This window comes from Setaria viridis, chromosome 4, assembly GCF_005286985.2.
Source record: "Setaria viridis chromosome 4, Setaria_viridis_v4.0, whole genome shotgun sequence".
Classification (NCBI taxonomy): Eukaryota; Viridiplantae; Streptophyta; class Magnoliopsida; order Poales; family Poaceae; genus Setaria; species Setaria viridis.
The window spans coordinates 33,082,549-33,154,637 of NC_048266.2; the positions used below are offsets into that span (position 1 = coordinate 33,082,549).

The window sequence follows — 72,089 nt, forward strand, 5'->3', positions numbered from 1 at the left end:
CGCCTGCTGGAAAAAGGGGAGCCGCCTCTACTTTGTCAACACACAGACATCGCAGAACTGCTCCACGTGTTCAAGACATGGTAGGCCTCGCACCATCTCCTTGGCACTGAGCCGCTTCAGGGCCTCGAAATGAAGGTGCCCGAAGCGCTCGTGCCACTGCCACGCCTTGTCGTCCCGACGAGCAGCGAGGCAGAAGGGTTGTGCCACCTGCACATTAAGGATGTAGAGGCGATTTGCGCCTCTGGTTACCTTGGCAAGAAGGCGACGACGGCGGTCCCAAATCCTCATGACTCCGTCGTCGATCACCACGCGCGAACCGTTCTCTTCCAGCTGTCTCAGGCTGATGATAGAGTTCCTCAGCGCGGGGATGTAGTACACTCCGGTGAGCAGCCTGTGCTCTCCAGACTCGGCGGTGAAGATGACGGAACCGACGCCCTTGATCTCTACGCCGGAGGCATCCCCAAACTTGATGGTGCCTCGGACGCTAGAGTCAAGCTCGGTGAAGAACTCTCGCCGACCGGTCATGTGCTGGGTAGCACCGGTGTCGAGGCACCACCCCTCAGTCCTATCGTTGCTGGAGCCGTCGCCGAGGAAGGCGTGTGCCCTCGGCTCGTCAAGGTGGAGGAGAATCGCTGTGGCCGATGCCGCTGGAGTTAGCTCGATGCTTGCATGTGCCAGGAGCAGAGCCGGCTCCTCCTCCTCCGCTAGTGCGACATGAGCCTGGCCGCGTCTTGGCTGTCGACAGTCCTTGGCCCAATGGCCAAGCCTGCCACAGTTGCGGCACGTGTCGTCTCGTGGCGGCCTATGCTCGCCGGCGGCACCACCCTGGGCGCCTCCTCGCGCGCCGCCAGCACCACCCTGGGCGCCTCCTCGCACGCCGCCCTCGGCACCTCGTCGAGCCTTGGGCACCTTGCGTGGCTTGCCGCGCCTGCGGCCGCCTGTCGAGGAAGAAGGCTCCCCCTTCTTCCGATCACCCTGGCGGGCCTCCCACTGCTCCTGAGTGAAATGGAGCTTCCCGCCAATGATGACAGGCCCTGAGGGAGGCTGTGACTCGTCGCTGTCGACGACCTTGAGGCAACCTATCGCCTCCTCGATCGACATCCTGGAGAGGTCCAGTAGAGACTCGATCGAGCGAGCGATCTGCTTGTACTTCTCGGGTACGCAGCGGAGGAGCTTCTCGACAGCTCTCTCCTCACCGTAGGTGTCGTCGCCGTACTGCACCATCTTCTGTAACAGAGTGTTGAGACGGAGAGCAAAGTCATCAACGTCCTCACCTGGCTTGAAGGCCAGGTTCTCCCACTCCTTGCGAAGTGCTTGCAGTGTGGACTTGCGGGCGCGATCGCTGCCGATGCGTGCCGCAGCGATGGCGTCCCAAGCCTCCTTGGCAGTCCGCTTCTGGGAAAGCGAGAACTGCATCTCGGGCGGGACTGCAGCGATGAGGGCGTCCAGCGCCCGTCGATCCTCATCGTAGTCGACGTCGCCGTACCGGACTGCCTCCCACATGTGCCGCACCTGGAGCCTCACCCTCATCACCGCGGCCCACTCGACGTAGTTGGTCTTGGTGAGGGTAGGCCACCCACCACCGGGGCCAACTTCCCTAACAACAGCATGGGCCCCGTGGTGACCATGACGACGGTCCGGGGAGGGAGAGCCACGCTGCCTGTAAGGGCCGCGCTCTCCGTCAACCCGACCGCCGTGCCGCCGATCGAACTCCATCTCCACCTCCAGCTGGGCAGCCCTCTCCCGCAATCGCTGGACCTCCAGTGCGACGTCGATGTGCGGATCGCCCTAGAAGTCGCAGTCACCATGTCTGCCAGGAACACGGTCGTCGCGCGCTCCCCCGCCTGGAGCGCCGTCGGCGCGTGCACGCCCGTCGGGGCTGCCACCGCCGCGCCCGCGGGGGTGCTCGGCTGCCCACTGCGCCGCCCGCTCCTGCGCCACCTCCCTTGCTTGCACGAGCTCTACATCGGTACCGCCATCGGCAGAGGTAGCGCTGCTGATGCTACCGCCACGTAGAGTCTCGAGCTCCGCTGCCGCCGCACGTGCGACATCTCCCGCCGCCGCCGCTTCCGCTTCCGCCCTTGCTGCGGCTAGCTCCGCCGCCGCCGCAGCGGTCTCCGCCGTCACTCGGGTACGCTCCTCTGCCGCAGCGAGCTCGGCCTCCTGCCAACGTCGTGTGCTCGAGGCGACCGAGTGCTGAGACTGTCCTGCGGACATAGCGCGCCACCGGGGGGCTGCGTGGGGAAGAGGTTGCTTCCGACGAGCTGTCGCTCGTCTGCGTAGAGGGAGAGGAGTGAGCAGGGACAGCCGGTGCTTTTGCTACCGGCTGGGGACGAAAGGTGGCTGGGGAGGGTTGTGAGCAGGAGATGTTCAAGCTACAGGATAGTACGGCTCTGATACCAGTTGTTAGGATCTGAACTGTAACTCTCATCGAGAGGATTGCACTAGGAAGAGTTGGGCCAATTTTCTGGGTTTTCTTCCACAATACCATATCCAACCAAGGGTTGGGGATACATATTTATAGCTGGCCAAGCAGCCAACCAGCCAAGCATCAAGGCATATGCTAGTCTGAGATGCCTTTTTGATGCTGTCCTATCTAGTCTAAGATGCCTAGGACTGTCCTACCCTAAAAGTAGTCAATAAAAGTGGTGCTGCAGCACGCATATGCTGCAGCCCCACTGTCCTCCTCCAGTCAACAAGGACCAGCAGTACCTACAGCCTCACTGTCCTCCTCCAGTCAACAAGGAGGACAGCAGTACCTACTGTCCAGCAACCCCACAAGAAAGCCAAGACTTATCCAGCATTGTTGACTAAGAAATACATATGCATGCATCTCTAATGTGCTACTGTTTAGAAAAGAAGTTTGAGCCATTTACGATTAAAGAAAAGTAACTAACCAAATAGACCCATATACGAGGCATGATAACATATAAGGTCGTGCTTCTGCAGACTGTGTCATCAGCTTGCACCATGCATGCATGCATCTTGCAAGGCAATAAAGGGTACATACCTTCCCAGCTGATGTGGTTCTGCAGATAGTGTGCTCGGTGAATCCATGCATGTGGCAGCGTCAGGAACACAGATCACTGCAAAGATGGACAGGAGGATGGGCAACGAAGGTGGGATTGCCTGTCCGCATATGAGTAGGAGGAGGCAGCCTTGGGCACAACGCACGCCTAGGCAGCTCTCCTCTCGTCGTTCATGTGCTACTGCCAGGGTTAGACCGATGCCCTGGCAGCGATGCTGATGACGATATCCTCCACACCAGGGTGCGAGACGGAGATGATCCCATCCACCAGGGAAACACGGATACAGAGTGAGGCAGATGTGAGTCGCAGAGGGTTGGGCGGCGCGATGCGGCAGCCAAGCCTGTGGCCCAAGAAGGATCAGGGTAAGGCAGACCGGCAAGGAAGACTCGTGTGTTTCGTTGAAGGAAGAACGGGACGATGGCGGTGAAAAAACGAGGCAGCAATGGATCGATGGTAGGGGTGGGATGCCGATATAGGAGTGGGCTGCGAAGGTTTTTGATGCCGTAATCGATGGTAGGGCGCCAGGGAAGGAAGGTGAGCGAGATTCTTGCGCGGGATTGTAGTGCGGGTGGAAGGAAAGAGCGACGGCAACGACAAAGACCTTCCAAAACCGGGCGACGTCAATTATGGCAGCACGATGTGGGTACAGCGGGCGGGTAAGCGCTCAGCCACGGTGCAAAAAAACACTGAGAATTGGCAGAAACATTTTAGAATCATCAATTTTCATCTATCTCCCTTCTATCTACCCTCTCCACTGGCCTTCTCTGAGGGGTATGTGTGGCTGATTCTATGTGAGAATTGACCTTAATTTGCTCGCTCTTTATAGTATAGATTTGTATGACAAAATATGAGTCGCGCACGTTGTTTGGAATTAGAAAAAAAATTGCAAAACACATATCCCAACTATTAATTATTGGAAATATAAATCTACCAACTTTTATTCAAGACACATTGTGCAAACATTATTACTGCTATGTAAATTAAATCTAATTTCAACTCATGCAAACGGTACAACAAATTCAAAATAGGCATAAACACCCAAAATATTGTGTAACCTGTAGCTTTAACAGATCCAATCATGGGCTTACAAATTAGCACTCCGTTGTCATGTAAGCTTTGGCATGCGGTTACCCAACACAATACAGATTGAACACAATACAGATTGAAGATGATGCATCGCAGAACGTAGTCGATCAGCTTCAAGTGGTCGTGCAGCTTCGTTGCCAAAAACCTTATTGACGCCTCTCATGCAAGGCTTCACGACGGCAACCGCTTAGAGATACCACTCACCCACCTCCTAGATGCGCACCAATGAGAAGAGCCGGCGAGATCCAGGAGCTCACTACACAACACAAATCACCAGATGGGAAAAAAGGAAGTGGAGAATGACTTTGTAGAGTTTCACACATGTGTTTCATGGACGTCTCCAGGACCTTATACGATAGTCCTCCGCTATTCGTTTATGCTATAATGATGTTCCACTAATTGCAATAGTAACCACCCCAATTAACTTAGGATTAAGGCATTTAATGTGTAGTTATCATCTCTAATGATCATTGTAAAAGAATTAATACGCAGATGAAAAAAGGTTTATATCAACTTGGTATGGCTTCTCACTGCATCACAAGTCACATATCACGTGGTTGGTGCCGTGAAAAGAAATGTAAATATACGTGCGTGTGTTTTGTGTAACATAAGCTCCATTCTCTACTTTGTTTATTTTATTTAGTGGAGTGAAAGAGCTCTTCTATTTTAAGTTGGCTTGCCAATCCAAACTAGAAGTATGAGATTACGTGCGCAATGCACACTTTGATATTTTATAAATGGGTTTCTCCATGGACCACATTTCCAGCACTAACAATCCTACTATATACCAATGGCCAGTATCCTTATTTTTAGGATATCACAAGTTACCACAAAAGACTACAAGAGAGATGTTCCATATATCTGGCATTCTTAGAGTTTTTTTTTACAGGTATTGCCTTGGAAAAATTGAGTTACACTTGCAAAAAATTGACATAAGATTTGCACTATGCAATCGTGGGTATCTCTCATAAAACTTACAGTTCACAAGATAAATGATTAAAATACAAGAATGAATATAAAGTAAGGTCATGTTTGGTAGGCTCCTACCAGCTCCGGTTCCTTACCACGGTGTCACGAGAGGCTAGAGTTCATTTCAGGTTGTGAAGGACCGTAATGATGCTTCCACAGAAGAAGCGAAGCTGGCATGAGCCCCCAAACGGGGTTGAAGTGGTCACACCATCCAACTTATTTATCCGTACATTTCCAGCGTTTGATCTTTTAATCATTAAACACAAATGCATGAACATGCTCCGCTCTCAATTTTTCTAGCCCTAGCACCGTATGCTGTAACATATCGATGAGTGAGAGGTTGTTTGGATACTAGCCATGTTTTGCCACGCCAGTGTGGCAGGCCACACATGCAAAGGCTGCTGCTTGGTTGGTTTGAGACTTCAGCTACCACAGCTTTTCACGTACAAATTTTTGCCAATGTCGTCGAATTTTTACACCATAGTTTGAGCGTCTCCGCATACGGCGTGGCGAAACGCAACCGACATCAAGCACCCTCTTCATCTTCATTGCGACCAGTATACACCGTGGATATCCTCTATAGATGCCTTTGTGTTTGGACTTCCACGTGATCAATTTTTCTGTTATAATTTTTTTTTGAAAAAGTTACGTTCCTATAATTAAGGTTTGATATCGGCCCGCAATCAACTTCTTAAAAGCTGCCATGCGAGCAGATCGGGGCCTGACAAGATCTTGTAGCACACGTGATGGCGCCGAGGAAAAACGTGCTCTATAGTGCCGTTGCTATGCTACGCGACCACCATCATCAGTTCATCACTCTGCTCCTGCTGGCCGTGATGTCGCGTCCATGTACGGTAAGGTTGGCAGAAAGGCTTCCAGCCTTCCTTCGTGAAATCCCAGAAGGCGGCAAAAAGTCAAAAGGCCCCCGTAAAAAAAAACGGAGTAAAAAAAGTTGTAGGTGGCCGTTGCCGTTTCGTTCTTGGCTTGGGGTTGCCCGGTTGGGGCTCCTCGTGCTGGATCTGTGTTGCCCTGCGCTGCCCCGTCGCCCCTCCTTGCGCGGCACGTGCAACGCGCGGTGGGCGTGCCAAGATTCTGCCGCTGGCCCAACCCAAAGACCGAAGCCCCCCTCGGAGGAAGTCGTTCCATACGGACCGGCGCGCGACGCGATGGGGCAGACTCGCGGGGCCCGCGCGTGCCGGGGCCGACGTGCAAGTTGGTTTGCGTAGGACAAGGACACGGTTCCGCCGGTGGACGCGGCGGACGGTGCAGGCGTTGGCAGGTGGGGCCAACTGAGGCTCAGTGCACTTTGCCAATTGCGCCCCCTGGTTTGTTAGGAATTTGGAAAATTTAGGATTACTCCTGTCTCAGGTTGTGTTTGTTTGAGCTTCCTATCAGCTTCTTAGCGTGAAAAGTCAGAAACTCAAACAAACAGTTATCTTCTCATGTAGCTTCCGAAAAGCTGGAAACCTAAAAAAATTAAGTTTATATGGAAAGCTTGAAATCTCAATTTTATGAGATTTTCATAGTTTTTTTATCTCAGAAAGCTAAATACATCTTCTAAAAGCTAGTGTTGGCTTTTCAGAAGCAAAAAGTTAGCAGAAGTTTTTTAAGAAAAACTTAAAAGCTGCAGCTTAAACAAACAGACCCTTAATATGTTGTATTCTTTTGTTAGAAGGTTATGATCATCGTAACTCATATGCAGCTTCATGATTTGATCAGATTGGACCCGACTAGTGTGATGTGATCTGACTCACGTGATTGATTAAACCGGATAAAATCTGAAAAACACTCGACACCAACCTAATGCTCTGAGCCAAAAAAATTACGTGGTGCTAAGTTGCAGCCGTGCTTGGGCAACAAAGTTTGCCTTGATATTTTTAAGATCGTGTCTATCTAAAGATCTTGCATGTCAACTGCCAAGTAAGTTTCATGTTGTTTGGAACAAAGGAACCTTTTCTTTATACCTCTACAACCAAACTTTTTTTTTCTCCCCGGCTTATATGAAACTAATATGATATAGTACTTCACATTTTGCAAGATATGTATTTTGAACATAATTTTATCAGGGAAGGAGTTAGAACTTATTTTACTTTTGAAAGAGAAGGGGCACATCCGAATAACGACACATTGTTCCCAATTGTATCAAGAATAGCACTTTAGTACCCTAAATAGTGGCAAGAATAGAACATGGCATATATTCCATGATGACACAATATTACTTTGGTTGGCTAGGAGAGTTTTGAAATTTGCTAACCTAACCTAAGCGCTCACTTGATGCTTACGCAACAAATCGATACCAGTTTTCACATCAAGACCGTACAAGAATTGGATCCTTCCATAATCAAATAGTATCAAGTGGTTACCAACGCTCCATATTTGATTTTGAAACAAACATATATACTAAAACATAACATAATATCAAAATGTGGATCGCATTAGTTCGCATGAACAATTCAAATCGATCAAGCCACCTTGCATCTTTAAATCCCAACACCACCAAGGTCCTACCTACCACACATACTTCTCTTTTTTTCCCATTATAACCCAAATGACCCCTATAAAAAACTTCTAGGTTTCAAACAAACCCTTACAATTTACAATCCCCTTCACGGCATCAAACGCAATTACCCCAAAATGACTGGATGCGACTGCAAAGTAGAGATCATTATATTTCCATTATTATATATAAAACCCCAACCCATATGCCCAAATTAGCGGAATCACTCCGCAAAAGCGCGAATGCGCCACGCACCTAACCTCAATTAAAATACCGCAGAAAAAGAATCCATACACACAAAAAGGACCGCCACCATCGCCGCCGCCACCCCCGACCCCGAGCGCCCGCACTCCAAAGAGGAGAGGCAGCCGCCGCCCGAGACGCGCCTCCCCCCCCGCATCCACGCGCGCACCCTACCGCCGCCCTCCGCACTCTCAGAACCCTAGCCGCGCGCGCCGCCTCCCTGCCCCATGGCGGCCACCGCGGCCGCGCCGGGGACCGCGTCGTCCCTGCTCCTCTCCCTGCGCCGCAGCCGCGGCGGCGACTCCTCGTCGTCGTTCCGCGCCGCCGCCCCGCGCTTCCGCTCGCCGGTGAGCCTCCATCTCGTTCGTGGGGCGGAGTGGGTGACGGGCTTTAAGGTTGGCACCCGCGTTGTGAGTGCCTGACTGGTGAGGTCTTGCTGTGTTTTATTTTCTTACCATCTGCGCAGAGGTGCGTGCTCGGGAGCGAGCAGCTGCGCGCGGTGGATGGGGGAAAGCGGACGGGCGGGGTCGAGCAGCGGAGCGCGGTGTGGACGCCGAAGGCGCCCGCGCAGGAGGCCAGGCTCGCGGCGCTGCCAAGGGACGCGCGGGACTCCAGGATGAAGATCTTCTCCGGCACGGCCAACCGCTCGCTCTCCCAGGTGGGTTCGCCTGCTCTGTTCCTCCCTGGTGGCTCCGTTCCGTACTCGCAGAAAGAAAATATGCTTTTTTTTATTAAGCAACCTGGGGGCTGGAGTTGTATATGGTGCTTGATTTCTTGTTCCTACAGTGGTTTTAAGTCGTCAAATGCCACTGTGCCTGATAATTTTGTTTTTTACTATTGCATAATTGCACTTGATTTGGTGCTTTACGTGAAAGGGATGTTACCCCTGGCAGTTGTAATGCGAATATTTTTTTAAAAAAAATGTACAATGCTTTATGGATTTGTATCTTTCGTCTACTATGGTTGCGAAAGTGATTTTTGTGACAGTACTACTAAAATAGATATGAAAGGGATTTGCACCTTTTCAGATGTAATACAGCCAATTTACTACATGTCCATGTTTTTTGGTTTCTAGATTTTTATGTTTGATTCGCTATGGTTGTTAAGGTACTGATTGGTGATTGTGAACGTGCTACTGAATACTTATGCCTTTCTCTGTATTTACTTCTAGGAAATTGCTGCTTACCTGGGTGTAGACCTCGGCAAGATCCTCATCAAAGGCTTCGCCGATGGAGAAATTTACGTGCAACTGCAAGAGAGCGTGAGAGGATGTGATGTGTTCTTGGTCCAACCAACATGCTCTCCTGTCAACGAAAACCTCATGGAGCTCTTCATCATGATTGATGCATGCCGGAGGGCTTCAGCACGGTCTATTACTGTTGTCATCCCATACTTTGGGTATGCCAGAGCAGACAGAAAGGTATTAGCTAAGTGATTCAGTGATTTATAGTTCTAGTCTATATCAAGTCCAGATTCAGAATTTAACTAAAATACAGATTGTTTTGAAGTGAATTGCTTCTTATTTTTCAACTTGTTTCCTGCCTAAATGTAAGTAAAGATAACATCATCAAAACTGGATTCAATATTTGAGCTACTTGTCAAGGATTGTTGTCTGCTGATGCTGATTTTCATGCAATAAAGTTGGCAACTTGCTTGGTGCCCTAACTTTTTTGGTGCCTCAAATTTATTGTATATATCTTAATAAAGTTTCTTTCCCCCCAGCTTCCTTAATTCTGCTAAATCATCTATCATGCATGACCTTTTCCACTTCCTATACTTGTGTATTACTTAATACTAGTACCACTAAGGGTCTCCAGATATTAAGTGGGAGGATTGGAGTTGTACAGCCTGAATTGAAGATCCATTCTCCCCTTTGTTGAACTGAGACATTCTCTCTGGTCTTGCAGGCTCAAGGGCGTGAGGCCATTACTGCCAAACTTGCTGCAAATTTACTTACAGAAGCTGGAAGTGACCGTGTCATTGTGTGTGATATTCATTCTACACAAGCGCTGGGGTACTTTGATATTCCTGTGGATCACATATATGGGCAGGTAGTATTAGCAGAAGAAGTGATATTACAGAGTTTATGTATTGCATCTCCTTGTAAAGAAGCTCTATAGCTGAAATCTTGAGCTGATAGCTAATTATTGTCATCTTTGTTATATGTAGCCTGTGATTCTGGATTACCTCGCCAGCAAGACAATATCTGAAGATCTTGTGGTTGTTTCTCCTGATGTGGGTGGTGTTGTCAGAGCACGTGCATTCGCCAAAAAATTATTTGATGCTCCTTTAGCTATTGTTGATAAAAGAAGACAGGGTCACAACATGTCAGAGGTGAGAATGGATAACCTTTGAATTGAAGTAAATTTAATTTCACAGTGCCATTTCTTTGTCGACTTCCTGGAAACAGGATAGGACTTCCCAAAACCTTTTTTTCCTTTCAATTTCATGAGTTCAAATTTGATCAAATATAATGACTCACCATAAATTAGTAGTTTATAAGATACTAAAATTGAATGTTAATGTTGTTATTACCCAACGTTTCATTAATGTATCTATGTATTTTGTCGGTTTTGACCCAGTCATCCTTGTTTTGACATGTGTTGATCTCTACAATCACTTGTAGTGGCTTGCATAAGGACTGTACTTTTGAGCATCCTACTTCTGAGTTCTGACTATGCCCTGCAGGTCATGCACTTAATCGGTGACGTGAAAGGGAAAGTTGCTATCATGGTTGATGACATGATTGACACAGCAGGTTGGCAATCTGTTTTTTCCCAACTTTTTTTTTTGGTATATACATATTTGTCCCTTACAATACTCACTCATTTGATATTAACCAAACCCAGGGACAATCACTAGTGCTGCAGCTTTATTAAAACAGGAGGGAGCTGAAGCTGTCTATGCTTGTTGTACACATGCTGTTTTCAGGTTTGCTAGTTGGCTATATCGAACATTCTGCTTTTAGTACTTTTGTTATGGCATAGAATATAACCAACGTTATGCTTCATTGTTGACCTTTTCCTAATATTATTCTTAAAGTAGGTTCATGACACTGGTTAAAATCTGTAGGTCATATTAACTTTGCTACTCTTGGGGGGTGCACCTGGCCGCCAGAGCTAGCAGCTAATCTAACGATTTGTTCAGTAGAGTCATCAAGCCTAGCTTTTATTTTCTGCCCTCACAAAAAAAAGCATAACTTTTTTCTCTCATTCTCTTAACTATTGTACAAATAACCTTACTATCCAAACCAAGCTTTTCTTACCTTCCTGTTGTCTCAGTAATATGTATGTTACACATGCATGGTTGAGTACTCGAGTGTAGATCTGTTGTACAGTGGATGCCATTTTGTTAAGGTAAAATTGACAAATTGTGTAGGTAACTACAAATTGTGGCATGTGCCATGGGCCACTCTTAAATCCAGATTTACTTCGAGTGCACTCCAAAATAGCATCCATTTGTGACAACGTATTCAAGAATATGAGGCCGCCACTGTATGTTATCCTTGGTATTTTGGTGTAGGAAGGTGCTTGAGAGAAATCTTGTTTTTTGACAAATGCCAAAAATTTGGTTAAATTTGACTATTGTTAATTTACTGTCAGATTATGGTAGGTAATGTACAGTAAAATTATTTCAGAAGGTAGCAGGTTGCTATAAATGTCAGCTTGAACAAGCTGTCCGTGTATTCTCACATAATTAGTGCTTTAAAAGAATATTTATACTAACGCCGTTGCTTTGCAGCCCTCCTGCAATTGAAAGGCTTTCCGGGGGCATCTTTGAGGAGGTTATAGTGACAAACTCCATCCTGCTGCCAGAAGACAAATGCTTCCCTCAGCTCACGGTGCTTTCAATGGCAAACCTTGTAGCAGAAACAATCTGGCATGTTCATCGTGATGGTTCCGTGAGCAGCATCTTCCAATAGCAGATGCACATCGCCTCATCTCGTCTTAAGCTTATGCAGTATAGAGAAAGGGACCTAGTGCCTGTGCTGTTTTCGTAGGGAGTCAATTTTGGCGGCGAGATATAATAATGTGGTAGTGCCAAAGATATAATTAATAAGGCAGTATTGCCGATGATACTGAAAATGTAGTGTGTCGAGCTCCTGACCCTGCCTCTTGATGTTGAGGCTCAGTCCTAGTGTAAAAGCATGACCCATGCATGTCACTCGCATAATTCTTTGGATGTTGAGGGATGTTGTGTTCATGCCATCCACACAATACGGTGAAGACAGTAATAGCTCCAATGAATCACGCTTCGTGTTATCGGTTTTCTTCATCAGACTTTGTTGCATACTTTTTTGACTTTGACAACTTAACACTTTGCATTAGCCAGCGTAGGATTTCAATCCTGTGATTGGATACTCAAGGCTTGTCGTACTTGTGTGTTCTCATGGCCGTATGTCCCGGTCGCGTGGATTCCTGGCGCCTCCTCTTCCTAACAGTGCATAACCTACGCCTTTTTAACGGTTCAAATGTGATCCTAGCTTTTTCTGGGCTTAGCAACTCTTTTCTCCCGCGTTGCTATTTATAGACGACTTATCTCTTGGGTTGAGATATGGACGATGCATTTCTATTTATCGTCGACCCTTTTGGCTTGGAGGTGTGTTCCAGTACCATGCGTTAGCATTGAAATGGTGATGCGTGGGGGTGTAATTAATCATAATTGTCTGTACGAGTAATTCCCCTAAAAGGGAGGCAATTCACATGGTCAAACAAGCAAGAATCACCTGTTCTAGAAAGGTTGGATTGGTTCTTTTCATCTGTTTCCTGGTCTTTAAACTATCCAAATACTTTGGCTCATTTTCTAATAATGGAAACATCTGATCATGTCCCCTGTGTTATCACTATCAATACTGTTGTGCCTAAAGGAAAAATATTCAGATTTGAAAACTTCTGGATGGAACACCCTCAGTTCCTTTCTGTTGTCCAACATGGGTGGAATGTACCTACTAATCAGACTGATATAGCTAAGGTTGTAGTCCTCTCAAAGCCTGGAGAGCAACAGTATCTAATCTCTCACAAGCCATATCCAACATCAAGCCTATTATTGAATTCTTTATATTCTAGAAGAGTTCAGAGACATGGCAATTCATGAGTGGAATTTCCTAGAAATTCTAAATAAGTAGTTGATCTCTTTGCTGCATCAACAGAAGATATATTGGCAACAGAGGGGAAAGATCAAAAGAATAAAATTTGGAGATGGCAACACAAAGTTCTTCCATGCCAATGCCACTATCAAATTCAACAAAAATTCTATCACTTCATTGGTAGATTCAGAAGGTATACAACATTTCTCTCATGAAAGTAAAGCTTAGCTATTGTGGAGCTCATACAAAGACAGATTAGGTACTTCTGAATTCAGTAGCATTATGTTGACTTAAGTGCACTCTTCTGATGCATGAGGATCTAAGTAGCCTAGAGCTGCCATTCACAAAAGAAGAAATTGACAATGCCATTAAATCTCTGCCTAGTGACAAGTCTCCAGGTCCAGATGGTTTTAACATAGATTTCCTAAAGAAATCTATGTACAATAATCTGCAATGATTTTTATAAACTCATATGGGATTTCTATTAAGGTAAGATATGTACAAGAAGCATCAATGGTTCATATGTAACCCTCATCCCAAAAAAGAGCTCTCCTTCCACCGTATCTAACTTCAGGCCAATCTCACTTCTCAATTGCTCTATGAAAATAATCACAAAACTTCTAGCAAACAGACTTTAGCTAAAGATAATGGAGCTCATTCATCTCAATCATCATGGATTCATCAAAACAAGGACCATCCAAGACTGCCTGGCCTGGTCATTCGAATATATTCACCTATGCAATAAATTAAAAAAAGAGTTAGTCATTTTGAAGCTTGACTTTGAAAAAGCTTTTGATAAGGTTGAACATGAGTTCATGATGCAGATTATGAAACACAAAGGCTTTGGGGAAAAGTAGCTGTCATGGATGAATGCAATCTTTAATTCTGTCACATCCTCAATACTCCTAAATGGAGTCCCTGGCAAGGTTTTCTACTGTAAAAGAGGAGTTAGAAAAGGAGATTCCTTTTCTCCACTTCTCTTTGTTCTAGCATCTGATTTCCTACAGACCATCATGAATCAGGCTAAGGATCAAGGGCTGCTCAGCCTTCCCCTACCACATAATGTAGGTCAAGACTTCCCAATTATCCAATATGCTGATGATACTCTAATAGTTATGGAAGCTTGCCAACCTCAACTAAATGTGCTCAAGAACCTTCTGGTTGCTTTTGCAGTCTCATCTGGTCTTAAGGTGAATTTTGCAAAGTTTGTAATGGTGCCCATAAATGTCCCTGAAGCAAAAGTGTCAGAATTATCATCAACACTGGTTTGTATCACTAGTACCTTGCCATTCACATATCTTGGGCTCCCCTTGGGCCTAGCAAAACCGTCTATGCAGGATTTCATGCCCTTCGTCAAAAAAACTGTGAGAATAGGCTTCTCATAACATCAAATTTGCTCTGTCAAGAGGTAAACTCACTCTAGTTAATTCAATTTTCTCTACTTTGCCAACCTTCATGATGTGCACCATGAAACTACACGCCGTAGTTATTAAGCAACTGGACAAATATCGAAAACACTATCTCTGGAGCAACTCAGACCTCAATAATAGAAAACCACCAAAAGTAGCGTGGCCCATGGTATGCTTACCAAAAGAAGAAGGAGGCTTGGGAGTCATAGATTTGGCAGCTCACAATGATGCTTTGCTCATGAAGAATCTTCATAAATTCTACAATCATACTAATCTACCTTGGGTCAATTTGGTGTGGGACAATTATTATTCAAATGGAAAACTGCCTGGGACAGTAAAAAAGGGATCTTTTTGGTGGAGGGATATTCTCAAGTTAATCAATTCAAGGGTATTGCAGCTGTTCAACCAGGCAATGGTAAGACTAAACTTCTTTCGGATGACCTTTGGGGACCTTCACTACTCAATCTCCAATTTCCTGAGCTCTATTCCTATGCAAAAAACAAAAACATCACCTTGTTCATGGCTGCCACATCCAATCAGCCACACTATCTTTTCCACTTACCCTTTTCAGTTGAATCCCATCAGCAATATCAGATCCTACTCCCCAACTTCCAACTAGTCATTTCAACCTTATCTGCAAACACCTGGACTTATATTTGGGGGTCATCCACCTATAGTGCTCAGAAGGCCTATAAATCCATCAAAGGACATAGAGATGTCCATCATTCCCACAAATGGATATGGAAAAGTTCATGTCAAACGAAACACATGATTTTCTTTTGGCTTCTGATCAAAGATAGACTCAACACAAGAGGGTTTCTTAGGAGGAAAGTAATGCAGCTTGCTGATTACTCATGCGTCTTATGTGACTCAAAAGAAGATGAATCGGTTGAACATCTTTTTCTCAGATGTCCTTTTGCTTTAGAATGTTGGCAAATACTACTTCTACATATCCCTCAGATTCTGACACCTTTTCAAATCCTAGATGACCTCAAGCAACAAATTCAGAAGCCATTCTTCATGGAAATCATTATCCTAATGGTGTGGAGTATTTGGCAGACACGCAATGGCTACATTTTCAAGCAGCAACAAATCGAATTGGCATCAGTAAAAGAACTTTCCAAGCATGAATTCGCAATGGTTATCCATCGGGCAAAGAAGAAGTATTTTGCATCGATTGTTGAATGGCTAGAAGCTCTGTAATCTTTTCCTTTCTTTTTTGCTTTCTTTGTTGATATGTACTATTTGTAATATGTAACTGCTCTTTTTAATATATAACCAGTAGGGGTGCAAACCACTTTTGTTTCATAAAAAAAATCGTTAGTGATAGTGGAAAGTATCGGAGCTAGGATTGGAATATGAGGGGCCCAATTAAGCATTTTCGTGGGTCCAAATACTAAAACATGTAATTAACTTCTCTATCTAAAAAACTTCAATGGAAAAATTGGATCATAGGGGGGCAATGGTCTATGCCAGCCCCCTATTGGCTCGGTCCTTGACTTTGGAAATGGATATTTTTTTTTGAGAACTTGCGGAACAAGCATTTTATTAAGAAGAAGAGATAGGTAATACAACACACGTGACCTCACACCATAACTCAAAGGAAAGAAAATTACAAATAAATAAAATAGAAACAACCTAACACTAAGGATAAATGGAAACTAGCCATTCGGGAACAACAGGGGTGACAAACTAACATTCCTTGCCATGATCGAGCAACATTCTTCTTCTACCATGTCCTTGATCATACTTACCGCTGGTGCCGCCTTTCCATTGAATACTCTGTCGTTATTCCTCTCTAACCAAATCTTCCACCTGATGACCACTTCTAGGGGAACCGGTTCGGAACCCTGAGCGTGAGGTGCACCTCTAGCAGTCAGTCCCATAACCGTAGATACTAGATGAGGACCTGAATAGCAAGGGCTCCTTGTATGCTCCTAACCCATGTCTAACCAATGAGAGCAATCAGAAATGGATCTCACTTACAGAGTTATAGTGCAGTTGTTTTGCAGCACTTCAGTACCCATTTGAGAGTGGCTTGGTCACACTGTCGTTCCTGCTGCTAACAGAACAACTCAATTTACCATCCAAGCTATTGCTTGGTTCCTCATAAATTCATCTTTGGCTGAAGTTTGTTGGGCGAAACTGGAGCAAGTGTCCTCTGGTAGTGCTGCCGGTTGGTAACAGGGCCTGATTTTGTGGGAGTGATGGGTTCCTGGCGCCTTCTCTTCCTAGTAGTGTATGACCTACACAGTTTTGATAGATTGAACACGATGTTGTTCTTAATTTCTTTTGTCAGCCGTTTTTATCTTGTCAGACTAGGTTCTATTGGGATATGATGAGTGTTAACTTTAGCTTTGAGAGATGGAAGGTGCATGAGTAAACGAACAACCATCCCTGGTATTGCGCTGAGATTGACATGTCTTATTTCAACATTTTGGGTGGATATAGAGGATAGCACAAGGATGCCTGAACGCTCAAGTTGTGCACATATTTTAGTAACAACTGAACTGCATACATGGTTTTTGTTCTTCCTTTTTGCTTCAGATATGGATATCACTGTAATGGTTCAATGCAATTGTCTTGCAGCACTTCGCCACCCATTGGTGAGTAGCTTGGTCACACCGCAGTTGCTGCTGCTACCAGAATAACTCAATTTACCATCCAAGCTATTGCTTGATTCTTGAGGAAGCCATCTTTGTCTAAAGTATGTTGGGTGGAACCAGAACGCGCATCTTCTGATAATACTGCCAATTGGTCATAAGGGCTGATCTTGGGTGAATGGTGGATTCCTGGCACATCCTCTTCTTAATAGTGTATGATTTACACAATTTTGATAGATTGAATGGGATAGCGTTCTTGACTCCTTTTGTTGGCCATTTTTATCTTGCCAGACGTAGGTCTACCAGGATAAGATGAGTGTCAAGTGTCAACTTGCCTTAGCTCTGAGAGATGGCAGATGCATGCTATTTATCACCGAAACACCAGAATCGTGTAGCCAACCATAACTCACCATATGACTAATCCACCAACCATTTCTTAGTTACAAATATTGTATGGTGACTCAAATCCTACGTAGACTATGACTTGAGAAAGGGGTGCTATTAGGAGTTTAGGACTACTTCTAGTTCTAAAGGACCTGAGCGATGAATCCTACTAGGAGTAGGATTATTACTATGACTTATATATTTTGTCTCACATTTATGCAGTATAGAGAAGGCACCTAGTGCCTGTACTATTTTCATAGAGTCAATTGTAGCGAAGGCTCAGTCGTACTATTAAAGGATGATCCACATGCCACTCACATAATTCTTTAGATATTACTAGTCCATCGACCCGTGCTCCCGCACGGGCTAATATTTTTAGAAGTTATTGCATTTGAAAATTATTTAGAAATTAAACTCTTAGCTAATAATTAATTTTTTTTACCTACTACTCTCTTATTTTTCCAATACTTCAACATAATACTTATATAGATATATACCTATCTTTGTCCAGTTGTGATTGACTTTTAATTAATAATTACTCTATGCACTTTCTCATCCATATTCATACTTTTTCCATTTTGTATCACACCTCCAATCCTCCATACATTATGTTTAGCATACAAATCAATATTTTTCATCGATTCCGCACATACATATATAGATGGTCTAAATGGTGGCACTCATCATGTGTATATACTTTAACTTAGTATTTTTATATTAACAATGACATAAATAGATAATTTAGAATCACATATTAGTTTACTTTTTGACTTGAAGATAATTAGATTAAGATTTAGGTGTTTACTTTAGGTTATTTTTAATAATGACATACGTGGGTAATATAGATAAAATTTTAGAATGACATTTTAAGTTATGCTTTATAATGATGTGTATTAGTAAATTGGATGAAGATTATGGGTTACTTTAGATTATTTTTTATAATATCTGAGCTCGGTAATTTAGATATAGGTTTAGAGCTCATTTTTGAATATTTTCACAATGACAATGGTGGGTAACTTTTTAGAAAATATAATAGATCAATGACTATGATTATTAGAGTTTACAGGATTGGTGTTTGATGTTTTTAATTTTTATGAGAATTTCTCTCTTTTTTTCTAGCTTATCTCGTGGGAACTAATGCGGAGTCTCCAATGAAAAAAAAAGAGACTACATTGCTACAAAACTATTACCATAAGCTACCTCTCGTTTGTTAAATATTCGAACACAATACTTATATAGATATATACTTAATATCTTCGTCCAATTGTGATATATTTTAGTTAGTAATTACTCTATTATATTTCTATCCATATTTATAATATTTAACTTTTCACTTTGGATCAGGTATGCGCTTGAATTTATTTAATGAACCCTAAGTTTGAGATACAATTTTAGCATAGAAATCTATATTCCCATCACTTTATATCCTTATAAATGGTGATACATATCATATGTATAGACATTAATTATTATGTCGTATACCAATAGTACAAGGTATAGATGATTTATAATCATATCTTACTATATTTTTTAATTAACGTTATTTAATTCAAACGTAGGGTTACCTCATATTTTTTTAATAATAGCATGTGTGGGTAATATAGATGCAAATTTAAGGGTTACTTTAAGTTTTTTAAGTAATAGTGGTAGGTAATTCAGTTGCAAATTAGGAAGTTATTTTAAATATTGATTATAATGGCATAAATGGGTAATTTTGATGAAGATTAGGGGGTTACTTTAGTTTATTTTATATAATGGTAGAGGTGGGTAATTTATATATAGATTTAGGGGTTACTTTAGGCTATTTTCATAATGGTATAGGTGGGTAATTTTTTAAAAAGTATAATAAACTCAGTGGTTATGATGATTTGAATCTATTGAATTTATATGTAGATTTAGGGGTCATTTTAGGCTATTTACATAATGGCATAGGTGGGTAATTGTTTAGAAAACATAATAGATCTAAAGGCTATGATGATTTCAATCTATCGATTGATGGTCGGATGTTTTGTTTTTTTGAGAATTTCTAGGATTTCTCTCTTTTTCTAGACTGTCCACCTAGGAATCCTAGGTGGCTTCACCTGAAGACCTCAAAAGGAGTCTCCAATTAGTAATAGTAAGATGGGCAAGATACTCAGGTGTTAACGTCAGTCCCTACAATATGGCAATGACAATGTATCTCCAACAAGTCACTCTTTTGTCTTAAACTGTTATCGGCTTTCTTGATTGACTCTATCACAGTTTTGATGCTGTGAACTCTTATTTTGCAAGTGCCATGGGATCACGAATAGAACAATTTGAATTAGTCAATTGGCCTGGAAGAGTGGTTGAAGGCAGTGGCAGACCAGGAAATTAAAAAAATCTTAGCTGGGGCGAACTTTAGCTAGAAGCTAACGGCCGCTCAAAAACAAATCGCATACACACCGTGTTCCCATATTGCGATCACACAAGTTAGCAAACACCGCTACGGGGATGCCGAGTGCCAGGGGCACTCGGCGAAGCCCCAAAAATACTCGGTAAAGCGTTTGCCGAGTGTAACACTCGGCAAACGACACACGGCAAAAATCCTGACGGCAAACACTGATTCGCCGAGTGTTTTGTGTCGGGCACTCGGCAAAGACTTTGCCGAGTGCCCAGAAAACACTCGGCAACCAATTATTGAAAAAAATAAAAAAAAAGTCATGCTCCCCCACCAGCACATCCTGCTCCGCCGCCGCCGCCGCCGCCGCCGCCGCCGCCGCCACCTGCTCCGCCGCCGCCGCCGCCACCATCCACACCGCCGCCAGCCACCGCCACTGCTTCCCGCCGCCACGCCATGAAGCAGATCCGGTGGAGGGGCCGGGCGGGCGGCGGATCCGGGGCCGGGGGCATCGGGCGGCGGCGGATCCGGGGCCGGGGGCGCCGAGCGGCGGGGCCTGGGGCGGCGGGGTCGGGGGCGCCGGGCGGCGGGCGGCGGGGCCGGGGGCGACGGGGCCGGGGGCGCCGGGCGGCGGGGGGCGGCGGGCGGCGGCGGGGGGCGCTGGGCGGCGGGCGGCGGCGGGAGGGAGAGAGGAAGAGGTGGGAGTAGAGTGACGAGTGGGAGTGACGGGGGGAAGAGGTGCGGTGCGGCCGCGACTTAAGTCCTTGGGGCCGGGGAATTAAGTCGCCGAGTGTCCTAGGGTGACACTCGGTGAAGGGTTCTTTGCCGAGTGTCTATCCTAGGACACTCGGCAAAGCTATTTTAAAAAAATTTTTAAAAATATCTAACAGTTTCAAAAAATTGTCAAAAATTTACATGAAATAATATATATTCTCTATTGACTGTACAAAAAGTTTTGTAGTCAAATCAAAACTGGACCGTCATTTTGACTCCAAATCTTATGCAATCCTTCTCAACGTTACTATTTTTCTTCTGAAATACTTCAGTTTGTAAACATGGTACGTGATGAAATGGGCAAAACATTCTCAATTTTTTTCCACAGCCTCCACCTATGATATCATCACATCATGACAAATCTCATGATTTTTAGACTTTGCTTGTTTTTTTTTATAATTTAAAAATACCACTGCCACACGTTCATGGTCGTGTTTCCTGAACAAGATGTTCGAAATTTCTTGTCATTTCATGGGTTAGGTCTCAAATTGGGCCGAAAAACATGAATATCATTTTTCTACTCATTTTATTCCATAATTTGAATCACTTGCAGTTCAAATTTGACTTATACCAAAAATTCCCTTGAAATGCAATTAATTAAATAAATATAGCAAATAAATCCAAAAATATACCAAATTTTAACATGGAGTACCACATGTTGTATGTGGGAAGTAGGAAAAATTTCATGGTGAAAAGAGGAAAAAAAATTATTTTTTTGCCGAGTGTCAAAAAAAACACTCGGCGAACCCCCTCTTTGCCGAGTGTTTTTTTTGACACTCGGCAAACCCCCTCTTTGCCGAGTGTTTTTTTGACACTCGGCAAAGAGGGGGGTTCGCCGAGTGTTTTTTATTTGACACTCGGCAAAGCCCCGATTTGCCGAGTGTTTTTTATTTGCCGAGTGTTTTTGGCTTGGCACTCGGCGAAGAGCTTGTTTGCCGAGTGCTCGAAAAAAAACACTCGGCAAAAAAAATACACTCGGCAATTTTGAACTTTCCCGTAGTGCACTACACTGAGAGAACAACAACAATTCTAAGATGATACCTCTAATTTGAAGAATAAATATTGTTCTTGCACCATAAATTCAAAATACATAAAAACAAAATGGACCGACATCAAATTTTATAAAGATCAATTAGTGAGTGATAATGAAGTGACCATATGCCTTAAACATTGATGAATGTTAGGAGAAATGGAGAATACACATAAGGCGCCTTAAACAGTGAATTTGTGTCTTTGCATTTGCGGGTATTAATCATCTGCTTCATTATCTGCGCTCTTGGCTACGGGCTAATGGACGTCACTGGATACTTATGTATGGTGAATCATTAAGGTCTAAGTGACTCTGAACCTTCAATCAAAGGATACTGACACCAACATTGCGGTGCTGGTAGCTCCAATAGCAGAGGCTATCGAGGTTAGCCTTCGTGTTGACAAGCACAGGACTACCAGAGTCTTCATCAGGACTTCCTTGGTTGCCAGCAGGATAAAATGAGTGCTGAGAGATGGAAGGTGCACGCTTCAGTCTTTGTCTCAACTTCCTTCGCCGCAGCAACAGCCTGACGGCGCTTGCCAGGCAGCCGGCGGCCGGCAAGGGAGCAGATGGCCGAAACTCCATGGAATTAGCGGTGGGTAGTGGTGCCACCTCAGCTACTGCCATACGTAGTGGTGCTCCGTGGATTCCTGTCGCCTCCTCTTCCTAATGTTGCACAGCCATTTTTGATAGATTCTAGCTTTCGCGACTTGTTGAAATGTCCATTTGTAGTTCTACCTCGGGATAGATGGGTGTCAGATCTGCCTCTCCATCTCTTAAGTTGAGAGCTGGAGGATGCATTTACCATGGCTGCAGCTGGCATGGGTACCATGGAGTTATAGGGGTGTAACCAACAACCGCCTGGTTATTGAGCTGAGATTGACATGTCCAAGTGCACATTTGTCCGCGAGTCTACAGGAGAGCTCAAGTGTTCCCTAAACGTTGTCATGCCCATCTTTTAATGAGCTCTCTTTTAATTGGCATAGACTTCCTCAGACGCCATGTCAAATATCTAACACAGGAAGCCCAAGTTTATTACTGGTTCACTATCCTTGGATGGCGATCAAATTTTGAACAATCTCCCTGGGACGTGACGCGAGTGCAACAGTTGTAACAATTGAATGACATACATGGTTTCTGTTCTTCCTCTGTGCTTTACAAATGGATCTCGTCCTAATGGTTCACTGAATGGCATGTGGCTTGGTCACACTACTGTAGTTACTGTCTTGCTGCTGCTAAAAGAACAGCTCCTACGGTTTAATTTCCGCGCGCTCTGGTATGTCACTATGTTGGGCGATGCAACATGAACACACGTTCTTTACTAATTACTATGCCTGATGGCGCCTGATCGTCTTCCTAACGTTGCATGATCTACACAATTTTGATATATAGATCGAGTGTGGCGGTCTTCTTGACTTCTTGTCAGCCCGTTTTATCTTGCTAGACATAGGTCTACCATGGAAGATGAGTGTCAAACCTGCTCCAGCTTTACACTTGAAGATGGAAGATGCATGCTATTTATCATCGATGCAGTGTAAAGTGTAGCTGACATGACTAGTCCACCAACCATCCCTTAGTTATTATACAGAGCTCAAGTTTAAGGGGCAACATTGTCAATAGGCCTAAGGAGAGCGTAAGTATATTATCAAACCCCCCAAGAAATGCACATGCTTTAATTGGGATAAACTTACTCAAAACTCAGGTGCCTAACTGTCTAACTATATCAACACATTTCCTACACCACGTCCACATAGGAAGTCTATTACTGAATACCAGAAACACGTCGCCTCATCAACCTTGTAGCAGAAACAATCTGGCATGTTCATCGTGATGGCTCCGTGAGCAGCTAGCATCTTCCAATATCAGAAACAACTTGCCTCGTCTTGCTTTTATGTAGTATATAGAGAAGGTGCCTAGTGCTTGTGCCGTTGCTGCCTTCTCATCAAGTCAAATTTGGCAGCAAAGTTATAATAGCGTGATATTTCCAAGAGATAATAAGGCAGTATTGCCGATGTGCGGGGATGATCACTTTTGCAGCATGATACTGACTGTAGTGTGTTCAGCTCCTGACCTGACTGATGTGACCCATGCATGTCATTCACACAATTCTTTGGATATCGTTGGGGCTTCAGAAGTTGACCATGTCGTAATGGTTCAAATGAATGGTCTTGCAGCACTTCTCCACGGCATGGTGAGCGGCTTGGTCACAGTACTGCTTGCTGCTGCTATAAGAACAGCTCGATTTACCATCCAAGCTATTACATGGTTCTCTAGGACTCCACTATTTTCTATAGTACAATATACCAGTATTGTACTACTCCTTCGGTCCTTCCTACCAACTCTTCAGGTGCGTCTTCGAGCAGTTGCCGTTCGGTACATTTGGTGGATCCGAAACACACATGCTTTGAATGTGCTGCCTGCTGGCGCTTCATCGTGTGGGAGTTGTGGATTCCTGGCGCCTCCTCTTCCTAATGTTGCACGGCCTACACAATTTTGATAGATTGAGATTTGAGAGTGACGATGTTCTTGACTTATTGCTAGCCCTTCTTATCTTGCCGGACGTACTCTCCCATGGAATAGATGAGTGTCAACCTGCTCTAGCTCTACAGCTGAGAGATAGAAGATGCATTCTATTGATCATCCCTAAGTTACAGAGCTCAGGTTATTGCACAATTTTTGTCAATAGGTCTGAGAGCGCAAGTGTTGATCTAAACTCCGAAGTAATATAATGCATGTGTATTAATTAGGATAGACTTACTCAAAACTCAGGTGACTAACTATCAACACATTTCCAATACCATGTCCACACTGGAAGTCTAACTTTATTACTGATGGTTATCCTTGGATAACTTGCATCCATGGTCAAATTTTGTATCGTCTACCAGAGCACCAGTGACATGATATAATTACAACACTCTAACAAATGACTCATATACAGGGTTCTTCTTCCTCTCCGGTTGTTAATTGGATCACATTTCTAATGCTCGAGTGGAATGGTCTTGCAGCATTTCTCCCACCAAACACCGTTTTTTTGGCAGTCCCACCGAACAGCTTATTACAATAGCAGAACTCGTCCCGTCTTACATTTGTTGTGTTATTGGAAGATGCTTCCTAGCTACTTCGGCTCACAACAATCTACCTTCGGCATAAGGTAAGGGAGAAATTGGGGACTAAAACCAAAGATACTCTAAGAAACTAAAGATAAAAGACTGAAAGTAAAAGTACTGAATTGAGAGAAGACCTGTGTCAATTTTCTTAACTTCTGATCAACTGTTTCAATAAGAATGCCCTCTATTTATAGAGAGATAATGCGAGATTACACACTTTGGTACAATCCAAACACTTTACTGAGATAATATTCAAGGATATTACAATAATTGCACTACTAGGCCGCTCCACTTTACAGCCTGTTGTCGGCTGGCTTCTGGCCGTTCATCTTTGGTCTTCGCGTCCTCTCCGTTGCATATGAGTGTCCCTCCGCTTGGCCTCAAACAAATTTCACCTTTGGAGGTGCAAATTCTTTAGCTGCGTGCCTTCACCCTTATCGCTTCTGAGCGTCTTCAGCAACTTGAGATGTTCGGTCCAAGGCCGGTCCTTTGAAGGTCTAGCAATCTTCCCCATTCTCCGCAGGTCTGTCCCAAGTGCGAGCATCCGTTGCCGAGTAAGCAGCTTGAAAGTGCAAAATCCAGAGCTTAGGAATTCTCTGTGCCTCCTATTTCCATTGGACATCCTTAATTAATGGATACATGATTGATGATAGTTGCCATTATTCTCATCTATCTTCCATCTTCTTGTTGCCTGAGTTTTGTAAAAGAGGTGAGCTTGGTTGTTCTCTTGCTTCTATTTATCAATGAGGGGTTGATAACTAGATGTAAAACATTCTAGTAATCGACCAATATCAAACAATGTGTTTAATTGTGTGATTTAAATATGTCTACTTTATCTGCTTTACGCCCAATAACTATAAATCATGGTTTGACATGGGCAGTTGAGCACACCTAAAAGTGGCATCCATTTCCATAACGTACTCAAGATATGTGTGTAGAAATACCTGATGTAATAGGTTTGGTCTCCTAGTATGGTGTTGTACTCTACTGTCTCTACCAGGACTTAGAGTTAGTGTCCTCGTATATGCAGTTGGTTGCTTACCGTTTGCCCCTTTGTAAACACCCTTATATAATGAAGTACATCAGCAGCCTTATACGCAAGTGCCACAGGACTACGAATTGAACACTGTAGCTACATGCGACCTTACAACAAGACAATCCAAAGCAAGCATTGAGTTCAGATCTGTTGGATACTAGCTGGTGTGTCCTCCCCGAGCTTGAGGAGATGTAAGAAGCCCAAGTGCACATCCTCTGATGATGCTATCTGTTGGTCATAGGGCCTGGTCGTGTGGGCCTGGTGGATTCCTGGAGCCTCCTCTTCCTAAGCACACGGCTGTCGATCACGGCCTGTACATTTTTGATAGATTTGTGTGATAGCATTCTTGATTTCTTGTCAACTCTTTTATCTTGCCAGCCGTAGTCACGCGTTCTACCATAGGATGGATGAGTGAGTGCCAATTTTGTCTATAGCTCTAAATCTGAGAGAGATGGAAGATGCATGCTATTTTATCATCGGGCTCAGTTGGCATGGATATGCCTTCCTTCTGTTGGAAGTGTAACGAATGCATGAGTAATAATCTACCAACCAACCCCTAGTAACAGAAGTGAAATTTATGTGCCCATGTTCAACTTTGTGTATCGTCGGGAGCATAAGGATCTTCTAAGCTCCCAAGTAAAATGTATACATGTATTTTGGATAGACTCACTCAAGTGCCTAGCTAACTCCTTTATTAAAAGAAAAGTGCCTAGCTAACTGTCGGCATGCTACCAACACCAAGGTAGCAATGCACACATGAGGTGCACAGAAGAATTCTGCCCACCGTCCGTGGGCTCCGAGTTTTCATTAGTACCGGCAATGCTTGTTAATTGATAACATTGTGACGTGAAACATTGTTGTTCATACAGCAAAGGTTTATAAGTTAACTTCATTCTTGCTCAAAATAAAGTAGTACTAAACATGTGCACCTGCGCTCATGGGCTATAACTGGGTCATATCCAAATTGGGCTAGGTGCACGGACTAAAGTGCCATGACTAACCTTGCCAAGCTTGTCAGTGGAATTCTGCACTCTTGCAAGCTCTCCGGACTGAATGGTGCGGCACGCGCATATGATGGGCATCTCCGGATAACGTGTCTGCTGACGACGATGGTTGATCGCCGTAGTGCCATTTGCATCATTTCCTTGCTGCCTCGAGGCCTGATAGGCTCATAGCTAATGGATCTTCCTATGATCCTGACCGATGGGGACGACGGGTGGGCCGTGCGTTGAGTCTGCTTTTGTCTGTGGGGTGAATTCCTGGCACCTCCACTTCCTAACAGAAACATAGTTATAGTACATGCCTCATGCATTTTAGCAAGATCCACTGTAAAACTATTCTTCTTGACTTCTCATCTACCCTTTTATCTTGCCACCCTGTATAGTTCCACAATGGATCGATGGGTGCCAACTTGCTTGAGCTCTACAGCGGGAGATGGAAGATTCACATGCTATTTATCGGCGACATTATTATTGTTGGCGTGCATGGAGATTCATAGAGATATTGATGCGTGGGGGTGTAACTGAACATAACTCACCACATAAGTAATGCATCAACCATCACCACCATGTTGTGGTTATGTGGAGCTGAGATTGATGTGCCAAAGTGCAACTTTGTCAAAAAACAAAACTTTGCCAAAGTGTATCTGTAAAACCTCCACCCCTAGTTTTTTCATGCTAAACAAACTGTTGTATGAGAATTTTGGCCTTCCCAAGGCCCTAATGGAAAATTCAGGTAGGGATCTCCCCCCGTTGACCCTCAAAAAAAAAAGTGCAACTTTGTCTGTAGGCCTAGTGGAGAGCACAAGGACTCTTAAGAGTTTTTGTCGAGTGAATCGTCTTGAATAAGTTCTCAACTGAATGGCTAGTGGTTTGGTGACTGCAGCCACCGCTGGAAAAAGAACATTCCAGTCGTGGATAACCGCAAGGACTCCCATGGACTCCTAAAACGGTCATCTAGGTCCATCATCTAGAGCATCCACATTCAACAGGCCTTCTCATCTACACTTTTAGGTTTGTTGTGATCAGTTGAAGTATGAAACTGCAAGTACCATTGATCGCGTCAAGCAGGTCAGGCAACAATTCAGATTTCTCTTGCTGAGTGGGAGCGTTTGACAGAGTGCCAACTGCATGATTCTGCAGAGAGCTCAGGCATTCTCTGTGTGTCGTATTCCTTGACCTCCAGTTGGCATGATTCTGAAGAGAGCTCAGGTATTCTCTGTGCCTCCTATTCCTTGACCTCCTTAATAATGTCATCTTCAGTCGATGTACCTCTTCATTACCATCATCTTTCATCTTTTTAGTCTGTGTTTTAAAGAGGTGATTGTGGCCATTCTTGTGCTCCTATTTATCACAGAGGAGTAGTTGATGCATGCGGGCCATATCTCACAAATACAAGTAATGCACCAAGCAAGATTGCACCAGAAGACTACATACGGACCGGTTGATACCGCCCTGCAAGAGGGAGCTACTGAAAGGATCGTTGGCCTAAGGAGGAGGTTAAATTGGGACTTTTTTTAATTTCTAGAACAATAAAAGCAAACCTTAGCCTAGATTTCTAGTGTTGCCCAATCTACAAGGTTCAAACCTAGAAACTAAACACACTAGCAAGTAAGGAACCTAGTAAGGAGAACACACTATCATGATCATCATTTCCTAAGGCAAGATATAAGCAAAACAAGCATAACTTGAACAAGAGCAAAACAACAAGGAAGTAAGTAAATGCTCAAACGAAGTGGTGAAATGTAAAGAGATAGGACACGAGGCAACTGAATTTTTTCCCGTGGTATCGAGGAGTTGACGCTCCCCCCTAATTTATGTTGGAGCACCCACTAAGGGTTTTGCTCCCCCTCAAGCCACCAAGACTTGAGTGCTCACTAAGAATGTCTCTTCTCCATCTTCAGAACAACGGACTTCAAACCGTGTACAAGATCAACCTCTTGGAGCTCCCACAATCTCCAAGAGCTCACCAAGAACCTCCGGATCACCAAGACTATCTAAGTGACGTCAACCACCAAGAGTAATAAACCTCAATGCTTCACTTGACCAGCACTAAGCTCAGCCACGAACTAGATGCACACTTATCACTCTCAAACATCAAGAGAAGTCCTTAATCTTGCAAATCACAAACACTTTTTGGCTCTAGCACAATCTCATTTTCTCATGGGCTCCTTGAAGTCTTCAGGGTGTCAAGAGCAACTCAAATGACCCAGGGGAGGGGTATAAATAAGCTAGGGAACACCAACTAGCTGTTAGAAAAGTGCTGCAGAAAAATCACACCATCGGATGTTCCGATGGTCTCCATCCCGGGGTGTCACATGATTAAATTCTAGTCATTAGAAAAGTAATAGTGAAAAGTTCTTCCAGCATTTGCTCCGACGATTTTGAGCTAAGCATCGAATCATCCGGTGCTGAAGGGAGTTTGGCCCAAAACCTTCTATCAGCTTCAATTGAAAATATGCTTCCTCCGATGCATTCATCTGACAGTCATCCACAGGGCGTCGGATCATCTGGTGCTGAAGGCTCAAAACTCAAAAACATTCTGTCAGCTGGAATTGAAAATATGGTTTGTCCGGTGCTCTGTACCAATTCATCTGATTCATCCGATGGTAGCATCGGAAAAAAGGATGCCTTCCTTCATAAATTCCAGTTCCAAAAAATTTATCCGATGCAACTAAAAAACAAGGTGTCAGATCATCCGGCGGTCCCTTTATCTGTATAACTCATCCAATTCAATCTCCTTTGAGTTTTTCAATGATTTCTTCACTTCTTGAGTTCTTCCATGAGTTGTTTAAGCTACCAAGTGCCAAAGAGTACTGAGTGTGCATCATTTTCATGGCTAGCTTCACATGATCAAGCTACTATCATCGAAACCCCTCTTAATAGTACGGTCCATGAGCTACAACCTAGCAAAACCTATACTACACTAAGTGTCCTTCGTCTCTTTGTGACACTTGGTTCTAGAAAGGTCCTTAGCCTTGTCGCATTAGCTCCATGTCCGTTATTGCAATTCAAATTAGAGGTCCACATTCTACTATACTCGTGACAAGATAACCAATGATATATCCGCTTCAAAACATACGGGTTAGTCACAAGCATAAGTGTTGGTGCTGAGAATCGGCCGATGATCCTCAGCGTCGGACACATGACCCGGAGAATCTGCTTAACTCCTGTTCGGGTTATCGTCCTAGTGCGGTTCGCGCGGCGTGCTAGTCAATCTGACCTGTTGATTGACAAGGAAACAAAGGTATTAAATTCCAAGGGCTCCGATCGGCTAAAGTTCCGACCTGTCTTTAAAAGCATATCGGCCCATCGGCCAATTTACTGTAGAGGTGACTAGCTATAAAACAGCCGATACCGTGTAGCGATTGTAAAGAAAAGCTACTAGAGCAAACTAAACAATGCTAGAGAAGCAACACTTGGGATAGATCTAATCGGCTATATGATAACAAAGAACGAAAGCAATAAAAGCCGATAGTTCATACCTCAAGCTGGATAACTGATGATAAAAACTAAAATAACAGGTAAGACCTAAGATTCTAGTTGATATCGATAACTGGTGAATAAATCTAAATGAAACAGCAGCGATGCACCCGAAGTTAAAGCCTAGATATTACTCGATAAACGAAACTTACAGAATCGGTCGGAGATCGTGTTGATGCAGCCCTGCCAACCCGTACGAACTCGTGAAGAAAAAAGGTATTTTGGCGAAGTCGCTGACTTGAAAGTAAAGTACGAGGAAAAAGTAGATTTGTTGTATTGATTGATGTGTTGTTTTACAAGCCTCACGAGGTAGCTATTTATACCCCGCCACAACTGATTTCCTAACCGACTAGGATCTATCTCTAATTTAAAACGATAATAAATATTTACAAACACAACTCGTACCCAAGTTGGTTATTATTTTCATGCGGGCCAATCTCTATTTTCAGCTAATCTTCATCCTGGCCCACCTTAGGACCATACTGGGCAAACCATCCCGACTCCCAAACGGCCAACCTTTATCAACTTTCTCTGCTAGTCGGCCGAAACACTGTAGCTTAATCGGCCGATTCCCAACTGTAGCCTCTAGCCACCGTACTGGCCGCTTTTCTCCTTCTTTGACACCGATTTCATACACGTGTCAAAATCTGGCATCAACACATGCCCCCCAGTTTTGGAGTGAAACACAACTTTTGCTCTGAAACTTTTCAACTTTTAACTCCCTCCCCGAAGAAAACGCAACAGTAAGCGTGGCAAAAACTCCTTTTCGCTCCGTAGTCTTCTGTCTGATGATTGCAATTGTTTGAACCAAGAGCCCACAGGCAACCACTCTTCCCGAAATTCATGTAGACGGCATGGTAAAAATCCCGCCTTTACCCTTCTCTCGAACTTCCTTTGGATACCTACATCCTCCGCCGCTTCTTTTTCTCAAACTCCGAAACCTTTTCTCTCCAGCGAATCATCTCCCATCGCACTCCGGTGCCCTTTCGTCTTCCAGCTGCATCCCTCCGGCGATTTCTCCTTCATCTTCCGACCATCCCATTCCTTCCACTCCAATGGCAGCTCCATCGGCGACCATGGCTTTCATTCCAGAGGTAAATATCTCGAAACTTTCCTTTTTCACCATTTCGCGTGTTTTTAGATCCGTTCTCAGTTCTCCCTCTATGTTCTTCTTAGGACCTTAGGCAACGAATCACCATCCCTATCTCTGATGCGCCCGGTCTCATCAGCCTCAGCCCCATGGGGAATCCAGATGCCACCGATCTGATCAACCTAGAAACCCACAGGATTCCCTTCAAGCAGTCGCCCATGATGTAAATTAGTGGACAGGCGCATTTAGATCCTGGCCTAATGAAACCCTTGGCTGGAAGGAGTGGCTCGGAAGGATGTCCAAGTCCAAGCGGGTTCTCTGGGATGAACTGAAAATCGGCCAATGTATAAATTTGTCCCTATCTCAGATGGAGAAGAATGAGCCCTTGGTTATGGTGGCCTCTTACTTCTGGTCCGACGCTTTCAATGCGTTCATTTTCGGACATGGGCCCATGACCCCCACTTTGGCCGACGTCCTGCGACGTCCTAATGCTGACTGGCCTCGACATCTCTTCCCCCGATTCACCCTTCGACTTCTTGGTCAAACCAACCCATCGTCTGGAAACAAAGGGAATCGTCGGGTGGAAAGGATATATTGATAAAAACATGAGGACTAGGCCCATCAGCGACAGAGAATATACGGCTTTCCTGATGATGTGGCTAGAGAAGCACTTCTTCTGTGGCAAAGCAGTCGGCCCTTCTTCCAACACACAAGCTTTGGCCGAGGCCATGGGAAGAGGATCTACTGTCCCTCTAGGAAAACATCTACTAGGATCGGCTTATCATATGATGCACCAAATCGTCGTCAAACTGTCATCTGGAGAGCCGATTGGGAACCCTGGTGGTCCTTGGTTGTTTATCACCCTCTGGCTCAACTTATACATGAGCAAAGTCTTCCGGGAACGAGTTGAGATCAAAACATTACCCAACATTGAATCGGAGGAAAGCCCATCAGTACGACGATGATGCATTTCCTTTGGTGAGGCAGCATCAGCCTTCCCTAGCAGTAAGTTCAATCTCGCTAAGACAACCGAGTATTTCAGATGCTTCTATACTGGCTTCACTGAAGAAACCACAAGCTGGTACCCATACCAGAGGACTGAGCCACTCTTTAAAAATCCTGACTGTTTCAGCTCAACCGCCACTTCCTTTGATAATGAGCTTATAGACAAGATCAAACTTGGGATCCTGCCAGCAAACTTCTTTTCAGGGAAGGACTCTCCAACCTATAAATTTTACAACCCATCAGTGGCAGCACGGCAACTCGGCCTTGGACAGTTGCCAATTGGGATTTATTTTGCTGGCCGCGTGAAGTTTCGGGACGAGCTCACCAAAGGACTAGAATACAATCGGCTGTGCAGCTTGACACCGGACTCCAGTACCATCGACTTGGTCAACTGGGTGGTAGCCCCTTTTGCTGTTCAGCAATTCAAATTATGGTGGGGTGAATCGAAACAACACCTCTTCTGCGTATCTCCCGTGACGTATTGCAACGATTTGGACCCTGCCAACGTTGACCCAAATGCAACGGTACTAATCTTTCTGGCTGATTTAACATTATACCCTTTGTGCTACAGAATTACTACTAACTCCTCCTTTTCTTGCAGTCTAGAAGCCAACTCCACCCAACGCGCAGCCGTAGCGGCAGGCCGATAGAGAATCGCCATCCATATACTTCATTTCTAATCATCGGCTTCCAGGCCCCGTCCATTGAAGACATCACCACCGGCCAATTGAAGTAGAAGTTGAAGATATCTTCTTCAAAGAAGACAAGCCGTCGGGTACGCACCCGCACAGAACCAGCCGATCAATTGGCGAGGTTACCAGCCGAATCCTCGGCCACACCAACCCTGCCGATTGTCCAAGAGGTTGATCCCCAGGACGCTACAGAAGTCGGGTCAGCAGTTGCATCCTTATTGGTGGAATCTATTCAGGTAACCCCCTACGCTTCACATTTCTTCAAGCATTCTATCAGTATTAATTTCTACTTTGTTAGGCTACACAAATCCTTCCGGAACAAACCCCGCAACAATCGGCCGCTCCCCAGGCAGAAACCGACCCTTCAGCAATCCCTTCGGCTGAGGTAATAAATATACATCTTATTCAAGTCTCTCGATCCCCGACCGAAACTGACCGATTTCTGATGCAGGTCATCCCGGGCACACTAATCATACCTTTCCAGCAGCCATCGGTCGGACGATCCGCAGAGGTAAAATGACCCGTACCAAGCCTCAGATTTAATTATTCCTTCATACTTACAGAGGCCTTCTTTTTGTCGTTTCCCAGGAGGCAGGCCCGAGCACTGCGCCGATCATTGTTGAATCCTCTTCTTCTGATGAGCCAATCGTGCCGATTCCTGAAACGAGGACAGCGATCCTACCAACACAAACAGATTAAATCCATTTTAAAGAGGTGAGAGTCTTGATGCTTGAATCGACCGATTTTCCATTGCTGTCGGCTAACCCGTTCCTTTATTTACCAGGAGCAAGATACTCCCAACAACAGCCTCTTCTCCTTCGCGGTCGCAATCTCCGATGATGAGGAGGTTGCCTCGCGCCAGGTTGCTTTGAGCTCAATTCCTGATGAAATCCGCACCAAGCTCTGGAGCATATGGATCCTTCTTCAAGACGATATTGGCTGACTGGTGGAAGACGCCTCGCCGATTCGGCAACTCTTCAATGAAATCAAAGGCCGAGTCCCAGAAGACGCAGAGGAAGCTCTCGCCCCCGCAGCATACATTGAGTCGATGCAGATCCTGGTGTTCAGAGCCCTGCGATGCATGACCGACCGTGCCAAGTTGGCAAAGGCACACGAAGAAGAGGATTCCTACAAACATCGAGCTCAAGAAGTAAATCATCGAATCGGCATACTTGAAAACTCTCGCCCAGATATTGTCGGCACCATAGACCGCATCAAACAGCGTAGGGCAGAACTTGCCAAGGAGATGGAACAGGTGACGAAAGCCATTGCCGCTGAAGAGAAGAAGCTTTATGATCTTCCGGCCGTCATTGCCGATTTGAAGTAGGAGAGGCAAGCTCTTGCCCATGAAGCTATCCGGCTTCACCGCAATATGCTAGAGGTCCCCGGATCGGCCGAAGATGACCAACAGGTTCTAGACTCAGCAGATTAGATCCGTCAACAGGCGATCACAGCCATTAATACTCTTCTTGAATGAATGTATCGAACATTGAATTATCCCTCGAACGCCTCTGTGCAAACATTTAATACCCTTCTGTTGTTATCGTGTGAATACGAATTTGAACATTTTGTCCTCGTAGCTTTTAGTTCAACGGTCGTTTGCTCAGAATGGATGCCTTTGCCAACCGTTGCCTCTTACCTTTTTCCCTCCTATAAATATGAGGCCTCTACGTTTCCCCAGGTCCATCCACATCTCATCCAGCCTCCTATACTCCGCTCGACCATTTCCAGATCTGCAACCAGGCGCAAAAGATGTCTTCCTTCTCCTCTGTCAATTAGGTATGGGATCCTTCTTACGTTCCTGAACCAATTCCTCTTGATGACTGAACGCCTGTGGTTTTTCTAGCCAACTCGGCTTAGACCTGACCTGGAATGGGCTATCGAGATCATGCACTCCGAAGAACCACTGACGCAGGCAGACAGAGACTTGATCGCAGCCCACCGTGAGGAACTCAAAGACCATCTCCCTGTTGGGATACGGGGTAGGCTACACTAGCGCAAATCAAAAATTTCTACCGCGTAAACCAGAAAAACTGCCGTATAAGGATCACGGGATTACCATTCGACGCACTACTGGTGCGGAAGATGTAGATTCGCGTCGATGCAGCGAAGTCGATCAGCGTAGTCGTACGTAGTCGATCACGTCGATGTCCAGCAGCTCCTCAGCAGCTCGTCCACGTGCAGCAAGATCGCCCTCATGTCGCGGCTCGTCGTCGGCTCGTCGTGGCTCGTCGGCGGCTCGTCGTGGCTCGTCGGCGGCTCGTCCAAGTGCTGCAGGCGCAACACCTCCAAGGTATCCACACGTGCAGGGAGGAAGCGTCGCAAGCCGGACTGCTAAATTCGTGAGTTGCAATAGGTGAGGGCGTGGGAGGCACGGAAGATGTGTTTCGCCAAAAAGGTGTAAACCCTAGGGCGCCCCCACCCCTCTATTTATAGAGGTTCCTAATGGGCCTCTGGGTTCGAGGCCCATTAGTACTTCTAAACCTAATCCAACTCGGATCACATTCGAATTGGGCTTCCAGCCCCTTAAGTGTGTGATACTATGGGTTCGAATACATATAGACATGGCCCGAGTACTCCTACTCGGCCCAATAGTCGGTAGCGGCCTCTAGCAAGACGTGCCAACTCCTATATGCACACGAAGATCATATCAGACAAACCATCACAACATTATATACATGCTATTCCCTTTGCCTCATGATATTTGGTCTAGCTTCAAGCCGACCGCTCTTTTCTCGATCCTGTGATTCGGAATCCCTTTGTAGGTTAACTCTTAACCGTACGTAGCTTGGCCATGCATTTTCGGATCCGATCACTCGAGGGGCCCAGAGATATCACTCTCAATCAGAGAGGGGCAAATCCCATCTTGATTGACCATGTCTCACAACATGCTTCTTGACAAACCTGAAAGCTACCTTTATAACTACCCTGTTACGGCGTAGCGTTTGATAGCCCCTAAGTAAGTCAATCCACATCTTGAATACATGCGACAATCTCAGGTCTAAGGACAAAGCGTATATGTTGTTTAAAGAGAGAACTACTTCTCGTGTTGGGTCAGTCCTAGCACATGTCTCCACATGTGCCCACATTATTAGTTCAACATCTCCATGTCCATGACTTGTGAAACATAGTCATCAACTAATACATGTGCTAGTCTAATATTCATGTGTGTCCTCACATGAACTCCGACTAGGGACAACTTTAGAATAACCATACAAGTAAAGAGTTTCACATACAATTCACATAATTGCAAATCAATTCAAGTAGCCTTTAATGGATATTCAAGGAACACAATATAAATCATGGATACAAATGGAATATCATCATCTCTATGATTGCCTCTAGGGCATACCTCCAACACTCCCAGCCCATATCAAGAAAATCGTAGACCATATTGAAGTCAACAGCTCAAGGAAACCACCTCCGCCGCCACACGAAAGGAGTCATCAGTTACCCCACCGGGTGGCTCTTGAAGATACTATGGAGGATTAAGAAGAAAAGAGCACCCGTCTCTTAATAGGACTAGGTCGAGTCCAAAGAGAAATCAATAAAAACAAAGCCCAGCTGAAACGCGGTTAGTCATATGGTAACTCGATAAATGTATTGGTACTTTTTGGTCTAAGGGCGACTCGTACCATGTCGACCATGTATCCCATTGCTATTCCGAATAATAAATCGGTTTATTTGGTCAAAAGTCTCACCCTCAAGGCGACGTCTTTCTGCATCGGTTATATGAACACGAGCCAATAGGAATCGACCGTAACAACTCGACACACTGTATTGTTGCTACGCATCTACCCATATGCTGGGATAGCATCTTTTCAAACATCTTCCATTTAAAGCTCTTGTAAATTCTTCTCCTTCGATGGTTTCTAATATGTACGCATTTCCCGACGCACATCGACCGATTTTATACGGCCCTTCCCAAGTAGGCGACCACTTGTTGTACTTGGGATCTTTAGACCCTATCGGTAGTACTAGCTTCCATACAAAATCTCCTTGGGAGAACTGCTTGACCTTGACCTTCTTGTCATACCACCTGGCAACTCTTTTCTTATTTTCTTCGATACTAATCAAGGCCCTCAGTCGCTTACCTGCCAAATCATCGAGTTCCCCTTTCACGAGGAGGGAAAAATCATCGGCCGTCAACTGATCTTGAAGTGACGTGCGTCTAGACCATGTCCTCAATTCCCAAGGTAGTACCGCCTCATGTCCATACACCAATTGATAAGGAGATACTTTAATAGCGCCGTGGCAGGCCATCCTGTAGGCCTACAAGAACTCGCTCAAAGTCGCATGCCATTTCTTTGGCTGCTCCTCTATCTTCCTCTTGATCAACTTGTTTATCCCCTTGTTGGATGATTCGGCCTGACCATTAGCTTGAGCGTAATATGGAGAAGAATTTAGCAACTTAATTCCCATATCGGCGGTGAACTCCTCAAACTCTCCTGAAGTAAACATCGTCCCTTGATTGATCGTAATGGTCTGAGGAACACCAAACCGATAGATAATGTGCTCCCTTACGAATTCAACCATGACGTCCGACGTCACGATTTTCAGGGGGACTGCCTCCACCCATTTAGTAAAATAGTCAGTGGCTACTAATATGAACTTATGTCCCTTGCTTGATGGAGGATAAATCTGTCCGATGAGGTCGATTCCCCAACCCCTAAACGACCACGGCTTAATTATTGGGTTCATAGCTGACGCTGGTGCGCGTTGTACGTTGTCAAATTTCTGACAGTCCTGCCATCCCTTATAATACTTGAAGCAATCCTCGAGTATCGTCGGCTAGTAATAACCATTATTCCTGATCATCCACTTCATTTTGTGAGCCGACTGATGAGCCCCGCACACGCCTTCGTGGATTTCTCCCATCAGAACCTTTGCTTCTTCCATCCCAAGGCATTTGAGTAGCACTCTATCAATCGTCTGGTAAAACAAGTCATCCTCAAGTAATACGTACTTTGTGGCCTGAAAACGTACTCGCCGGTCCACTTTCTTGGACGGGTCTTTTAAGTAATCGGTGATCTCCTTTCTCCAGTCGTCGGCTGCAAGCTCCAGAGACATAGCCCCTTGAATCGGCCGATACCCGGAAGCATGTTGGGCAAGCCTATTGGCTTCTTCGTTGTAACTTCTAGGAATATGCTCAATAATTGCAGACTTGAACTCCATCAATAATTGGAGGCAGTCTTCATAGTAAATCCTCAAGATATCATCTTTGCATTCAGACCTCCCGGTTAATTGATCCACAATGAGCATGGAATCTCCAAAAATCTCCACTGCGTCGGCCTTGATTTCCCTCAATAATTGGATACCCTTTAGGACGGCCCGATACTCCGCTTGATTATTGTTGGCGGATGCCACTATTAGCAGAGAGAAATCATAGCTTGCCCCCCTGAGGCGATATGAGGATGATGCCGATTCTCGATCCAGCCCCACACGAAGACCCATCAAAGTATAGTGTCCACGGAGCTGGTTCGACGACAGTAGTTTCTTGTCCATAGTGCTGGGCCACGAAATCAGCCATTACTTGGCCCTTGACAGCTTTGGCCGATTCGTACCTCAGGTCGAACTCTGATAGAGCTAGAATCCACTTTCCAATCCTCCCTTTCAAAATCGGCAATGACAACATGTACTTGACCACGTCATCTTTGCACACGACTATGCACTCTGCCGATAACAGGTAGTGCCTAAGTTTAGTGCATGAAAAATATAGGCAAAGGCACAGCCGTTCTACTGGGGGATATCTAGTTTCAGCGTCCAGGAGCCTTCTACTGATATAATAAATTACTCTTTCTTTTCCTTCAAATTCCTGGATCAGCGCCGACCCAATAGCTCGTTCATCGGCCGATAGGTATAATTTGAATGGCTTGTCAGCCTGAGGCAGAACTAATACTGGTGGCAAGACTAGGTACTGTTTGATGTCGTCCAACGCTCTTTGCTGTTCCTCACCCCATGCAAATTCTTGATCGGGTTTTAATTTCAACAAAGGGGTGAAAGCTAAAATACGCCCGGACAAGTTAGATATGATCCGTCGGATGAAGTTGACCTTGCCGATTAAGGACTGTAGCTCGGTTTTGTCTTGTGGGGCCACAACTTTATTGATGGCGGTTATAATCTTCTGGTTGACTTCGATGCCGCACTCGTGGACCATGAAACCTAGAAATTGGCCGCTGAAATGCCGAAGGCACACTTGTTAGGATTCATTTTCAACCCATGCTTCCTCATGCATTCCAATACTTTTCGCAAATCGGCCAGATGCTGTTGATGCCCCTTTGACTTGACCACGATGTTATCGATGTAGATCTCCACTAGGACACTAATAAGCTTGTGAAATATATAATTCATAGCCCGCTGATATGTAGCTCCAGCGTTCTTCAAGCCAAAAGTCATCACCACCCACTCAAACAAACCAAGATGGCCCAGACATCTGAAGGCTGTCGTAGAAATGTCTTCTTCTGGCATCAATATTTGATTATACCCAGCATTACCATCCATGAAGCTGATGATTTTATGTCCTGCGGCAGCATCTATTAAAACATCAGCCGTTGGCATCGGGTATCCATCCATCGGCGTAGCCTGATTAAGATTTCTGAAATCAATGCACACGCGCAATTTCCCATTTTTCTTGTATACGGGCACAATATTGGAAATCCACTCAGCATAACGACACTGCCGAATAAATCCTACTTTAATCAATCTCATAATCTCGGCCTTTATATCAGGTAGAATTTTAGGGTTGCACCATCTTGCAGGCTGCTGATATGGCTGATACCCTAGTTTTATAAGCAACCGGTGTTCAACAATGGACCGGTCTAGACCAGGCATCTCGTGGTACTCCCAAGCAAAATAATCTTTAAATTCCTTTAACAAACTTGTTAATTCACGCTTGTACTCGGGGTCTAGTTTAGCACTAATGTATGTCGGCCTCGGTTTGCTGCCGTCCCCAAGGTCCACCATCTCCAGCGAATTGACTGACCTAAACCCATGCCCAAGCTTCCCATCCTTTCGGACGAACTGATCCATTTAATTTGATTCTTTAGAGCCGACTGCTCGGATCGGTTGTAAACCGAAGTCGAACACCTTCAGGAAATCAGTGTCCCAGGTTCTGCTAGATATGCATCTGATGTGTTCGCAGCTCCATTGTTGCGCGTCGACCGTGGCAACACTGTAGGCGGAATCGGCGGTGACTACTTCGATGGTGTCGCCGACCCACTGGACGAGGCATTGGTGCATTGTAGACGGGATGCAGCAGTTCGCATAGATCCAATCCCGCCCGAGCAACATATTGTAGGATCCTTTGCCATTAATAACAAAGAAAGTGGTGGGTAGGGTCTTACTGCCGATGGTGAGGTCGACGCAGAGTGCCCCTCGGGCTAGAGATACATTGCCTTCGAAATCCTTGAGCATCATATCCGTCTTGGTTAGATCTTCTTCTCCTTTGCCCAACTTGCGGAACATAGCATACGGCATGATGTTGACCGCAGCACCTTCATCCACCAGTAGTTTGGCGATTGGTCATCCATCGACATGTCCTTTGAGGAATAGAGCCTTGAGATGCTGGCGTTTTTCATCCTCAGGTTTCTCAAAAGTGGCTGTCATTGGCTCCAAAGCCAATTGTGCCATTTGCTCCTCTATTTCTGTTGCATCATCTCGATCGGCAGGAGCCATGAACTCCATCAGCAAGATGAACACCATGCTAACGTCAGCTGCCGAATCCTGATTGTTGTCTTCTTCGCCGGTTTTTCTTCTAGGGCGCCAAACTCGAGACCCGTCCCCTTTCGTATTCATCACCTGCCTTTGTTCTTCCTCCTGCTGTTCCCATTGGCATAGACGCTGGACCCTCCATTTTTGGGACTTAGTCAGACCATCCAGGCACCATCTGGGGTTTACTGGTTTTCTTGGTGGTTTTGCACACTCCCAGTCTAGTTCTTGCCCCAGGGGGTTCTCGTCTAAGACTCTGGCTCCGACCATTTCCCCCAGCTGATCGTGTGCATTGGTCCTGCCCCCCCGACTGATTATGCTGGTTAACTCTGCCCCCCAGCCGATCACGCACTGAAACATGCCAATCTTCTTGCTCGTGCCTGCTGATCGGCTCTAGTCCTCAATCCCTGGAGTGTGATCTCTTGAACGGACGACTGCTGCGATACTGGCCGTTGTACTCGGGGCAGTTATCGGTTATTTTCCCAGCAGTGGACAAGAAACGGGCACCTCCAGTGATCCTCATGTCGATGCATCATCTACTCGCGGCGTCGTGAATCCTCCCGCTACTGCTGATACTTGCTGAGTAAGTCTCGGGAAGAAACAGGCCGACGTGGCCTTTCTAATCTTTCACCTTCGTCTTCCATCTGTCCTTTTCCTTTGACATCCTCGATAGTGGCCTGATTTCTGGGATCCACAGCACCACTCCTTCTGCCGATTCTGACACCAGCACTTTGGTTTGGAGTGCGTTTCTTCCTACATCGACTATGTTGGCGGGAAAGGGGTGTTGCTTGATCTTCATCGGTTTCACTGGTTTCGCTGGAACCTCGAACTTGAGTCTTCCTTGCTCAATGGCTGACTGTATCTGTTGTCGGAAGATCTTGCACTCATTTGTGTCATGGGATGTGGCATTGTGCCACTTGCAGTATTTCATATTTTTGAGCTGCTCGGCTGACGGAATGGTGTGGTAAGGCGAAAGTTTGATCTACCCTTCTTAAAGCAGCAAGTCGAAAATTTTGTCGGCCTTTGACGTGTCGAAGCCGGATGTTTATGGTTCTTTCTTTCCAAACGGGCACGATATCGGCTTTTTTCCTTTTACCCACTCTGCTAGATCGATTTGCGCCTCTTCCTCTGATTCGGATCCTTCTAGGTATGCCACCTTCTTCTGAAAATTCCTTCGTTGGTCAAAAGAGCGCACCTCCTGACCAGACAACCGGTGGACGATCTGACTTAAGCTTTCGAACTCCTAGGAGGCGTACTTCTCTTTGATGTGTGCCAGGAGACCTTTGAAGGCGATATCGGCCAATTGGGTATCAGTTAAGACCAGGGTGTAGCACTCGTTTCTGACTTCTCTGAACCTCTGGTCATAGCTAGTTACCGATTTGTCGCTTCTTTGCTTGAGGCTGGTCAGATCTGAGAGTTTCATCTCGTGGACCCCCGCGTAGAAGTATTTATGGAATTGCTTTTCCAAATCGGCCCAGGTAACAATGGAGTTGGGCGACAGTGTTGTGAACCACTGGAAGGCCGATCCGGATAGGGATGACGAGAGCAATCAAACTCTTAGAGCATCTTGTGCAGCGGCTTTCCCGCACTGGATGATGAACCTATTCACATGCTCCACCGTAGACATGTCATCCAGGCCCAAGAACTTAGTGAAGTCGGGGACTTTGTACCGATGAGGGAACGGTAACAGGTCATAAGCAGGTGGGTATGGCGTCTTGTACGTGTAGGTCTGTACTCTCGGTTTTAGCCCAAACTGATCCTAAATCACCTCTGCTATTCTCGCGGTCCAATCCACTTGCTGCTGATGTATGACCGGTTGAGAAATCTGCATGTGCTGCTGAACTTGTGGTGTCGCAATCGGGTAATAGGCAGGCACGTGATGCGGGTCTTGTGGCTGGATTATGGGCTAAGGAGCCGATGGCTAATGTAGCATAGGATCAACATGACGTGGCGGGTCTGCCGTTTCTTCGTATAATGCCAGTGGAGCTGCAGTCCTGAGGGGTTCTGGAGCCCCTGCCCCCTACCGATTTCTACAGTGGGCTATGGGTACTGTGTTACTGTCGGCCAAGGGGCCGATTGGAAGAACACCTGCACTGGAGATTTCCATAACTAGTCGACGGGTCTTGATCAGCACGCGTTGCGGCTGTTCCCCATGGCACCAAGTTTGGGAATGGCAGTTGCACGGGGAGAATTGGTGAAGGTTAAAATGGCGTTCGTGCTTGACAGAGCGTTGTGCCACTATACCCTAGGGGCATTGAAGCGCTGTACCCTCCACTTTGCATCTGCATCGGTTGCAGAACCGAATGGGACATGTTTGGTACCATTGGGAAGCCTCTTATTGGCGCCACTATGGGAGGAGCGTAGGCCGGTCCCTAATACCCTTGAGCTGCGTCGTTGACCATGGAGCTGATGACGGCGTTGTATACAATGTTCGTCATCACCTTGGACTGGTCGATCATAGCTTGATAGACCGATTGTTGTATCATATCAGACATCTTTCCTGAGTCCTCGGCGACGGTGATGTGGCGGGGAGTTGGAAGAGGAGCTTTCTTGACGGTCTCTCCGCTTCTGGTATGACTAAAGGATTGCAAGCACGTCTTCGTGTATTCTTCTAGAGCCCTTGCCACTTCTTCCTTCTGGTCGTCCTTGAGATCTGCTTCAGTAATTTTGATGACGTTATCTTCGGAGACTTCAGCAGCCTTCGACATGTTGGATGTTGTTTGGTCCCACCCGGCATGCCAAAAGTGTGTTGGCGCTGAAAATCGGCCGATGATCCTCAGCGTCGGACACACGACCCGGGAGAATCTGCTTCACTCCTGTTCGGGTTATCACCCTGGTGCGGTTCGCGTGGCGTGCCAGTCAATCTGACCTGTTGATTGACAAGGAAACAAAGTTATTAAATTCCAAGGGCTCCGATCGACTAAAGTTCCGATCTGTCTTTAAAAGCGTATCGGTAAATCGGCCGATTTACTGTAGAAGTGACTAACTATAAAACAGGCGATACCGTGTAGCGATTGTAAAGAAAAGCTACTAGAGCAAACTAAATAACGCTGGAGAAGCAACGATTGGGATAGATCTAATCGGTTGTATGATAACAAAGAACGAAAGCAATAAAAGCCGACAGTTCGTACCTCAAGCTGGATAACTGATGATAAAAACTAAAATAACAGGTAAGACCTACGATTCTAGTTGATATCGATAACTGGTGAATAAATCTAAACGAAATAGCGGCAATGCGCCCGAAGTTAAAGCCTAGATATTACTCGATAAACGGAACTTACAAAATCGGTCAGAGATCATGTCGATGCAGCCCTGCCAACCCATACAAACTCGTGAAGAAAAAAGGTATTTTGACGAAGTTGCCAACTTGAAAGTAAAGTACGAGGAAAAAGTAGATTTGTTGTATTGATTGATGTGTTGTTTTACAAGCCTCACGAGGCAGCTATTTATACCCCACCACAACTGATTTCCTAACTGACTTGGATCTATCTCTAATTTAAAATGATAATAAATATTTACAAACACAACTCGTACCCAAGTTGGTTATTATTTTCCTGCGGACCAATCTCTATCTTCAGCTAATCTTCATCCTGGCCCACCTTAGGCCCATACAGGCCAAACCATCCCGACTCCCAAACGGCCAACCTTTATCAACTTTCTCTGCTAGTCGGTCAAAATACTGTAGCTTAATCGGCCGATTCCCAATTGTTGCCTCTAGCCGCCGTACTGGCCGCTTTTGTCTTTCTTTGACGCCAATTTCATACACGTGTCAAAATCCGGCGTCAACAATAAGTTTGTCCTTTGTCACCGAAACACACCCTTACCAAAGGTGCGAAAGGGCCTAGATGATGCTTAGGTGCTTCAGCTACTTTCATTTCTTTTGGAATGAACAGCGCATATATCGACATTCAACAGGCCTAGCTAGTGAATCATGCATTTAGTGGAACAATTGTATATTCTAGTTGTGATGTAACGATGCTGTCCATGTTTGGTCTGGGTAACTTGGACTTTGACGCCTAATGTCTCCTTTTCCTATTGAACTTTACAAAGGAACACTGTGGTGATGTTATATTGTCCGTATCTTTTTTCCCTGGTGGAACAATGCTTATTTTGGGTCCTGGTTCTTGGCTCGATATTTGTCACAATATAAGTAAACTACCAAACACATTATATGATTTATGAGAGCTTAGAGACAAATCTTCACTAGTACATCTAATCCCAGAACATGCGTCAAATGCACTCCTACAGAATAGTTAATCACTGCAGGTTCAAATGGAACCGGCAATAAGGATTATCACGGCCGGTTCAGAAGCCCCGTGGCGAGACAAATGATTGGGGTCCCTAAGAACTGACAGTGCAGGTTCGTGGCTCAAACTTGCAGTGATGAAAGTCAACGTTTTCTCTGATGGTCCAAATCGTGAAAGTGTTTTCACCAAATATACAGAAACTCAAAACATATACATAATATAGCAGTGTTGAAGGATATAGCCCCGTGGGTCTCCTTGTCTCTATGGGGTGAGTTCCTGGCACCTCCACTTCCTAATAGAGTTATAGTACATGCCCCCTTGCATTTTAGAAAGATCCACTGTAAAACTAGTTTTCTTACCTTCCTTCTCGTCGTACCCTTTTATCTTGCAACCCTGCAGTTCCACAATGGATCTATGGGTGCCAACTTGCACTACTATAGAAGTGAGGATTCGTCCAAGGCATTAGTACCGAAGGGTTTTTGTTTCAATACTAACATGCGGAATTAGTACCGGGTACTAATGTCCTGACCGGTGCTAGAAGTGGTTTGTCTAGAAGTGGTTTGTCTAGCAGTGTTGGTTGAGCTCTACAGTGAAAGATGGAAGAGATACACATGCTATTTATCGTCAACATTATTGTTGACGTGCATGGAGATGCATACTGTCTGTTTTTTGAGATATTGCTGCGTGGGGGGTGTAACTGAACATAACTCACCACATAAGTAATGCATCAACCATCTCACCACCATGTTGTTGTTATGTGGAGCTGAGATTGGTGTGCCAACGTGCATGTAGAGGAATAGGAAAACACCACACACCCTTGGAGGGGGTGACCTTTCATATATATATATATATAGCCATATAGGCTTGGTGTACAAGAAACATGAGTACAACACATATACATATACGACTATCATACTCTAATACCCGCCTGCAGTCGCAGGTGGAGTAAGATGAACGCCAAGACTGGTCCTAAAGTTAGTAAACAACTGTACAGGGAGACCTTTTGTTAGGATGTCTGCATACTGATGCACCGAGGGACGTGGAGAACACGGACCTGCCCGAGCACGACCTTCTCACGGACAAAGTGGATATCAATCTCTATATGCTTTGTGCAACGATGATGGACGAGATTGGCGGTCATATAGACAGTGCTCACATTGTCGCAGTAGACAACCGTCACAGAAGTAATAGGAACATGAAGATCCTAGAGGAGCTGGCACATCCAACAACACTCAGCAACTGCATGAGCCACAGCCTGGTACTTTGCCTCTGCACTAGAATGGGAGTCGGTGGTTTGGCGTTTGGAGGACCAAGACACCAAAGTATGACTGAGGTAGACACAATAGCCAGAAGTGGAGTGCCGCGAGTTGGGGGCACCCTGCCCAATCCACATCTGAATAGGCCGTGAGAGAATCAACAGGACCCGCACCAATGTGAAGACCAGCGTCCAATGTGCCCTTCACATAGTGAAGGATACGCTTGACCAACGCAAGATGAGGCTCACGCGGATCATGCAAGAAGAGGCAGACTTGCTAAACAACATAGGTCAAATCAGGGCAAGTCAAAGTAAGATACTGAAGCGCTCTGACGAGACTCCTATACTCCGATGAATTAGGCAGTAGAGAGTTTGAACTTGCTGTCCACTGGCGTCGATGTGGGATGACAGTCAGCCATACCAACGCGCTGGAGAAGATCAACTGCATATTGTCACTGGGACAAGAACAAACCATCGTAGGTGCGGGTGATGAAAATGCTAAAAAAGTGGTGGAGGACCCCAAGATCTGTCATGGCAAACTCCGAGTGGAGTCGAGTGATGATCTAATGAAGCACGTCTACAGATGAGGCAGCAAGAACAATGTCGTGGATATAGAGCAGCAGGTAGGCAATACTGGCACCATCCTTGTAGACAAATAGTGATGTGTCGGAGGGTGATGGTACAAATCCCAGCTGGCGAATATAAGTGGCAAACCGTTGGTACCAAGCCTGAGGAGCTTGCTTGAGCCCATAGAGTGACTTCTGCAGTAGGCACACATGATCCGGCACTGAAGGATCAACAAATCCAGGAGGCTGTTGACAATAGACGGTCTCATGAAGATGGACATGAAGAAAGGCGTTCTTCACATCAAGCTGATGAATCGGCCACTGATGAGAGACAACAATGCTCAGAATAGTCCGTATGGTGGCGGGCTTCATGACCAGGCTGAATGTCTCATCATAGTCAATCCCATACTGCTGATAGAATCCACGGACTATGCAGCGTGCCTTGTGCTGAGCCAAAGTGCCATCTAAGTAAAATTTGTGTTTAAAAATCCACTTGCCTGACACCACATTTGCACTAGATGGATGGGGAACGAGCTCCCATGTGCCATTATCAATGAGAGCCTGGTACTCATCTGCCATTGCTGTCCTCCAGCTAGGATCCGCTAGAGCACTGCGATAGTTGGCTGGAATAGGAGAGGCTATCGCGCTGATGGTGGACAGGTTCATGGGATGAACCAGCTTGAGAGAGCCTATCTTAGACCTGGTGACCAGGGGATGAGGTGCTGGAGGTGGTCGTGGCATGCTTACGCGTGGTGGAGCCGGCAGGGGGTGAGCACTGAGAAGTGGAGAGGGTGGTGAGAGCACAGGCTGGCGGTGGTGACATACAGGCGCATGCAAGCGCCAGGCGTACGTGTGCTAACAACTCCGCCCAAGTGGCAGTCCCGGTGGGGGCACGAAACCACGCTCGCACGGAGCGAGGGGAGCAACAGACGGCGATCCAGGCGGGGGCACGGCGCCACGCCCACCCAGAGATGAAGAGGGCAGTGATTTTGGTAGGGGCACGGGGTCACGCCCACCCAGAATCAAAGATGGCACCAATCCTGGCTGGGGCATGGGGCCACGCCTGCCCGAAGATGAAGAAGGCGCTGCGCCTAGCGGGGGCACGGGGCCACACCCGCTTGGAGTGGAAGGAGCGGAAAGAGCTGGTCCTAGCAGGGGCATAGAGCCACACCTGCACGGTCCAGAAGTCATTGAGGTGTCAAGGGGGTGCTCAATGTATTGAATGGGTGGAGCAACCACCGGAGCAGAGCCACATCCAGCTGCAGGGTTAGTAGGACAATGCATGGTAACCTCATCAATGTATAAGAGGAAGTCCTAGGTAGAATCGTTGGAGGCAGGCGCGGTGAAAGCAAAGGAAAAAGTTGACTCATCGAAAACAACATGGCGGGAGATGATGATGTGGCGAGTGGAGAGGTCGAGGCATCGATAGCCCTTATAGGAGGAGGGGTATCCTAAGAAAACGCACACCGTTGATCGAGGAGTGAGCTTATGCGTAGAGAATGCCTGCAAGTTGGGATATCAAAGACACCTGAAGACACGAAGGTGGTCATATTACGGCAGCTTGCCATGGAGATGAGTGTAGGGAACTTCATTGCCAACAAAAGAAGAGGGGCGCCTGTTCAGGAGATAGCATGCGGCACCGAAGGCTTCCACCCAATACGATGGCAGCATGGATGCATGGAGCATAAGCGTGCGCACGGAGTTATTGGGCGTATGAAGGACATGTTCAGCCTTACCGTTTTGCGGGGAGGTGTAGGGGAAGGACAAGCGCAAAAGAATGCCATGGGCAGCCAAGAAGGATGCGGTGGCGTTATTCACAAATTCCGTGGCACTATCAGCCTGAAAGCACTTGACGGGAAGACCAAATTGTGTATTCGCATAAGCAATAAACTCAACCATGCGCTGGTGGACTTTAGACTTGCGTCTGAGAGGGAATGTCCAACAGTAGTGCGTGTAATCATCCAAAATCACCAAGTAATAAGAGAAACCAGAAATGTTAGTGACAGGTGAGGTACAGACATCGCAATGAAGAAGTTCAAAGGGAACAACCGTGTGTGAACTTGAGGAGCTAAAGGGTAGACGCGTATGCTTGCCTAGCTGACAAGAGTGGCAAATGGAGCGATCTACTTTATTACAAGAGATAGAATTATTCTTATTTAGGGCATCGAGAGCTGCAGGAGCTTTGATGCCACAGGGTAGATGACACAGCAAGGAGTGTAGGGGTAGCGGCTGGTGGAGAGGCTGGCAAGGTGTATAGATCCCCATCGCTATTGCAGTGAAGAATCATGCATCACGTCCGAAGGTCCTTGATAGAAAAACCAAAAGTGTCAAACTCGATGGAACAACTATTATCATGGGTGAATTGGCAAACTGAAAGTAAATTATGAATGATGGATGGAACGACAAGGATGTTGTTGAGAGAAAAATTAGACGCGTTGGTGGAAAGGATGGGATGACCTCTAGATGTGATGGGTATACTAGTGCCATTGCCTACTATAATAGAGGATGTGGAGAGGGGAAGGCGCTGTAGGAGTATACCATTGGATGACGACATGTGCGAGGAAGCACTGGTATCCAGGATCCAGGGAGGATGTGCCTTGCATGGACATCTGCTACAGGGCTGCAATCAGGCCGGCCTGGTCCCAGCTCTGGCCGGGAGGGGAGACTTGGGCAGGTGCAAAGGCGGTGTCAGCCTGAGGCGCCGAGCCCAGCATGCCTTGGTTGCGCCAGGCTTGGCCACCCCAAGATTGGCCGCCAGAGGAGCCCTGCCCACCTTGTTGACCAGCCCACGGAGAGATGCAGACCCACGAGCCAGTTGGTGGGCTAGACGAAGTAGCCTGGTGGCGATACTGCTGGCCACCGCCACTAGTCCCACCGTTGGCATCGTAGCCGCTGCCACTGTAGGGCTTCTTGCCGCCACCATCCTTCTTGTTATGCCACTAGCCATCATTACGCTACTGCTGTTGATACTACCCAGCACCTTGTGAAGATGAGGAGCGGCAATCAGAGTGGTCGCAGGACGGTGCAGAGCTGGCAACAAGGGCGGAAGCAGCCGTGACCTTCTCTTCGTTCTTCAGGCGCAACTCCTTTAGGAGAAGTTGATTGCGTGTAGCGGCGAAGGTGAGGTCGGAGTTGGCGGCGATGTTGTCCGCAGTGGTGGAGTAGGGCTTGGTGAGGCCACACAGCAGGTTCAGGACAAGTGTAGGCTCAGAGACGGGCTGACCGACGTCGCGGAGGGTGTCGGCGACGGTCTTCATGCGGTGGCAGTATTCATAAATGGACGAGTCGCCCTGTCATTGAATGGAATTCATGGCTCAGGAAGATAGCACGGGGGGCCTTGTTCGCTTGGAATAGGTTGTTGATGGCGACCCAGAGTTGACGGACCGCCTGGTCAGTGCTGTCCATGGCGAGGTCAAGGACAACATCCGAGACGGAGCCAAACAACCAGCTGCGGATGTAGCAGTCCGCTTGCTCCCATGCTGGGTCGGTGCGGTGGGGACGCCAGCAAGTCAAACTTGCTGCACATGGCGTGGAAGAACGAGGACAACTTGCTGAAGTTGGACTTCTTTAGCTCGAGCGTCATGGGACGTGTGACTTGACGGCGACCATGGTGTAGGGGTTGACGAATATGGGGCCGGCAGATTCTCCTATGGCGCTAGGAGATTGAGGCCCGCTGGAGCAGGAAGTAGAGGACAGGGTGGACATGGCTGCTGGTTGGAGTTAGCAGCACGTGAGAGTAGATGGGATCTCAAGGGATGTGCGCCAAACTCCATGGACATGGGCCAGACTCAAAATATCATCGGACAGCAACAGGAGAGCATACGGGAGAATATGGCGGGAGAGCAGATGCCGGGAGAATACGGCCGGACAGCAACAGGAGAGCAGATGTTGGGAGAATACGGCGGTGTAGGAAGACTCCAGGGATGAGCGAGAGGCGCTGCAGGGTGGTGTGGATGTGCGACGCGTGCGCGGCGCATGGGGAGAACACGGCGGTGGCGCGGGAGGATGGCTGGCCTGTGTAGGATAGGATTAGGGTTGCGGAAGGAAAATCCGGACTCGTGATACCATGTAGAGGAATAGGAAAACACCACACACCCTTGGAGGGGGATGACGTTTCATATATATAGCCATATAGGCTTGGTTACAAGAAACATGAGTACAATACATATACGACATACTCTAATAGCGCAACTTTGTCTGCAGGTCTAGATGAGAGCACAAGGATTGTCTAGAGTTATTGTCGAGTGGAATTGTCTTGGATAACTTCTCAACTGAATTGTTCCATTTGTTAGGCTATATTTGCATTCAACTACTTATCTACCGTATTTGTGCATTCTATCTGTTACTCTAATAAAGAGAATATACAAAACAGGAAGTTGCTGTGGACTTTAACATTGGTTTTTTTTGTCATTGGTAACTTATGATATTCAAGATACATAACACAGTCCATCTCTAGAGCTCCTAAAGATTCAACAACAAAATAGGTGGCCACCCTTTGGCGGTGTGAAATAAACTATACTAGAAGTGAAAGTATTTAAGCTATTGCATCCTTGTCCACACCCTATTTTAACGAAGGAATAAAATTATCCTAGGCACTGAATCAATTGAGGATGCACATAGCCATGCATTATTACAATTTGATCTAAAATGGGAGATGTGCACAACAAAAGCTTTCATCCTCTAAAGACTAAGACGTTGGAAAATGTTAAGGATCATATCAACCGAATCTCTACCCATGCTTGGCAAGATGTGGCCCTCTTCAGGGGCGGAGCAAAGGGTGGTCTTTAGAATTTGGCCGGTGTCTCTTCTATTGACGTCGTGCTTCAGTTCATCACTACGCCCGTTCGTGGAAAGACTTGCCCTCGCCCGCCCCTTCGCGTTCCCTGTCGCTGCCCATGGTGCAAGCCGCAGATGGCGGCGGCCGGCGGCGAGCAACAGCTAGCAACGGCCATTGGGTGGTACGTCTCACCCCTGCCTCTGTTTGTTTCTCTCTACTAAGCCCTAGGTATTAGGCACTATTTTGCCGATGGAGACGGCCGGCGCATTGCTACGGATCGCCGACCTGCCCAGGCACAAGTACCACACGTCCGTGCCCCTGTGTGGCTGCAAGTTTGCACCCAATCTGTCCAGGGTACGGTAGTTACAATATAGGAACACTGGAACATGACGGTACGTAGGTTCAATTTCAATTCGATTTCAGGATTATAGGTCGGCATTGCAATGGTAAATCGAAACATCACATAATTCTCTATTATATTTGTTGAAACATGAAGAGTAGAGAGATTGCATAATTCTCTTTGTCAAGACTCAAGAGTAAATTGAGAAATAAGATGAGAGATGGTCTTTTGGACGATTGTTTCATCAATTTTATTGAGTGAGATATTTTCTACAAGTGAATGAAAATGGTATAATCAAATCTTTCATGACCATTACAAGGCGCACGCTTGACAAAATAGAATGTAGTGTTGTATTATTCAACTATTGTGGGCGTGTAAGCTATACATTAAGTATATTTTCGACTTGTTTATTTTAAGACGTTCCATAGGACTGTTTTTATTTTATTGCATCGTGTTTGGTAAATTTGGTGTATTAAATTTATAGTGTTAAACAAAATTTATGTTAAACTGGACCACCCTAGCCTGAAATTCTAGCTACGCCACTGGCACTCTTCCTATTTATACAGCAATGACTAGAACAAAGTCCAATATATATGCACCCTGAAATTAACCTACATATGAGATTTAACTTGAGCTTTGTCAAAAAGCACCTCAATACAGCTTAACCAAATCGGGCAACATAACGCACTAGTCCCGGTAAGAACCTGACATTTTAGTTTATGTTCACACCTCTTGAATTTCTTTGTCTCATCACTGTTGTCTTACTAGGAAGAGATAGAGAGAATAAGTGAGTAACAAGGCGATTTGTGATAACGTTTTACTGGCCGGAGGTGAACCTGAAAGTAGTAGACATGGCTAAAATAGTGTCTGCACTTTTCTTGATGCCTCCTTTTCTCATTGGATATGTTCACACCACTGAGTACAGCTTCAGCTTAATTTCCTTTCGAACCTGTCTTCTAAATTCTATTGGGTATCCTTAAACTGTTAAACACATTTACTTTTATTGGCTAGCAAACAAGTTGTTCGTGTTTGGAAGTAAACAAATTGCTGCAGTGTATGTAGAGGATTGCCAACGCACTGTATGACTGTATCTGAGAGGACCTGTTGTTGTCTGACAAAGAAAGTAGGAAGTGTCCTGGCTGTACGACAGTAGTGATTATTACTGGAGCCATAATCAATGGTGAAATTTATGCTGTAGAAATAAGGATCCAGGCTGGTTCCAACGCACCTTGTAGATAGTAGTTTTATTATGGAACTTTCAACTCTTTGGCTTACCTTTTGTTTTGTTATCAAGCTATGTACTTAGATCAAAATGTGCGGTCGCAAAGGTCGGAAACTATTCCGTTATCTAAAAAAAAATGTACTAGATCAAAATTAAGTGCAGTACTTGGAGATGCTTGCTATTTATCACCAATGTAGTGTTAATGGCTGGTACAAGGTACACTGCACATCAAACATAACACAAGTCGTCCTAGAGTTACCTACCAAATGGCCAAGAGGAACATTGTTGATGGCCCTACCAAATGGCCAAGAGGAACATTGTTGATGGCCCTAAGGATGGCACTTGTAGCTCAGACGCGAAATAATGGAGCCTGATTTTTAGTATAGGGCCAAATGTTCAAGCATTGTACGATGTTGTCAAGGTGGTTTATATGCCACACTAGTAAACTATGGTTGCTAGAGGAAACAGGGTTTCTAAATCCCTTCGACATATGCTTTTCTTAGTTGTCCACGTTCTCGTAGAGGAATCCGTTTTCTTCAACAAACATGTTAGGCGTGCAAGCCAAACTTATACTGGCTCGGCTACATGTGAATTTTGTTAAATATTATGCAAGTACAGTTGCGCTTGATGGCTTGAATGAAAATTATGAACTATGTTACCTTTTGCTAAGTCAATTATGTGTTTGATATGTAATGCGTTTATGGTTAATATTTGAGATAATGATATTATATTGTATGGTTAATGTGATGTTTATGAATACTCAATATCTTGGATGGTACAAAATTAAGTGAGTAGCAAACAGCCGGTAACTTGTGTCGATCACTATTTCTATAGTGGGAAACTGAGTATCCGTCCGTATGACGGTATCCGCCAGTTTAAATCTAAGATAAAATCACTTACAATAGTTGAAATGTGGAGTCGGCATAAGTCTACAAGAACATTCGGCGCACAATGCGCGCCCTATCAACGCAATTGAACAATCAAATATAGAGCAAATATAAGGCAATGAAAAGCGACAAATCACATACATACATAGTATAGGATAAATTCAACACAAAACCATCGCATATGGTAGCAAACACATCATCAACATTCTAACATTTGTGCAGTATGGATATAATATCCATCATAGGTGTTCGTCCAGCAATTGAATAATGAACATCACATCACATCCGAGCAGCAAGCTGCCCTATTCATTAGGTGTCTGTCCAGCATTTGGAGCATCAATATTATAGCACATCCGAGCACCATGGCTACCCTATCAATAAAGGTGTCTATCCCGCATCTGGAGCATGAATATTACAACACATCCGAGCACCAAACTATCCAATCTATCAGCCGTCTGTCCGACATTTGGAGCATCAACATCACAGCACATTCGAGCATCATAAATCTACATGCAACAAGTATCCATAGCTACCAAACAACCTAGCTGGTAGCTTTGAATACTAATTGAAACTGGCATTGAAAGCAACAGCTAATCACTATGCTACACAGTTTGCAGGCACAGGTTGATGCAGACTCTGGAACTCATGCATCAGACTCTTCTCACTGGAGACGAAGGACACACAAAAGCTGGCCGCAACTGGTAGAGGCAAAATCAACATGAGCGTCACTGCTCATGCATCCTTGCTTGGACTGCAAAAGGAAGAGAATTTATTGCCAAACATGTCTCATGGAAATGCAATATCAGCATGCAAATGATACGCTATCCTGAACTTTGGCTTAGAATCAGTGAATAAATAACATCTCTATTTTAATGCCTTAGTTGGCAAAATGGTATTGCAAAGAATGCAGTCGAGCATTCAATTTAGGAACACCAAAGTTCTTTCAAACACAGTTAAACTTCCTCTATAGATGGCAAAAACAACTCAATTCTAAAATTGAAAGGGACGGGCTACAAAGCAAACTGAACAAGGAGCTGTTTCACTACTGCATTCTTTATGAAGTCAACCACAGTACTTTGTTTTGAGATGGACAGCTGGACACAAAGGAAATTATTTTATGAAGTCTTTCCTGACTTAAATTCACTTTCCTATGTCTCTGTTGAAAATTAAGTTTATTATCCTATAAGCAAAATGAAGTCCACATGTTGGGAGCTGAAAAGGTAGCATATTACAAAGTCTACAAACTACTATCTTGTCCCATTCCAAATTTAATTGATCTACACTTAGCTTGCATGACCCCAGCCCCCAGGACACGTGTTTAACATGAATAAAATGCTGCAGGGAACTAGCTGTCCTGACCAGCGGCGCCTGCGCCGCCATCAGTGCCACCATTGTCATCTCCAGTCTCACCATTGCCATCTTCAGTCTCTTCACCGGTGAACAGTTTCTTAGAAACTTTTTTGTTAGGGAATGGGCGAGACCTATAAGTTCAGATGAGTCTCTTGCTTAACAATCAAGCAACTTAAGTAACAAAATAGATTGTTGACAGGGATAACCTTTTCTTTGTAGTGCTTTTCTGTGTCTTTGTAGAAGAACCACCAGGCACATCTGCAGTGGAAGCCAAAGCCTTGTCCTGTGCCAAGAAATGCTAAAATTAATTAGCAACTAAGACTACTGAGGACAACTCTTTATCTTTGGCTGGCAAGACATGTATCATGTAGAGTATAAATTCAGTTCAAATGCGATTGATCAACACACTGAAATCCTAACCAAGTCAACTATTGGTAATAAGAAGCAATACTGAAACTGTAGTGTAGCAGATAGAAACATAGGATATCCACTATCTAGAAAGCAATGTAAGGAAAGACCAGATAAGCAGGCACAGCTGAACATCTATAGATATGGCCGATAAAGATGGCCTATATCAAGCAATGCTACAGGTAGGAAAGAAAGATCATAGCAGTGGAAAAGGAGCAATGCTACATATAGCAAAGAAACATTAGAATAGACGAAGAAGAGAACTATTCATAAAAGCTGGAGAAATATAAAGGCTTACAGTGGGATTCCGGATGCATATAAAGCTAGATAAGGAAAGAGCAGAGGAAGATGAGTAAAGAACAGCTAGTTAGGCAAGAGAAGAAGAATGACACCTAGTCTTAGAGAGTAAGGCAAGCAGATGAATAGGTAGGTACAAGACAGTACAGGAGGCTTTTTTCTGTGCATTATAAACAGAGAACGCCCAAGCAAAACAACGGCAACGCATGAAACAAAAAATCTGCGCATCATAAACAGAGAGCACCCAAGCAAAACACTGGCAACAGATGAAACAAAAAACAGAGAGCATTAGGAAATGGACCTTTGCGAGGCTCCTAAACACACACCCCAGAAAGCAACAACAACCTTCCTTCCTTTAGCAAGAGATGGTCCAGCAACAAACAGAGAACCTAATAAGGACACATAAATCAGCAGGACAGAAGCATCAAACAAACAAGCATGGTGCATCAAACAGAGAACAACAAAGCAAAATAGACAGTAATATAAAACTGACATCTGTGAGTCTTGTACACATGCACCCCAGAAGGAAACAACAGCCTGCAGCAACCTTCCCTCCTTCAGCAAGAGATGATCCAGCAAGAAACAGAGAACCTGGTAAGTACACACAAGCTAGCAGGAGGACAAAAGCATCTGACAAACGAACACGGCGTATCAAAAAAGAAGGGTTCTACAGACAGGTATCAATCAAGGAAGAATGAACCACTACACATGATTGAATAAAAAAGAAGGAATTGGTACAGAGGCATCAATAAAAAAGAAGAAACCACCACACAGATACGAATTAAGAAAGAAAGACACTGCATTATAGCTATTGGTTTGGCTTATTATTATTATTGGACTTGAGAAATAATAGAAAATAGCATCATTTAGATCCTATATTTAGACCGTGCCGCCATCATTTCAGATAATCCAATGTACCAGAATAAGCCACCAGTTCAGAATAAAGCACATCTATATTAGTTCTTGAAAGAATTTCTATTGTCAGTAAGCAAGATATCCTTTTTTTTGAAATAGAAAAGTAAGCAAGATATCAAATTTATTGTCTATACAGCTATATCCATATATGCTCTTGTCTGTACAGGTATCTCCCTATATGTTCTCAGAAAATCAAAAGAGCACAAGGAACCGTACCCCTGCAATGCCCACCAATGACTTTGGGCTTGTCGCACTGGAAATACCAAGCAACAGATGCAGTTTTAAATCAGCAAATTCATTTAATGGAAGTACTGTGGAGGGTTTAGAGCATGACATCCAGCAAATGCAAGCTTTCCTATTGATGAAAAGAACATCCTATTGATGACAGGAAGAGCATGACATCCAATAAATGCAAGTTTTCTATTGATGAAAGGAACACCGTACTGATGAAAGTAACATCATAATTAAAAAAGACTATCAGAAGGACAAACTCACCGTGAGATCCTGCTCTGACCCAACCCACGGAGTTCACTGCAGGCACAAGAAAAAGGGTTAGACGCAGTAACTCAATATCCACCGCACGAGATCAAGCAGAGGAAGATGTCCAAACCCAAATCAGACAACCCACCTTCTTACAGGGCAGGACACTGCTAGGCCTAGGTCACCGATGCCATACCCGACGCTGCACCAACACAAGAACACCAGCGATCGCAGATCAGGACAGGCTACATTAGATCCAAAAGCAGCAGAAACTGATGGTGAGTCGCTACAAGCACTTTTATCGACTCCGAGTCTCCAACGTAGTCGGTGATCAGGGAGTGTAGTATAGTGCTAGAAGGTAAAGGCGTACCGTAGCTAGGCCCACTGGCAACCTCTTAAGATTGACTGGTGCTGATCGGGCTCTTGCGAAGTGCAAAAGTCCACCACCGTATCAGCTGCTTAATTGTGCTGAGCCTAGAAATTCACTGTGCCTCCAATTCCCAACGGACCTTAATTGATGGTTATGTGCGATCGATGGTATTTTGCATTCTCATCTATGTTTCATCTTCTTATTGCTGTAGTTTTCTAAAAGTGGTGTGGCCATTGTTGTTCTCCTGCTCCTATTTATCATGAAGTGAGGGGTTTATGCATAGGTCATATCTCAACGTACAAGTAATCCACCAAGCAAGCCGCTTATACTAAAGACTAAAAAAAAGGGGTGATACCTACCAGCCAGTGTAAAACAAGTATTTTTAAAGCTTGGAATTGAACAAAGTAAAAAGAAATGCATTCTAACTAGAATCCCCACATGCCCGAATCTTTCTTACACTAGCCATACTATCCTCTAGCTTCAGGCTTCAGCTCTCCTAAGATTTGTATTTGATTCCGAGATGCTATTATGGCAGTGCGTGCTATATGCTAGCATTGCTGAACTAGCATATGATGTAGCAGCAGCTGATTTTTTTTTTATCCCATCATTGAAAAAAAACCTTGAACTTCTGGCCCCTCTGTGTCACAGCGTGCTGTCGACTCGGATCAATCGTCAAAACTGCAAGCATTTGACGGTTTCAGTTCTACTGGCGCTTCTCCTCTCTTCCTCATCGTCGTCCTGCTCCTTCTGTTGTCGCTGCCGTCGGTACGTCTCCAGGTGTCTCGTGCCTCACCATGTCCTCATCACAACGGATTTCGCGTGCGCAGCTAGACTGGACGCTGCGAACCATGGCCCCCTAGCGAGCCTGTCGTGAAGGCAAAAAGATCTTGTGAAGTAAATGGTGGTCTCCATGGTCAACAGTGATTTGTTTCGTGAGTACTGAGTTCAAAGATGCTAGAAGAAATTTAAATCTGATTCTGTCGCGAAATGATGTGTACTTTCCTGATACCGAAACATGGCTAGATTGTCTTGTTCACTTTACATAAGTTTCCTGATGTTTCCGAGTTTTTGAGAATTTTCCAGGTGTGCCTAATTTCCTAACGCGAGCGTCATACGACGATTAACGTAACGTGGATGCTCCAAACTAAGCCTCCATTTAGTAATAAAAGAAGTTCATTTTTCTGAAACTAGAAACAAAAAAATTCATTGCGGACAAGTGAAGATTGATAAATCCGGTTTTTGTTAGTTTGATTAGGTCTTTAATTTGGTCATGATCAAGCTAACCTACCGTATCCCAGCACAGATTTGCACAGAAAAAAGAATTACAGAATGACTGAATGAGCAGTCGTCACATCGCCTCAGCCCTCAGCCCCGGGCTCCCAGCGTCGGCTCGCCTCTTCTGGCGTCAATTCATCATCCGTCGTCAGCTCGTCCTGATCGTCGAGCAGAAGCAACACTGGTCCGGATTGGAAGACTACCAAGCTGAGTGATGGGCATGAGGCCTGACTGCATGCATAGGAGCACTGGAGTTCCGACGCTTCCTAATCCTAAAATACTTACTATACGTTTTACTATACATCTAAAACAAGCTCGGCCATATGCTGTAGTTCGTTTACACCATGAAACATGTTGGCACTAGTGCATGACATATCGTCGAGGCTCTTGGCTTTCTCTGGCATAGTTTGTAATGTATGGGGTGCGATTATATAGCACGAAGTGACATAAATAATCCACCAAACCTTAACCAGTGGGCAAAATTCTGCAAGTGTAGGAAAATTAATGGCATGCGAGACTGAAATAAAGATAACTGAGGCAAAAAATAGAACCGCCCCCGCTCCCCCGTGAGTGACACAGGCGGCGCCCGAGCCGTCGCCGCCAACCCCCCTCACCGCCTCTCTAGCCCACCTCGCCGCTGGTGGAGGGGGCCACCGGAAGCCTGTCCAGCTCCCGAGGATGGCGGCGGCGCGTGCAGCGGCTGCTACGAGCTTTGGTGCGTCAACGACATCTAGGGGTGCCTCCAGGCCAGCCCCACGATGGTCGTGACGGCGACGGACTTCTGCCCGGCCAACATGGGCCTCACCGATGAGGCCGGCGGCTAGTGCAACTTCCCCCGGGAGCACCACGGCCTTCGCGCTGGCGGGGCAGGGGAGTCCCGCTCCGTGGACGCGCCCCTGGCATGGTCGGGCCGCATCTGGGGCCACACACTTTGCGCCGCAGACCCAGGCTCTAGCTGGTTCTCATGTGCCACGGGTGAGTACGAGTCCGGCGTAGTGGGGTGCGCGGGCGACAGCGCCGCGCCACTCATCACGCTTGTCGGTGACACGGCGAGCTCGGCGAGGCTGTGAGCACTGCGGGGGCGGTCAGGGGGCTCGCCTCACCGTCCAACTTCATGTGTAAGGAGATGGAGGTGCGCGACTGCGTCGAGCTGCTGGGCTACTCCGTCGATGAGCTCGACTGGGCGCTCGACGCCATGGCTGAGATCGTGCGATGATGGAGGCGGCCTGGGTGAAGGTTGGCGGGTGCAGCGGTGGCCCCAGCCCGAGTGGAGGATGGAGCGCGTCAGAGGCGGCCCGACAGAGAAGGATTTGCGGAGGGGCTGCCAGGATGAGGAGACGCGGAGGAGGAGTCGTGGAGGAGGCACCGGAGGAGGAGACGTGGAGGGAGTGTGACTGCCGGAGAGGAGGATGACTACTGGTGCGAGAGCGGAGGTGGAGGTATGGCGGCGTGGTGCGAGGAGGTGTGGCGGCGAAGACACCCCGGATGGGCTGCCGTGATTGTTGCCGGGAGTGCTGAGCCGTGAGCGTGCAGGGGTTGGGATGCTCCGGGCGGAAGGCCTCGCCGACGTTTGCTGGTGGAGATGACAGTGGCGTCCTAGGGCGTCGTTCTTCTTGTTGAGGGCGTCATTTATGAGCTACAATCCTACTGCACGGGGTCCTTTGGGTGAAAACCCTGTCCAGATTCTGGACGAGCGACGGCTGCACCATTGGCATCGTGCCCTCCTTGGAGGCGTCGTCTCTAGAGACCCATCTTGGTCTATGGCATTCCTGGTCCATAAGTCATGGACGACCGCAGCCGGTGGCGACAATTCTGCCATGTGGCAAGCTAGACGGGTGTTGCCGAGGCCACATGGAGGCGATCGCAGTTATGGTGGCGGCCAGGGGTTGTCGCATGATGTTGGTCTTGGCCGCTTGCAGCAGACCACGGCGACTGACGTTGCTTAGCAACGACTAGTGCGGCGTGGGACTGCATCGGAGGACGGCGCTTGCGGCAACAATATCGTGGGACAACTAGGCTTGCAGCGGACCGCGGCGGGTTGCTTAGCTTGGCTGGGCTACCCGGTGCGGTACATCGTCGAAAGACGGTGCAAGCGACTTCTCTGGCTTGCTGACATGGCAGCGGATGCTTTTGCGCAGGTGAAGCAATGAGGCGAGGCCAACCCTGTGGCGCCGGCTTGGCTGATCGATGGAGAGCTTGTGGAACGGGGCAACCTTGCTCACCACTCGGACAGCGACAAAAGAAACGGATCCGTGACATGGAGTACTATGGCGGGCATGGCGAGCTGCGTGTGGTGTTTCTTCAAGGCGATGAGAGTGAGGTGGAGTCCAACGGCGGATGTGGTGAGGTCCCCGCGCATTGTGTTATCACGGTGGTGACTGCGAGACAGCCCGCGAGAGGTACGGATTCAGTGGTTTCACCCTGTCAGGTGGAGTGTGGTGTTACAGCGGTACTACAGCGGAAGGTCCCACATGGCGGTGGCCTTTTTGGTGCGGTGCGGTGTGTTTCTATCGGTTCCTTGTTGACATCGGGCCACTCCTGGAGGTTTCGGCGTATTATGAGCGTGGAGGTCAGTGGATGCCGCCATGGTGAGTGGAGTGATGAGGCTGCGTTGATGTCCCAATTCACTGTGCGAGTTTGTTTTGTTTTCCTTTTATTTTTCTTTTTGTATCTTTCTAGTCTAGAACTCCTTTTTAATATAATTTGCAGCTCTCTTGGCTGGTTGATTTCGGAAAAAAAATAATGACAACCGACTCATGGTAAGCAATTTTAATATGGTAACTAAGTTTCATCGAGGCACCTACTCTCTCCGTCCCAAATTACTATTCGTTTTGATTTTCTAAATACATAACTTTTACTATACATCTAAATATATATTATGTCTAGATACGTAGCAAAAGTATGCACCTAGAAAAGCAAAAATAAATAGTAATTTGGGATGGAAGGAGCAATTACTAAGTGAAAGGCTTCGTACAACCAAAACATGAACTGATGCCACACCTCTAGATTGTCATAACCAAGATGATACATAAAGAGAACTTGGAATTTGTCATAATCATGTGAGGGTTCAGGTCGCTCTGGACCATGAGCATAACAGTTATAACAGTTTTTAGGCAGAGGTTGTATAACTTCACTCAGAGCCATGATTCCCGTTTGCCAGGGGTTGCAAGTCCCTTCAACACTTCTAAGGTAAGCGTAGAAGCGGCTGGATTTCGCTACAATACTTTTACAAAGAGTATTCCATTGTGTGCATTACCCCTGTGAGGTTTCGCCATTACTACCCCTCCTGAGCCGTACCGGATCTAGGAAATCTCTCACAAGCATTGCATGCCTAAAACAACATTGGAATCCCCAAATTAGTCAGACAAGTCCATAGCCTATGTAGATCTCGTGGTTGCAAGTGCTCGCTCCATATACTGGTGCTTATAGAAATCGATTCAGGCATGACAAGCACTTCAGACAAACATATCAGAACCATCAAACCAAACGTACCATGCCACATGCACAAGCCCCTAAGAATCCATGTTACTAGAACATACCCAACATGTTGTATATATCAGTAGTTAAGATTAAATTAAGGAACCGAGGCCATACTCATCCTGTAGAGCAACTAAGCAAGCAAGTACTACCCAACAAAAGGGTAAAAGCCCAAGAATGTCAAGAAATACTAAGTACAACCTTAATAGGACCCATCATATTACAAAATGTGTAATTCCTTAGTCCCTTTTCTTAAAACGTGATGTTTATAGGTACTTTTCCTCAGTTCAGATGTCAGTAGGAATATTCCTAGTGTACTTAGAAATCATGGCTGATGGATGGGCTTGGAGTGCCACGATCACGATGAGATGGTAACAGTTATACATGAGAGACCTGTGAAGTGAAGGTATGCATCTCCAAGAGAAGAGTGGGCGCAATTGTGCGCAAGATGGAAATAGAAGATGTGCAGGACTAAGTTGTATAGAGGCTTGGCCATGCCCCATCCTGTAACAAAGGGGCTAGAAGAACCGCCTTCTATTGGTTCAGTGATCATGCTAGCCTGATGCTCAATGCTCAACAACAGGAGTGGCACAAAGCTAGTGGTCCTCCTTTACTCTCTCCACGTACCGAATGAATTACACCTTGTTTATGTTCAGCCTTGGTACAATGAATCTGGTTTCTCGATACCTCCTATGCCTCTTATTGGACCTTACGTAAGGTACAACATCCTGAAATTGTTATCTGGCTTCCTATACCACTCTGTTTCCATGGTAGAACCCTAGTTACTAATTGCTGGAAGCATGGTTCTTGCATTTAACTATGCATACATATGCTTGATATTTATGTTTCAATCCTCAGTGCTCTTAAGTGTCAACGTAATTAAGTGACCCACCAACCATTATTTGATATTTAGGATTCAGGATAAGTTACAATCAATACCTGACTTTTGACAGTTGAGATGTATGGAACAAAAAAAAATACCTCTCAATGAAAACTATGAATCGTAGATATATCTCGTGAAACGTCGAGAACTATCAGCATATATCTCTTTACAGAATGCTCTCTACTTCTCTTTGGAAATAAACATACCTTAAAAGCATGTTTTGTGGGCGGTGATGGCCCCCATTATGGTACCATCTGGTCTTGCACCTGAGACGTGGATCAGTAGTTCAGTACCATCATGTATTCTGCTGTTGATGTATCTTAATTACATAGTTACATGACGTGACAGTGCTACTCACAGAATTGGTAAATTCTTTTGCCGCTGGAGAAAGGAACCATTACTAGTTTCTTGGCACAATACTTGCATTGTGCGCTGAGATGTTAACAGAGATAGTTACAAGTGCATGCCGTGCTACATATCAATCTGTTAACTGCTCACGATAGCAGCAGTGCCAGGTGTTGCAATGGCTATGCGTGTCAGTGTTACGCCCTGCGTCTGCGGCCCTGCTTTCTGGATACTGATGATACTAACGGTTGTGCACAAGCAGGGGCCTAAAGCGCCACGCAACTTTACGCTGTCGCGGTCGAACCGTCATTCTGGTAGTGCATGTCCTTGCAAGCTCAGCTCCCCTGAGTGACCAGTGTAGCACAGCTTCTTGCAACATGAAAGCCAGTGGCGGCGTGTGAGCAGCTCGTGAAGAGATTACGAATTCTCTATGCCTCCTTTTCCTAGTGAACCTCATTTTCTTAATATCCTGGTCTGTTTGCACCAGCCTGCTGCAAGGAGCAAGTTGATATGCATAGATATGGGCTGAAATGCCTGGTATATATACGAGAAATTGGCTGATCCGAGTACAAAGGATCATGACTTGTAGCATGAGAAATTTACCTACCTTAAGTCATCGTGGTTGATGGCGATTACTGTTAGGATAACTGTACTGTCTGTATTATTAGTCATTGATATTCCGTTACATTTGGAACTACTACCAAACAATTTTTTCTTCTAATTTTCAAATAATAAAATACTCCTATTTGATTAGTGCACCCACTGCTCTCTGGTACTTTTTGTGGTGCCACAATCTACTAAATTTGATTTTTTAGTAGCTATATCATGCAAATATGTTGTAATACAATCACACTACGCGGTAATGATAATTTTTTTTAAATAAGATGATAAATATGTTTTGCTCGTGCACGAAGAGAATAGGACATTGGGAACAAAGTGAATTTTAGGCAATTATGTGCTTACTCCATTATAAGTATCATTATACAATTTCACCCATCTTAAAATGAACAGTACTAAATGAGTCAAAAGATTATCATCTAAAAATTTGACAGCTTGCAAGGAAATGGGAAATAAAAAGAAAGACTTCTTCGTATCTCATTTGGCAAGAGCAGACACGAGTCAAGTTGTGGGGTCGAAGTGTTCAAGGTAGCAAAGTGGACTCAATTCTTGGGGTTAAACAGAGGAACTAATTTTCCCCTTTCAGAATTAAACATCAATGCAGTGCAGAGCTTTTCACGGTTGTTGGAACTTGGAACGAGCACAACAAGATCACTGTTGTAGTCTTAAAGTCATTAAGGTATTGCTTCTTCCCAGCTTCCAGGAACTAACACTGAAAGCGTCAAGAGCGACAAGTCAGCAACAGCGACCCGCGAGTCAAGGACTTCTCTACGTTTCCCAGCTTCTCGCCAGCTTCCTTCCGATAAGAAAGGAAACTAGGAAAAGGACCTGAAAGCAGTGCAAAAATGCAAGGACGAATCGATTCCGAGATAGAACAACCCTCTTAGCTGCTGCCGCGCAGGGGAGGACGAGCTCGTCGCATCGCCGACTCGCCGTCACCGAGGCCGTCGAGGTGAGCAGGAGAAGATGCCGCTGCCACCGCCGGCGACCGCTGGCCCGAGAGCCCCGGCGCACCCATGCTTGAGGACTCACGGGAAGGAAGTCGCTAGGCTTCACCTGTTCGACTGGATCGTGCTGGTGCTCCTTGTTGCCACGTACGCCGTGCTCGGCTTGATCCAGCCCTTCCACCGGTTCGTCGCAGAAGACATGATGGCGACCCTCCGGTACCCCATGAAGGACAACACCGTGCCCGGCTGGGCCGTGCCGGTACACACAGACACCTCATCTTCTGCAAAAGATCATGTTCGGGATATCATACATACCGATGAAATTGAAATTTTGTAACAGCAGTTTTTGCTGATTTTAATGCAGATTATTGCCATTGTTGTGCCGATGGTGTTCGTTATTGGAATATACATGAAGAGGAGAAACGTTTATGACCTGCATCACGGCATTCTTGGCAAGTTTCTTATGCTAGCTAAATTTTATTTTTTTTCTACTAGAGTTGTGCCTGGTGTGGTCATTACTCATAGCTCATTTCTGACGTGCACACAATATATGTGCCAAGGCAGGCCTTCTGTTTTCTGTTCTTATAACAGCCATCCTGACTGTCGCCATCAAGGATGCTGTAGGCCGGCCGCGCCCGGACTTCTTCTGGCGCTGCTTTCCTGATGGAGTGCCGGTGTGTTCTGTTCTAACCTCATTACTTCAATGACCTGATCTTTCATAAAGTTCTTTAATTTCCACAACTTCTTCGGAGATAGCTTGCTTGTTCCTCCTGATCGCCACTGTAAAATCTATGTGGTTCACTCGTAACTCTGACTAATGATTTACCTGAACACTTCATTTTAGAAGTATAACAACATCACGGGAGATGTCATGTGCCACGGAAATCCGAGTGTAATCAAAGAGGGGCACAAGAGCTTCCCAAGTGGGCATGCTTCAGGTAAGTGATTGCCTACAATTTCTGAAATTCCCTCTCTGAATACAGTTTGACACTTTTCTGGCGTATTTTATCCATTTTCCCAGATGCTCACCCTTATAGAATGACTAGTTGTCTTTCTTGTTCTCTTGCCAGGTTCTTTCGCTGGGCTTGGATTTCTGTCATGGTACCTGGCCGGCAAAATCAAGGTTTTCGATCGAAGAGGCCATGTCGCCAAGCTCTGCATCGTTCTTCTACCTCTGCTTCTTGCATCGATGGTTGCGGTATCGCGAGTGAGTGACTACTGGCATCACTGGCAGGATGTGTTTGCTGGTGGAGTTCTTGGTAAGTAATCCAATTCAGTTCGGTTATTACTCTCCATCTACTATAACTCTTATGATTACTGAAGATCACACAGTCATTGACTCTGCTTGGTACAACTCTGCAGGATTGGTGGTTGCTTCATTTTGCTACCTTCAGTTCTTTCCACTACCTTACAGTGAACATGGTACGATTCATAGTTGTACATCGGAAAGAGTTGTTTCATTTTTTTTGTAAAATAAAAGTTCAGTATGTGTCCACTTGCTGGCTCTATAAACTGTCAGAGTGGCCTTTAGGACCTGTGCAGCAATTAAAAACACACGGCTAAGCAAGTGTTTCTCTGCTTTCACCAATCTCATAGTTCAGTCAAAAGCTTCTAGCGGCATAGGTGGACATATATGAAAAAAATCTAATGTTATTTCATTAACTGATGAATGGCAGGATTTTGGCCGCACGCGCACTTTGAGCACATTCGTCGCGCTGCTGGTGAAAGCCAAGAGCAATCAACAACAAACTTGAATATACACCATCAATCACCGTCCCTCGATATTTCTCAATCAAGTGACATGAGAACCACCAGTCAAGCACTGGATTCCATGGAAGAAGGAAGCAGAGATCATCGGATCAGTTACTGATGGATACAATGTTTCCGTTTCTTTTCTTTACATTTTTGTAAGTTAGGTGACTACAGGAATACTACTCTTGTTGATGACTTCGTACCGTGATTAGCACCTACAAATTTATGTGACTGAAAGAGAAATATAAATATTTAGGAGATATTTTTAGATTTGCTTTCTTTTCTAGTCAGTTGGTAGTTGTCTTCCAATCACGCAGCATGGGAAGGAAAGAGAAAATTAGCACTAATAATTATTCACAGTGGAAAATGGTTGTGTTTGAAACTTTGAATGGATGGTCTACAGCTTGTCTATCTCTCTCGTTTACTACTCCACGCACTACATTGGACTCGAAGTTTTCTGAAAACTGTTGAACCGAAATTTGTTAGTTATGTGCATCTTCCTTTTTGACATTTTACCGCCAATATTTGGTATTCTAATTATCCAAAGAGGCAAAGAATGCTTCAGGTGTTTGTCATAATCATGAGCTATTCTAGTGTGAAAACAGCGAATGCCAATTAGCAAAATTAAGGAAAAAGTTCGTTCAATCATACAACGGGGAACTCACCCTGTACGGAAAGAGATTAAAAGAAAACATGTTCAACGGTACAGCACTGTGGTGCCACTTCAGTGAGGAGATTGGCAATACACTGATATTGAAGCTGAAGCGGCGCAACACCATCATGTGCTCACTGTCTTGCATCCACCACGAATTCCGACATGATACATTCCGGCGTCCCTCTGTTCGTCAGCACGCCGAGTCAGCGATTAGCGTAGTGTGGCTGGCATATAACTCAAATTCCTTGTGCCTCCTCTTCCCACTGGATGTTAACAGCTTCGATGTCATTGGTTCCATTTCACATTCTTGGCCATTGTTGCCGGCTCTCATCTCGAAGTCTTCTGTTGAGAAGCTTATCACTTTATCTTCCTTGCACGCTAACTAGCTCAACTGAGTAATATATGAACAAACACACCTCTGGGATATATTGTGGCATCGCACACAACAAAATAAGTGACTCACCAACCATGTTCACACAGTGAAATATTCAATTACCTAACAAAGATGGATGTTAATGGTGGACCAATAGATGCGACCGATACGATGACGACACTGCTAGGACTTTTTTGGGTCAGAGTTTAAATTTAAAATGACAAAAATCCAATATATATTACAAACTGTTAGAACCAAACCGGGATTCTATAATCCTGCCAGTAATCTGCTGTTCTTGGAAAAGGGGAAAAAACTATTTGTTCTGTTCTGCCGTAGTCCAGTCCGTTGTGTGCACTTTAGAGTATTACTCTCTTCGTTTCTAAATAACTGTCGTTTTTCTTCCCGAGAAACAAGTTTGACTAAATATATATAAAAAATATTAATATTTATGATACAAAATTAATATCATTAGATAGATATTTGAATCTAGTTTTTTAATAAATTTATTTGAAGATATGGTGCACGTATTTTCTACAAATCCAGTCAAACTTACGGCACGGAAACTAAAAGCGACAGTTAAGGACGAAGGGAGTAGCACACAGTCCAGAACACTGTGCTTGTTCAGCAAAACTGATGATGTCCTTTCATCGTTTGTAAGCCATACCGCTTGCTGCAAATGTCGAAAACAAATAATAAACCGAGGTACTAATATGGATAGGGTTGCGTGCGTATGTTCGTAGCTTAGTTTTTGAGGGTGCTTATAGAGATAGAGTTGTGTGCGTATGTTCGTAGAGGCGAGTGTACGTGCGTGTAATTTGAAAAAAAAATAGGAACAGAGATGATCGATATAATCAGTCGTCGTTCAAGCTGTTCTTGCACGTTCTTTCTATAGAAGCCGGGATATATACTATTCTTTTATTAAAAAAATTGCTGTTCTAGCTTGCATTGCATTGGTGCGGCCATACACCCTCTCTCCATATGGAACCCTGTCTGCTTCACAAAATATCCATGATGATGTGCTCAAGCTGCAATACTCGGGAATATTACGAAATATGGTAATTTACCCGCCCACGAATTACATATCCACTTATATAGTGAACGCTCTCGACATACTTGGCTCAAAGTGGAGGGTTCTGGTTAATCAATTTGACGCACAATGATTAATCTGCATGACTGCATGCTGCTACTGCAAGAGTATCATGGTTGGCTTGAAGTTTATGTCACAATTACCACAGAGTCACATGCCACATTCCTCCCTAAAAGAAAAACGTGTCACCATCCTTTTCCATGATCTCTGCACATGACCGCTAGTAATTCAGCAGGCTTATCACACTTTGTACAAACAATTTTCCTGGTGCCTCCATTTCGTATTAGAATGAACCATCTAGTAGGACTATACTCCTTTCTTCTTAGAGCTGAGGGGTAGAAGGAACTGCACAAATCTTCTCTAGTACACAATGATACTTGTCATTCATGCCCCTGTCCATTGTTCTCTTTGAAATTTATAAGCTTTCAGAAAATGGCGGTTGGGCAACCCTGGTTATTAGTTACTAAATCATCAGTTATTTAGACGAATCACTAATTATTTAGGTTAATCACTATTCTTTTAGCCTTCAAATAATTTTTTTCTTCTTGTAGTTAATCTTCTAATTCTCCAATTTTAACTACCGCTGCCACAGCATACATTGTCCCAGACAAATTTATTATCTCCCGATTTATTTGCTTTGGCCCCTTCTAATTCCTACCTCCGCCCCTGTTTATAGTGCTCCGTACTACCCCTTAGTAATGTACAGTATAGACAAGATCGAACTGTTTATCTAAAATTTCTCTACTAAACTATTAATTAAGGTGTGATTATTTTTTTTCTATCTATCCTTCTATCCTGCGAAGTTCAGGCCGCCGCCCAAGGCCGGCTCTCCCCAATCTTCCCCGGCGCACAATGCCCATGCCCGGTCGTCCCTGCCCGTCCGCCGCTCCAGCAGGGCGCGTCACCGGCGATCTACCCAGCCGCAACGTGCCGCTCCTGCCCGGCTGCCGCCACACCAGGGCAGCAGGGCTTGTCCCTGGAGCACGAGCGTTTCCAGGCGTCGAGGTGTAGCGCCGTCCCTGCACCTGTCACAGGGGAACGACGGCATTGAGAGGGATCAGGTGGCATTTCACGTTTTCTTTCTGTCGCTTACGTGCGGACGGACGACAGTGGCGCCATTCGTTCCTCACGTGTCGAGTTCGGGTTTGTGACGGCCTGATCCCGCACCTCCGTGTGCATCCTCTTATCCCGAAGAAAAGGGAGATAGTAAAAGAGGTTGCGCTGTGCTGCTCGCAATGTTTGATCCCATAGTTTCGCCCACATATTCTTGTGTACATTCGCTCACCAGCTTTCGTCTTAGAAACTACAAGAACATTTGCTCCCCAGCTTTCGTCTTAGAAACTCCAATTTAACCGGTGCGGTCATGTTGCACAAAATTTACAAAATAATGGTAACCTTCGTATTTGAGTGATTTAATTTGCATAACTCAATCTCCCCTCTTGGATCTGTTGACGCTCGTTATTTACACACTTAAGTGCAATTTAATAGGTTTTCATGCAAATTCTTATACTAACCTGCTACTTGGCACCTGAAATAACCACATATTCGCATATGTGTTGTGTTTTGGACCATATTGCAAACTATAGAAATATGACATAAATGAAGGTTTTTTCTACAAGTTGGATTTATGCCCGAAATTTGGATATTGGAAGGCCCAAATACCAACATTGAATTGTAGCCCTGCAGGACGAGCCGAACTTGCACGGGCCATATCTTCTTCATCCGAACTCCGATTGGGACGAATTTACATCAAAAATTGCATGCCTCGAAAAGATCTACAACTTTTGTATGAAGCGTTCGGGCATTGGAGGCCCATAGGGGCTGAGCCGATCAGCCCAGAGAGGCCCAGACTGATCGGCCTAGCCCTTTTCTGGTCAATTTGGGGTGCTCTTCGGCCCACGGCACCTCTGGACTATAAATATTCCCGTTTTCCGCCGGCGCACGCAATCCATCCACCAGAACTCAACAAAACCTAGGGCATTCACCAGAGGGAGTTGACGGCCGCTGCAAGTCTTCGGAGTTGTCTAGGAGATGGTTTAGGCCAAACAATAGCCGCTATGGCCTCCCTACGCGGTTGTGCCATGATGGAGTTCAGGAGAGCCAGCAGTAGATCGTCGATGGTATGTACTCGTAGGTGATGATCTAATACATGTATTATGTGAGCAATATTCTTCATGTCATCCGATCTGTTAGCGAGTCAATACCTCGTTTTACGCTTTCTACCTGTCATTAATATGCTTGTTCCTTAGTCTAATGCTATATTTTAGACTACATAACATGCTTTCATGTGATCATGGTGATTAGATCTAGTCTGTTGACCCTTCATGATAGCTAGACATGTTCAGCTGTGTTCGTGCCCTTGAACTATCTGCGCCGATAGGGGGGATCGTGACGGGTCTGCTTCCGTATAAGGTGGGGGTTTTCGGGAGGATGACCGGAGGTAGTAGTTTAAAGATTGCTTTGGATGAGATGCATGATGTGCTTGTTCGTTGATCGGAGGAGATGAAGATGACAACAATGAAGAGGAGCTTGGGCAATGCTTTCATCAAGAGTACATAATCAAATTCAGAAACTTAGAACAAAATAAAAACTTCCGGAGCATTGGCACATGAAGACACAAGCAGGCTACATTCAAACATGAAGATGTTAGAAATGAACCACGAAGGATTACAAAAGATGACATCAAGCTGCATGGACACTTTGAATTCTTGCACAAAGGACCATAGCTTCGCATGAACATGAGCAAGGTGAGGAGTCTGGCTATATGACTATAACTAAAGCTCTTTACGGGAGGCAATCAATATTTTTATTTATTATTTATATTAAGATGATGGTCTATTTTGTGCTCTTCAATCGAAACCATCAAGTAATATTGTACCATTGCTCTAACAAATACTGCAACAAGATGTTGATGCTTTAAATAATATTTGAGGGAGCGATTTGTTATTTGATCTTGGAAAACTTATAGACCTTTTT

At 45.3% G+C, this 72,089-nt stretch overlaps 2 protein-coding genes and 1 pseudogene across 3 annotated transcripts; 2 read left to right on the forward strand and 1 right to left on the reverse strand.

Moving 5' to 3' along the window:
* Nucleotides 1-7,807: 7,807 nt before the first annotated feature.
* LOC117853800 (ribose-phosphate pyrophosphokinase 2, chloroplastic) lies at nucleotides 7,808-12,086 on the forward strand. 2 transcript variants are annotated; one of them, XM_034736087.2, is made up of 8 exons: nucleotides 7,808-8,219; nucleotides 8,291-8,482; nucleotides 8,996-9,244; nucleotides 9,732-9,875; nucleotides 9,994-10,158; nucleotides 10,513-10,582; nucleotides 10,674-10,755; nucleotides 11,566-12,086. In XM_034736087.2, the coding sequence occupies exons 1-8, from the start codon at nucleotides 8,052-8,054 to the stop codon at nucleotides 11,744-11,746; spliced, it is 1,251 nt and encodes a 416-aa protein (XP_034591978.1). In that variant the 5' UTR covers nucleotides 7,808-8,051; the 3' UTR covers nucleotides 11,747-12,086. The 2 variants fall into 2 exon arrangements, with proteins under 2 accessions (XP_034591978.1, XP_034591979.1); XM_034736088.2 differs by having other exon boundaries at nucleotides 7,809-8,171.
* A 37,538-nt stretch (nucleotides 12,087-49,624) lies between these two features.
* LOC140222656 (uncharacterized) lies at nucleotides 49,625-50,413 on the reverse strand (annotated as a pseudogene).
* Nucleotides 50,414-65,132: 14,719 nt separating this feature from the next.
* Nucleotides 65,133-67,268, forward strand: LOC117853038 (lipid phosphate phosphatase 2). The gene is made up of 7 exons (XM_034735389.2): nucleotides 65,133-65,505; nucleotides 65,611-65,698; nucleotides 65,811-65,920; nucleotides 66,091-66,184; nucleotides 66,317-66,505; nucleotides 66,609-66,668; nucleotides 66,923-67,268. The coding sequence occupies exons 1-7, from the start codon at nucleotides 65,266-65,268 to the stop codon at nucleotides 67,114-67,116; spliced, it is 975 nt and encodes a 324-aa protein (XP_034591280.1). The 5' UTR covers nucleotides 65,133-65,265; the 3' UTR covers nucleotides 67,117-67,268.
* Nucleotides 67,269-72,089: the final 4,821 nt, after the last annotated feature.

Excerpts from the sequence above, each read along its gene's own strand:
- LOC117853800 (XM_034736087.2), top strand. The coding sequence starts at position 8,052 with ATGGCGGCCACCGCGGCCGCGCCGGGGACCGCGTCGTCCCTGCTCCTC. Across the intron at positions 9,245-9,731 it reads ATGCCAGAGCAGACAGAAAG|GCTCAAGGGCGTGAGGCCAT; the intron begins GTATTAGCTAAG and ends CTGGTCTTGCAG. Across the intron at positions 10,756-11,565 it reads TGTACACATGCTGTTTTCAG|CCCTCCTGCAATTGAAAGGC; the intron begins GTTTGCTAGTTG and ends GTTGCTTTGCAG.
- LOC117853038 (XM_034735389.2), top strand. The coding sequence starts at position 65,266 with ATGCCGCTGCCACCGCCGGCGACCGCTGGCCCGAGAGCCCCGGCGCAC. Across the intron at positions 65,506-65,610 it reads TGCCCGGCTGGGCCGTGCCG|ATTATTGCCATTGTTGTGCC; the intron begins GTACACACAGAC and ends ATTTTAATGCAG. Across the intron at positions 66,185-66,316 it reads CCCAAGTGGGCATGCTTCAG|GTTCTTTCGCTGGGCTTGGA; the intron begins GTAAGTGATTGC and ends TTCTCTTGCCAG.